The 65928-nt window shown below is 41.7% G+C and overlaps 4 protein-coding genes and 1 pseudogene across 5 annotated transcripts; 3 read left to right on the top strand and 2 right to left on the bottom strand.

The window, feature by feature from the left end:
- Positions 1 to 790: 790 nt before the first annotated feature.
- LOC143886596 (uncharacterized) lies at positions 791 to 11663 on the bottom strand. Its single transcript, XM_077390647.1, has 2 exons — positions 8076 to 11663; positions 791 to 1999 (listed from the first exon to the last, which is right to left on the bottom strand). Exon 2 carries the CDS (start codon positions 1989 to 1991, stop codon positions 897 to 899), a length of 1095 nt encoding a protein of 364 aa, XP_077246762.1. The 5' UTR covers positions 1992 to 1999; positions 8076 to 11663; the 3' UTR covers positions 791 to 896.
- Positions 11664 to 28326: 16663 nt separating this feature from the next.
- On the top strand, positions 28327 to 29974 carry LOC143886595 (endochitinase-like). Its single transcript, XM_077390646.1, has 3 exons — positions 28327 to 28786; positions 29202 to 29358; positions 29451 to 29974. The coding sequence occupies exons 1-3, from the start codon at positions 28357 to 28359 to the stop codon at positions 29818 to 29820; spliced, it is 957 nt and encodes a 318-aa protein (XP_077246761.1). The 5' UTR covers positions 28327 to 28356; the 3' UTR covers positions 29821 to 29974.
- Positions 29975 to 33859: 3885 nt separating this feature from the next.
- LOC143886231 (endochitinase-like) lies at positions 33860 to 35736 on the top strand. Its single transcript, XM_077390178.1, has 3 exons — positions 33860 to 34217; positions 34628 to 34784; positions 34876 to 35736. Exons 1-3 carry the CDS (start codon positions 33998 to 34000, stop codon positions 35261 to 35263), a joined length of 765 nt encoding a protein of 254 aa, XP_077246293.1. The 5' UTR covers positions 33860 to 33997; the 3' UTR covers positions 35264 to 35736.
- An 18629-nt stretch (positions 35737 to 54365) lies between these two features.
- LOC143885990 (secreted RxLR effector protein 161-like) lies at positions 54366 to 54746 on the bottom strand. The gene has a single exon (XM_077390008.1). The coding sequence runs from the start codon at positions 54744 to 54746 to the stop codon at positions 54366 to 54368; it is 381 nt and encodes a 126-aa protein (XP_077246123.1).
- A 2892-nt stretch (positions 54747 to 57638) lies between these two features.
- LOC143885989 (endochitinase-like) lies at positions 57639 to 58255 on the top strand (annotated as a pseudogene). Its single transcript, XR_013253669.1, has 2 exons — positions 57639 to 57781; positions 57873 to 58255. The product of XR_013253669.1 is annotated as an endochitinase-like (transcript).
- Positions 58256 to 65928: the final 7673 nt, after the last annotated feature.

Below are 65928 nucleotides of genomic sequence, written 5' to 3'. Positions count from 1 at the left end.
TGTTGTTGCAAGAGTGGAAGAACTGACATCAGATGGCTTCTAGGGCACCCCGTCCCATCATATTTATCCATGTCTGGAACTTTGAATCTAGGAGGCAATGTGACTCCTGGATATAACATAAAATCCGCCATGTTTAACTTTTTCGGGCCTTGGAATTTTATGTTTTCCATTTCTTGGGCCAGCCTATCCATCATGTCCGATATTGCTTTGCCCTCATTGGCTCTATCCAGATTAGGATGATAATTCTCTTCTGCATACTGCTCATCATCAATATCGTCTTCGACATTTAAAACAGCAGGCCTAGCCATCGCAGGAGGAGGAGGAGGTATAACTGAAGGGTGCTGGGCCACATGCTCTCTAGAAGCAGACTCTCTATCATTTTTCAGACGCGCTATCTCCTCATTCATGTTATTCATCTGTTGGAGCATAGCCTTCATCATCTCACTCATCTCTGCCAAAGTAACTCCAGATTCAGCCATCTGTTCAGGAGTAAATTGGACGGGCAAAGGGATTTCCTGGAGATTGGAAAAAGGTAATGCAGGGGAGGTAAAAGAAATTGGTGAGGAAGAAAATCGACTCATCCTGGAATCGGCGGACTGACGAGACCAGGTTGATTTTGAAACGAGGATTTTCTTAGGAGCAATGACTGCTCAATCAAGAATCCTGATATGGAAATAAAAATACTAGATTAAAAATTTGATAATCAAGATAAACTATTCTGATCAAATAATGACAAGAGAAATAGAAAACACACTTTCATTAATAAAATTCAAATTGTGATTACAACGGATGCAAAATATTAATCTCTAATCACAACTGGATAAACAGACTGACAAAATGGGAAATGCAGAAATGGGAATAACAAAACATGATATGGATCTTCAGGGCTCCTCAATTCAAGCTCTTCTGCTTGCGGGCTCTTCTGATATTTCTCCATGTCGGAATTTGCAAGATAAACCGAACCTCCTTTCCATATTTTTGTTTCCCCAAGCAGCCACAATGGATCGGATAAGATCAGGAGTGAGATCTTCACAAAGAGGAGGGACTATGATTCCGGGAGGACATGGAATTCCCGTAATCTGATGGAGAAATCGTATGGGTGCATAAAAAGAAGATTTCTCGGTACCCATGAGGTAAACAAACGGATGTGGGCAAGTGCTGGTAAAAATTTGAAAGCACGAATGACTTACCCAACGAAACTGGCTCTCTTCTACATGTTGCAACCAATTGCGCAATTCATCGATGGACTGAGGTTGATTAGCTATCGGTTTCCATGTACGAGAATTCTTCAGGGTATATGGATTTTGGTTTTGTCGCTGAAGAATTTGAAGTTTTTCACCAAGCCAGACATACAACAACTTGACACATCCATAGAAATTGTCCTTGATCTCTTGGGAAGCAATAAGATCTAGTCCCAAGAAGGTCTCTGCTAACATGGTAGAGATAGGATTCCTCCCCTCATTGATCTGATCTACCACTTCTAATAGGATCAAAGATGCAACATGGGAATTTCTGCGAAGAACGTGACGTGCGAAGACCATAAAAATCAAAGCATTACGTCGGCAATCCTGAAAACGAGAGTTAGTAGGATCGACGTTTTTTGAAAAAAGTTTAACAAGGTCTTGAATTTTCACGCACGTATCCGTTAAACATGGCAGAGCATCCACAGTCTCATTTTTGAACAGTTTGCAAAACAGACCATGAGGGGACTCTATTTTTGCAGGTTTGATCCAGAGTCCTTCAGATGGGAGTTCTAGCAGAGTACACCAATCCTCAAATATGGGACAGAGTTCAAAACGGCCAAATCGGAAGACATGAAGAACAGGATCCCAAAGTCCAGCAGCTGCTTGGAGAAACTTCCAATTTATATCCCGACTGTTCAAATAGGTGAACGAATTGATGAAATGATCAGCCATATTTCTCTGTGACTGTTCACGCGGAAGAGCTTTAATAGTATCGGCTATCCAGTTGTCCAACAAAAGGTTTGCCATAATCAGACCTGACACAAAGATATGACGGAATAATGAGGGAATGAAGATAACTTCGAATAAACAAAGAATAAAAAATAAACTCAACGATCATAACATAAGAAGGATATAATTAACGACATCGAATGTTCCACTACTGATCAAAGATGATCAGAAACTCAGAAACGAGGCCACGGTCACAAAATGACAAAAGTAGATCATAGACCGGATCTAAATCTGGAAGATGGATGTCAAAATTGAATAATCAATAATAGATTATGGCCATAAAGACAGCAGACAAACTGTCGACCATATCTAAAGACAAGACAAGCAAACAATTTGAATAATATATGACACAACAAAAGAATAGATAAATGAGGTTTGAATCTGAGGGATACAAACAAGTGAAATTTATCAACATCGGGTCAAAGAATAAACCGTAGCTATGAGGGTGACAAGTAGAAGCCACTAGCTAGGTTTAGATCTGAGAGATGCATAGACACGACTGATTGATTCAAGCCAGAAATCTCTACTAGAAAGTAGGTCCTGATCTTATAATCAAGAGATATATGAACATAATCTTAATGAATAGAACAACAGAAAGGCCACGACCATGAGAGGGCAAGTAAAAGCCACTGGTCGGGTCTAGATCTGAAAAATAGACTGATACAACTGATTAGATTAGACAAGGAAACCTCACTAAATAGTAGGCCCTCAATCTGATAATCAATATATAGATATATACATATATATCCTAACCAGGGGCACCAGCCCTAAAAATGATCCCATAGAGTCAAGACACTTGACTTAAGACAGACATGTGAGTGTACTAGGACTGCGTAGTAGCCACATAAGGTGAGCTACAATAATCTATGGATAGGACATGGTTCTTAAATCTAGGCTTCAACATGTGTCAGCAACACATGTTCGTCCTTATATGAATGTTATATATATATATAAGCACATGCAGATCCTAATTGGGTTTCACTAAGTCAGCAAATATATCCATATACATAATATATGTAAAAATGAAAGTAGAGCTCCAGACTCAATATATCGGGTACTATGCTTATGATCCATACTTAAAATGTATAACACAAGTACGCCTAGTGTTATACATAGTATGCTTCATTGCTCATCGGCTGCTGTAAACACAAGTACGCCTAGTGTCTACGACTGCAGCACTGGCGCATAGCTTGGTAATAGATACAACAATCCCATCCAGGTAATGACATCCCAGATGGCATGTACTGTATCTATCCCATGGAGCCAATAATAATAAAATCAATAAAAGAAAATAAAAAACAAAATGATGTATGCTGTACAGTGTGTGAATCCCTTGTTTTAAACACCTATTTTGTGCCCCTGGATTCTAAGCGATTAAATTCCCATTTATAATGATTTTAGCCCAAAATTCTTCAAAATTAGTAACAAATGGCATTTTAACAGAGTTAGGCAATATCTCGAAAGAGATTCCCCAGCAGAGTCGCCAGCCTGTGGACCCCGATCCGAGAGAGGGGCGGTGAGGGGACGTGCCCCCACGCGAACAGTCTCTATGGATCATCCACGTGAATGGAGAGCTCTACCAAGGAACTCTCGAAAGAAATGCCCCTCACAGCATGAGTGGCGATACAAAGGTGAGATACCTCTCGATTCGAAGACTAGCCCAGATTCGAGGCGTACCTTAAACAAAGAAGAGTCGCCATCCAAGGAAGTGGGCCAAGGATCCCATACTATGCTCTGTTGCAACAGATAACCAGAGATATAAAAGAAGGTTCGTGCCTGGTTACGAATTCGGAAGGTCTAAAGAGCACCTCATCCGCCCAAGTGCAAACACCTGGTCTCTTATGCCATTTACTTAATAATTTTGAAGAGTTTTGGGCGAAAGTCATATGAAATGGGAATTAATATCTCCGAGAAGACGTATATCTAATCATGCATGTCTCAGAGATGAATAATAAGCACACACAAAAGAAATGAAAGAAGTGTCGCCTAATAATAGCTAGGTTATGAGTGTCATACCTAATTGGTGTCTGAGTTCTGGTGTGCAAACACATGCATACTACAGCTAAAGGTATAGGATCTGTACATGAAAGTAAGAAAACACAGCAAAACACACAACACAATTCAATTCTAAACATAACTGGATAAAATGAATCCTAAAACTCTAATGCATTTACTCGGACCAAGATGGCCGTCCATCCCAGCTGCTCTACGTATCCCGGCCTCGGGAAGAATCGGAGTCAACGTAGTTCGATGCCCTATTCTAAACTACTATGCCTAACCATCTAGAACCGCTATCCTAGACTCGATTCACTAGACTCGACTGATTTTTAAAGCTTTTTTGCACAATTTACTTAAGTTCAAGTGAATCGTAACTTTTAGGACTCTCTATATGTCCTAACTAATGCAAGTTGGTTAGCCTTAAGCTAATGCAGGTGGGCCCTACATCCTATGTGTAACTAGGCTGTGCAACCTAAGGAAAACCATGGGCTGACTATGTGCTTCTTAGTCTAGCCATCGGTTCGACTAAATGTCTAACCGATCAACTTGAGGCCTCCTAACTTTAGGGACACTCACACGACTGGACACACCATATCAACAAATCAGGACAGACTCCTAACTCTAAAACACCTCAAACAACTAAGATAGACTCCTAACTCTAGGGGAAGATCTTTTTGAAAAGGTTTTGAAGGATTTTTGTATTTTTGGAAGATTTGAAATGTTTTATTTTTAAAGGTTTGGCTGGACTTGGGATGTGGATCCCAAGCTGCACTACGTACCCTGTGGAGAGGGATCAAGCCAACGTAGTTCGGATATAGAATTCCTAACTACTCTTAATGACTCAAGATTTTTGAGATTTTTGGATTTTTCAGATATTTTGATGTTTTTGAAATTTCTGAATGTTTTTGAGTTTTTGACACCAAAGGACAAAATCCTATCATCATAAGGGGAGGATAGACTCCTGAATATCCTGCAAAGGTTGGATAGCATCCTATGCTTTGCATGAGGGAAAATGACAGAATCACGACTCTGCAAGGGTTGGACAGCATCCTATACCTTGCAAGAGTGGATAAAAACACATGATACGATGAGAGGTTGGATAGAATCCTAACCCCTATGATGATAGGACTGACTCTAGCTAAGGACAGATTCCTATGCTAAAGGACTGACTCTCAAACAAATGACTCTAAGAGAGGTGCTAATGAGACACGGCATGTCTCCTAGGGATAGACTCACTAATGAGACAAAGTCTGTCTCTAAAGGATAGAACATTCTCTGCATGAGACATAGCCTGTCTCCCTGAAAGAGGATGACTTCTTTGCATGAGACATAGCCTGTCTCCCTAAAGGGTTTGATTTTTCTGTTGAGACACAGCTTGTCTCTCTAAAAGATTTGATTTTTATGAGACACAGCTTGTCTCCTAAAAGAGGGCTCTAGATGACTCTTTCATCGCCCATGCAATGAGAAGGAGAATCTAATTATTTAAAGGTATTTAAAAGACTGGGCGAGTCTTCCAAACTAAAAGAGGGGAGTGCTATTTGGACTGGGCAAGTCCCCTAAGGATGGGCTTGGGCTAGCGCCTTCATCGCCCTGGTGATGAATGGAAAGATCTAATGACTTGAGGCTGTCTTTATAAAAAAACAAAAGAAAGAGGGATATTACATGGACCAAGTAGATCTCCCTAAAAAAAATGGGCTTGGGCTAGCACCTTCATTTCCCTCATTGCCCGCTCTACAATGAAAAGAAAACCAACATCTGAAGGTACCCAAAAGACTAGACAATTGCTTCAAATACTCATGCCATACAAAGTAGCGGGTTCTATTCAAAGAAAACACTTCATAACATGCAAACCTAACCAAATTATAATTACAAAGCCTGTAAAATGTGGGATAGTAATTATACATTGATGGACAATAGATATATGCATCTTAATTCAACCAAAACCATAATTATAAGGTATAGAGACTGTGGGACAGCAACTATGTAATTATGGATAGCGAATATATGCTTTTTAATTCATACAATATCACAATTTCAAAGTAATGAAACTATGGGACAGTAGCTATGCAATTATGGATAGCAGATATGTACTTTTTAATTCATTCAATATCACAATTTCAAAGTAATGAAACTATGGGCAGCAGCTATGCAAAGTGAGACAGTAGCATAGTGATTTTTAATTTGTCCAAAATCACAATTTCAAAGTAATGAAACTATGGGCAGCAGCTTTAGGCTAAACATGAGGAGTCATATTGGGTAAGAATACTTACATGAGTGATAGTAGTAGAATGCAAGGACTGAAGAAGGTCTGCTAGTGGGGTGGCATAATTTTCAAAAGAATGCACATGAGCATACCAGTGAGGACAGTCCATACAGCTTCTAAACTTAACAATTTCACACGAGCTTGAAACCAAAACAGATATAAACTTGATTTCTAATCCAATCAATGGTAGAATCTCCATAAATCTTATGCAACCCAAAACATGTATGTGATACACAACAGAACAAATAAACATGCAATGTCCTATATCTCCCATAGCAAATGGGTTTTTCCTTTCAAAACACTTTCATTTATTAAGACACTTTAGAATATTTTGAAACAATACTTCCTTAAGATCTTTTCAACAGAAATGCAGAAATCATTTTCAAGGTTAAGATTCAACTCTCGAACTATTTCGCTAAAAAAATAAAAATAAAAATATCACCTCCTAAAATGATGAAACTACGAATAATTCTAAAATTTGAGAACCATTGCCATAGTGTCTCTTAAATTTTATTTTAATCTGTGAGCTAGGAAATATGGATAACTTATTACATACTCCTTTCTGCTACTAATACCCATCTCTTAACATGTTAACCTTACTCATAAAAATCATCAAAGCTTTATTTATGTCCATGCCTAGCAAAACAAATGAAAAGGACATGATACTAACACAAATATGTTATGCTAACTGCACCAATCCACCTCATCTCTTATATTTAAAAGGCCGCCAAAAGATTCAAACATCCATCCCAAAAGGGCAAACTAAATGAAAAAGGAAAAAAAAAACAGGCTAAAGTAGAGTAATTAACAAGAGATGGTTATGATCTACAAAATGAAATACAAAATAGGACTCCAAACAATATTACTTACAAAACAGATTTTCTAATCAGATTGGATATGCGAGATGGGATTGCTTGGAGCTGCTGTTGGGGGTATAAAATGGTGGAAAGAAAAAAATAGAAATGGGAGAACCTGAGGGGGAGAATGCCTGAGCTTTTCTTCTTCTTTTTTCTGTTCCTAAGTTCCTTTACTCTAAAACTCCTTTTATTTATACTCTGTTTTTTTTTACAAATTTTCTAACCCGTTTACTCAACTCCAGAGCTTTCCTCTCTCCTTCTCTCTCCATCTGTATTTTTGAAGTTACCAACGATGGTGGTGAAATTGAAACAAATTGGGGAAAATGATGAAGATGAGGGTCAAAATCTGTTGGGAATGGGGAGCTAGTTTTTCAAAGGAGGTGAAAAGAGGGTGTAGGCTGCATAATTTCAAATTCTCAAACCAAGAAAGCCTGAACTTCTCTAGATATTAAACTAAATTTTGATCCATAAAATCCCATTTATATGAAAACCATCTCGACAACACGACTATATCAAAGCAAAGATCTACACAGCACTTGTTTGTATTTTCTTTCATAAAAACCCCAACAAAGAGAACAAACGAATAAAGCTGGAAATAAACATTAAAAACTTTCATTAAAACAACACTAAAGAATGTGATTAGGCTATATATATTAGAGCATCAACATGTTTATTTGTATGGAATCAAAACTGAAAATGAAAAATTTTTTTTTCAAGGTATTATAAAAATTCTTTTAGCAACTCAAAACTTGCAATATAATTAAATGTATTTACAATATCAGAGCAACAAAATTGAGATCAATTTGTAGTAAAAAAAAATGTTAAAATGAGAGCCAAACCCACAGAGCTAGAACTTGAGCAGACTAAAATCAAAATTTGAAATAAAAAATAAAATAAAACATCACCTTATTAGAATAAAAACTAAAACATAGACAAACAATCCAAACAAATATAGTTAAGATAGGAGAAAGTTAAAGAAAATACCTGAAAAGGTAAACACTAGCGCTTCTCTCTTCTTCTTTCACTTGAGCTTATTGAATAGGCCTTTTACCTTCTTCTTCAAAGAGATAACAGAGTTTGACAAAATATCTCAAAATTTTCTAGATCGTGACTTTTCTTGCCTCCAATCTCTCCAGTTTAGTAACAATTTTCAAAGTTTATGATTCAAATCCAGGAGAAATGCATTTGATCTAAGATTTAGCATTAGAAAAATAAAAGAATCTGGTTCAGGAACCATAGATCTACAGTTTAGGAGATGTAAAAGAAGTAAATCTTGAATTTTTGTGGTTAAAGACAGATCAAACGAAACAAGGCTGAGATCGGAGCTTTTTATGTGTTTCAAATATGAGAAGTGAAAGATCTAGGCTATAGTCGATCTTGTCTTCCTAAGATCTCTCTATTCTCTGAAAATTGGAGATCTTCAATGGTAGGAGAAATCTGGATCGGAGGTTTTAGATGATGATAAAGATCAAATCACTGGTTTGCAGTTGTAATAGATCGAAGAAAAACTGAGAGATTACGATGAGATTTTAAGAGAAAAATCTACAGATCTGAGGGTTTCCAAGCCAAAAGCTACAGATCTAAAAATTTTGAAGATCTGATGTAAGGTTTATGAAGAGGAGGAACACGAATCTAAAATTTTAAGGACAGATTTAGGTTTATGAAGTAGAAAACAACAACAAAAAAGTGATGAGGAACTAAGATTTCTCAAGCTTAAAGCTAGGGTTTGCAATAGGGAAAAATGAAACAGATAAAATGCAGATGGAGATTAGAAGAAAAATCGGACAGAAATTGATCGGAATCTTACCAGGAGTTTGACCGGAGAAGAAGAAACTCGTCGGAGCTCAGATCCGCCGGCAAATGAAGATCTGCCGGAGGAGGGAGTTTGATCGGAAATTCCGCTGGGAGAAGAGAGAGCCTGTGCAGCTGGCCGGTGGTGAAGTGAAGACCGGATTTCAGAGAATTCCGCCGGAGAAAATGGATCGTGACCAGAGCTTCGCTGGAAAACAAACGGAGAAGAAGAGGGAAATGGATCTAGGGTTTCAGCTTTTCTCTTTTTCTCTCTGAGATTTTTCCGAAATTTTCAGACGAAAATGAACTTCCCTCTTTGCCCTTGCCTGATGGATTCCTTTTATATTAAAGTGATAAATTTGACCTTTTTTGCTTATTTGGACAGCCACTTTTCGGATAATCCACTCCTCTTTTGCTATACTATACCCTACTACACTATGAACTATACTCATCTTGATGGGCAAAACTCCACGGATTTCAACGAAATTTTGCGGAGACCTACAGGGAATCCTAACCTACCTTGGGGTGAAATTTGAAGTGTTAAAACATTGGATTGGTTAGGTTTTGCTCAAATATGAGAGGTTTAGGGTACGGTCAAAATGGGGTGTCTACAGCTATACCCGTCTTCTAATGCCACCGCACCATTAGTATCTCAACACCTGGACACCTTGTATGTAAAACGGACATAGTTCGTATGCTGGGCGATAGTCACAGCATACAAGTAACTATGCACCCGGCCAGGTGGACCTCGCGACATTACTCTCTCTATATATTGCATGGTCCTTTTGTTTGCATTTATGGACGAACATATGTGTTGCTTACACATGTGGAGCCTAGAGTTAGGGACCTTATCCTATTTTTTTAGACTATGGTAGCTCACTTTATGTGGCTACAGGCGCGGTCCTAGTACACTCACATGTCTGTCTTGAGTCAAGTGTCTTGACTCTGCAAGATTATGTTTAGGGCTGGTGCCCCTGGTTAGGATGTATATATATGTATATATATTTATTACTAGATTAGGGCTTACTTCATGGTTAGGTTTTCTTTCCTAATCTAATCATTTTTCCCATCCATCCGTCTTTTGGATTGTGATCAGATCATTGGTTCCACATCGTTATCTTTATAGCCATGGTCTATCTTCCCTGAGCTTGATCCTTTGATTGATCCTGATCTGACCGTGTTCCACATGTCAATTATGAGTCTATCTTGCCATTATCATTACCAGAGTGTGTACTCTTGCTGAGAACCCTGTTTCATCCTTGTCGGCGTACTCTCTATACTTGGTTATTTAGCCCCTTCGTATAGCCGTTGTGCTGTCGGATTTTCTCTAAAAAACTTGAGTGTAATCATTAGCGTCATAGGCTTGTTGACAAACCATGTGTCTATCTTGCCCCATACAGTTGTTATGCTGTCTGATTTTATCCCACAAAAGGATGTGCTGGTGCTACCTTTTGTCTCAACTTGCGCATCATATTGCCATGCGATTTCTTCTCATTGAACCTAGTGTTTGTGATGTCCATGATAGGAATCTTGCCCGGTTGGTTAATCATAGCTCTCGAAAGATTCACCTTTTCAAAACCCATTTGGCCTCGCCCAGTTTCAAGGCTTAACCGCAATTCTGCTTCACCCATTTCACCTCTCACATTGCCCAGATGGCTGAGTATACTGAAAGTCTCGTCTTGGCAGAAATGAGAGAGATGATGTTGAAACCCAGGACCTGATAGACGGGGATCCCCTCACTCTTCTCGAACCCAAATGCTTCCGAGAGCTCTGCCCCTAACCATGTTGCACCTCTTTCACCCACCATGGGAATCACTCTACCCATTCAGCCCTTCACAGGTCCCACCACCTTTACCTGTACCACCTCTGGGCTGGAAAATGAATGGGAAGGAAAAGGAAAGATGTCATAGCTTAAATCCCTTGAAAACATCATACCGGGGAAAGCCTTGCCATTGTCAGGTGCTAAAGATCAATTTGAGCTGGGTCAACAGAAACCAAAGAGGCCGTTCCTTCTAAGATTCTAACTCTTGGGTTGCTCTCTCCAATCATTATCATCATTAATGATGGCACGATGTCATGAACTTTCAGCGCTAGTCCATTGCCTCCAAAAAGTGTCATTTCTTTATAATTCGTCCTTGTCGTGTGTGTAACCACTCTCTTGTCCAAGTTGGTAGGTCAAATAATCATGTTAGTGTCAAGTCCAAGTATTTTGTGTTTGCTCGCATTTCTTATGGTGAGTCAGCATTCAACCCATTGTTATGACCGATGTAAAGCCCAATGTTGCTTGTCAAGTATCATCAATGTACATAAACTTCTCAATGAAATGAACATGTGTTTTCAATGTCAATTTTCCTCTGTGTTTCCTCTTGGATCTAATGTTGAACAAACTAAGACACCCATCTCGGAAGAGGATGCAGACGAAATTCCCCTCGAGATCTGAAAGATGGTCAAACGAGAGGAAGAGCGTCGAGCAAAGCCACTTGAAGATGAAATCGAAACTGTGGATAGTGATATTGAAATCCAAGACTCGGGAAATACGGATTGGCAAAGCTTTTTCTCCCAAAGAGCGCGAAGAATCGATAAGCCTACTAAGAGGGTTCAAAGTAGTCATGCTTGGTCCTACAAGGATAAACTGGGAACCTGACCTGGCACTGTTCAATGTAAGTCCCCCTCAACTTTAGACATCAGGTCGGAGAAGCGAAAAATTTCAAAGGAAGAACATTAGACATCAAGTGAAGATAATGAAAAGATTGAGAGAAAACTCTCTGACAACAAAGTCACAATCATAGAACATGAGCCCTAAAAGAACACTTGGGTTGTACATTGCGATGGAATTTCAAGTTAAAGCATTCAAGGTGTAGGGGCATTCCCCACATCCAAGCAAAAAAAAAATCAGAAGAAAAAGAACATCCAAAAAGAAGAAGAAGATAGAATCCAGAACAAAAAGGAGAATGGAACGTGCCCCTACATCAACTCCTTAGAAATATTTGAATCCCAAGAAGTGGAGTCAGTCCCAAATCATCTTTAGCATTCAAAGAGGACCCGAGTCTTAGAATACCAAGCATCAATTCAAGATCCCAGAGACAAGCGAGAATTCTTTCAGACAAGCTTGCGCAATACAGTTGCCAGGAAATGCCGCCAGACTCCTTAAAAAAAAAAGAAGGAAAGATTCAAAGCTATTGAACCTCAATCATTTGAGAAAATCTCATGCGAGAACACCAGAAAGCCATCCTTGACTGTTTGAACTTTCAAAACGAAAAATTTCAAGTTTGAAAAATCCTTTTGCAAACACCTTTGAGCCTCAACAAAATCAAATATCCTTTTGCAAACAGCTTTGAGCCTCAACAAAATCAAACATTCTTTTCAAGCGCCCCCAAACCAGGGGCATTTTAACTCTGAACTACGCAGACCTGATCCCCAGTTCTTCAGGGTACGTAGGCAACCTGGTCTTCCAGGTTCGGTCAACTAAATCAATCTTTTCCAAACCCCAAGCGACCTGCGCGGACTTTATCCTCCTTTTTTTGGGGTACGAAGGCCAGATCCAGTCGAAATCCTAAGAACCAAAGAAATATCCAATCCTCTTGAACCCAAACTCACTTAGAAAGTCTTTCTAGTGAACAAGCAAAGGTTCGAGGTGAACAAAAGAGAGAAAAAGAAAGCGATGGAGTCTGAAGACCCGCTCGGCTGAAAACCCGAAAGGGCGGCCTAGGCAAAAGTTAGGGTCATTCACCCGCTAAGTTCACAACCAAAAAGTCGGCTTAGGCAAAAGTCAGGGTACTCAAGCCCGCTGGACCGAAAATCCCAAAGGGCGATCCAGGCAAAAGATAGGGCAAGCGGTCCGCCGGATTGAAAACCTGGAAAGGCAATCTGGTCAATGGCAGTGACTTCTCACAAGCAGTGAATCAATGAGGTGAAGAAAGAACCTTCAACCGGAGCAAAATCTCATAGTCCAAGGAGTGCCAGCAAGCTTATTTTGACGCTCCTCTAAACTTGGGCATTGAAACCGAGCAATCCGAAAGGAGATAATAATCATGACAGAAATACCGAAAGAGGAGATTAATGCCTCTTGACACGGTATTCGAAATACTCTGAAAGTGGCTAGGCCATACCCTTAAGAAATAACACATAAGATCCAAGAGTGATTTTTTTTTGAGTCGAGTCGCTAGAGCAATAGGAGTTTTCTTTGGTTGAGTCCTTTGAAGTATGTTCTTCCTTTTACTCGTTTTCCCTTTTCTTCGAAGTCAAAGTCATTGGCGTTGGACGAATGGTAACATGCAAAAAAAATTTTTTTTTTTAAAAATCGGAGTAAATCCTGGTTAGGTATTAGAAGGGGCAAGAGACATCCTATTCAACCTACCAAAGACCTTAAGCCTCCAGAAGTGAGCTATGCAAAGATGAGATTCTCAGACTCAGCCATCATGGTGATTGTCCTACTCTCTCCTTACCAAAAAAAAAAAAAAAACCTGCAACTTCAAGCCTTCACAGAAAGAAGCATCTTTTCTTCAACCGCCATTGTTTTACCTCCCTAAGACTCTTGTCATGGAAGCACAATACACTAGGGGCATCTTTTATGACTTGCGTCATAAAAGATGTCAAGCACACAAAAGCAATCAGTGCTAATGTCTCCAGCAAGTTAAGATAAGAGAAGTTACGAGCACATCCCGAGGCAAACCTCCAATCTCCCAAGCTGAGCCTACTCTACAACAGAGTCAACTCATCAGCAAAATCAGTCCCCAGCGGAGTCTAGAATCTACTTCCCTCAAAGTATGCTGTCAACTGCTCAAAGTATTTTACTCCCAGCAGAATCCAATTCTTTCAAAAAGGGTCAATATCCAAAATCCCAACAAATCATGTGAGTGAAGTCCTCAGCAAGGAACTCACACTCCCATTTTCTCGGCAAGAGACAAAGTAATCTCCAAAGAAATCAATCGAAATCAATCAATCCAAATCAATCAATTCAAATCAATCAATCAATCAAAAGCGTGAGAGTATCAATCTTTTCATAAGAGTTTTACTCCTCGATCAAATTTTCATTGCTTGTTACTGCGTGATGGTTCCGCATAACAACGCTTTCCCTTTTGATTAGTGCGTGAGGGTTCCGCCTAATTAAAATTTCATCTTTTGTTGCTATGTGAGGGTTCCACATAACAAATTTCCATCGCTTGTTACTGCGTGAGAGTTCCGCATAACAACGCTTTCCCTTTAGATTAGTGCGTGAGGGTTCCGCCTAATTAAAATTCCACCTTTTGTTACTGTGTGAGGGTTCCACATAACAAATTTCCATCGCTTGTTACTGCGTGAGGGTTCCGCATAACAACGCTTTCCCTTTTGATTAGTGCGTGAGGGTTCCGCCTAATTAAAATTTCACCTTTTGTTACTGTGTGAGGGTTCCACATAACAAATTTCTATCGCTTGTTACTGCGTGAGGGTTCCGCATAACAACGCTTTCCCTTTTGATTAGTGCGTGAAGGTTCCGCCTAATTAAAATTTCATCTTTTGTTACTGTGTGAGGGTTCCACATAACAAATTTCCATTGCTTGTTACTGCGTGAGGGTTCCGCATAACAACGCTTTCCCTTTTGATTAGTGCGTGAGGATTCCGCCTAATTAAAATTTCACCTTTTGTTACTGTGTGAGGGTTCCACATAACAAATTTTCATCGCTTGTTACTGCGTGAGGGTTCCGCATAACAACGCTTTCCCTTTTGATTAGTGCGTGAGGGTTCCGCCTAATTAAAATTCTCCCTTTTTGTTACTGTGTGAAGGTTCCACATAACAAATATCCTTTGCTTGTTAATGCGTGAATGTTCCGCATAACAAAGCTTCCCTGTGGTTAGCGTGTGAAGGTTCCACCTAACCAAATCTCCTGTTAGTGCGCGAAGGTCCCGCCTAACTAAAAATTCTATTTTCGAGGCGTGAAGGCTCCGCCTGATTATCCCAGCCTCATTTTCAGTGCGTGTGGGTTCCGCCTGATTGTTCAAAGTCCAAATTGCCATTTAATAAAAATCCAATCCCTTTTATATCTTTTCATTTGAAATTTCGGGCCGATCAAAATGTGTTGTCTCTTCAGCTTTGGCATTCGTGCGACAAGTGCCCTCTGCCAAAGAGGGGCATCTGTAAACACCCCATTTTGACCAGACCCTGGAGCCCTCAAAATCGAATAAGATTTTGAAATCAAATAGGTTCTTGAAATCGATTGAATTCCCGAAGTTGAATAAAGTACCAGATCCGAATTTTGAAGTTCTAAAAAAATCGAGCCCTGGTCCCCGTGCCCATTTTTGTTTTTTACCCGGACCACCCCCTATAGGGTTAAAAAGAGTTGTCATAATACACTTGAGGGGAGCTGTACCAGGGAGAATGGGGGGTGCAAATCTATCACCTCCCTTTACAAACCCCCCATCGAATTAGGGTTAGGGAGGAGCCCATTTTCTGAAAAAAGGGAGGAGCCCCATTTGGGAGCCACAAAAAAAAAACAGAGGGAGAGAGAGAGGAAGGTCGATCATCTTCCCCAACCTCCCCATCGCCTCCACCCGGAATCCGGCTGGCCAATCTTCACCCTCACCTCTGATTGCTACCTTCATCATCACCACAGCCACCCCACTTCGCCCAAACCCTCTTCTACCATCATCTCTGCGCATCCGGCCGGTTCCGACCACCCTCATCTTCTCCAACCACCACCTCAAACCCGTTACCAAAAGCCCAACTCCAATCAAAACCCCCTCCTCAAAACCCACCTTCAAACTCCTCCATTACCGCCATTCTCCCATCCCGCCACCATACCCATCTCTGGCACAAACCCATCTCCAACCATCTCTGTCACGGCCACCAACTACCATCCCACCACCACCATCGCCTCTATTCACCATCCTTCTCATCCCTTTTGCAGATTTTTTTTAAAACCCTCTTCCACAGCCACCTTCTTCTACCTCCAAACCCCTGTTCTCTTAACCCCATTGAAACCCAGCTCCGGCCGGCCACCTACCAATCCATCGGCCACCATCCCCATTTCTATCCCTTCCTTCACAGCCACAACCCATAACCCACATCTGCAACATCCGTTCAAATCCACCCCAAACTCTTCTTCAAAACCCATATGGACTCCCCACCACCGTCCACCATCTCCGACCAACCCCTCTTCTCCGGCCACTCCTCCTCCAGCCGACCCCTCCATTGCCGCCACCATCTCTTCTTCTCCCTCCACCACCACTATCCCCATTTTCAATAAAAATGAAAAAGAAAAGGAAAACAGAGAGAGAGAGAGAAGCAGAGAGAGAGAGAGAGTGAGAGGGAGGTTTGGGGTCGTCTTCTCCGACCTCGTTCTTGCCGACCATTTGCTCCGGCCACCGCCCCTACCACCATTTCCTTTTACCCATCAAACCCATTTGGGTTTTCTTCTTCATCTACCAAAACCCAAAACCCATTCCCATTTCTAACACTATTGATTCCGGCAATCTTGCCAGAATCCGGCTGTGTTGCGCCACAATTTCAGGCCATCACCTCTATCTCACTAATTCTCCTCTTCAATTTCAATTTCTTAATCCCAATTGGTCCCATTTTGGCCTCGTTAATACCCACGTCAAATACCCCATCAAAACCCGTTTCAATTCCCATTATTTCAGCTTTCATCTCCTCCCTCTTAATTCAAGCTTCACCATCAGTTTCTCTTCCGCCATTTTCGGTACCGGCACCGATACTCCAATGAGCGTTTGGCGACACCGATACTCCAATGGGCGTTTGGTGACTGCGATTTCATCCAGCACAGGTATGTGGAATTACTATGTGTTAAAGGATTTCATGGTTAGGGATACCCTTTATTATTTTCCATCATTCTCTTGAGAAATTATCAGTATAATTATGTTTGGTTAATGTACAATCTCAGCTGGTCTTCAATATTTAGTTGCATGTTTTGGGCTTGCAAATCTGCAATCTCTTTGTTTCCCTGGGATACTCTTTGTGTTTCGAAATTCCATTGATCATGGGATCGTTTCGTCGGGGTAGGCGATGACGGACGGCAACCTCTTGAGCCAAAACCCCCTTTCAATCAAAAGGGATAAAAAATACATAAAAATCCAAAAACAACAAAAGCATAAAAAAAACAACAAAAGCATTTTTCGAAAAGCTGTTTCGAACTACGTTGGCTTGATCCCTTTCTACAGGGTACGTAGGCAGCTTGGGATCGTCATCCCAAGTTCAGTCAAACCTTTCAATAAAATCATTTAAACCCTTCAAAAAATCATTTCAGCATCCAAAAATATCTTTCAAGCTTTTCCCAAAAATACAAAAACCAAAATGGGCAAGGATGGTGATTGCCAGGTCACTCGGAGCCTTCTTTTCATTTTATTTCTGATTTCGATCGTGGTTTTCCGGTTTTATCGGTTTTCCGACGTTTTATCAGGTTTTGGGATGGGTGATGACGTAGAGTGGCCCCTTTACAGGGATTGTCCTCGCTGAGCCCAACGATAGGCTATGACGATCGCGAGACTTGTCCGATCTTTAGCGGATCAGGATCACTGAGCTCGATTCCTTTAGAATCGCTCCCTGAGTCTATCGTATGTCCCATTTTCTTTTCCCTGGCATTTTGGGTTTGCGCATACCGTCTATTTTCTGATTCTTTTCTTTCCTCGCATCTTTTAGCTTATCGTGTGTTTGCCTTTGACTCCCTGTGTGTTTACTTTTAGCTTGCTTATTCCTTGTGTGTTTAGTTTCACACGCTTATTTGCATGCTTAGCTGCAACATTTATCTGCTTACTTATCATGATCATATGCTTAGCTGTAGATATTTACTGCTTTCATGCTTATCATATCTGCTATATTACTTGCTTAGCTGTAGCTGTGCATGAAGATGTTACTGCTTTTCTAGATGTGACGGGTTAGTATTAGATGCGGTGAGTTAGGATTTGGATGTCTATTTTCTTTTGCCCATCCCCGGGTCATGCATGTTTAGATAGACGTTTTCTCGGGGATACTTGTTCCATTTCACATGATTTTAGCCCAAAACTCTTCAAAATTAATTAAAAATGGTATAAGAGACCAGGTGCTTGCACTTGGGCGAATTGGGGGCGCTTAATACCTTCCCCATTCGTCATCAGGCACGGACTTTTGTATCTCTGGTTATCCGTTGCAACAGAGTATTTCATGGGATCCAGGGCCTACTTCCTTGGATGGCGACTCTTCTTTGTTATAGGTACATCTTGGTTCCGGGCTGGTCCTTGAATCGAGAGGTATCTCATTTATATCGCCACCCATGTTGTGAGTGGCATCATTTCGAGAGTTCCTTGGTAGAGCTCTCCTTCACATTGTGGAGATCTTAGGGGACCGGCGAGGGATCTCGTGTCCCTCGCCCGCCGTCCTCGGGATCGGGGTCCACAGAGATACGCGCGTATTTTCTCACGCCTTCGCCTCAAAGTGTGTGTCCGTCATTAATGAAAGACACGTGGCATTATCTGGTTCGCGAATGCGAACCGCCCCAAGTCCAGAGGCTATAAGAAGAGGTTTTCACCCTTCATTTTTTCACTTCTAACTTTTTACTTTCGCCTTTCTGCTTTTTTGCTCTTCCTGTTCGGCTCGGGTAGCTCGTGGTTGTGACCGTCCGCGGATTTAGGAGCTCTCTCTGTTCAAACCTGTATTCTTCTTGAGCGCGTCTTTTATTTGTTTCTTTCCGCGTTCTTTATGTCCGGTAGTGCCTCAAGTTCCAAGTCTGGTTCTAGGTCTGATTCGGGGGAGTCTGGGTCCTCTAGCAGTTCGGCATCTAGCTCGTCGGAGAGGACTCGAACTGTTTCGACAAGGGTTCCCGGCCCCTATATGGCGAGTCCTGACGTTAGCGTAGAGGTCATAGATAGTGGGGACGAGGTGATTTTGGATCTGAATAACACTCCGCCCCCAACGGATAGTTACTTTCGAGCAGAGCCGAGCGTTGGTAGCGACACCGCTGAGGCGTCCACAACATTCCTCCCGGGCCGGGACGTCGAGGTCGTAGCTAGGGCCCGGATGGACGCCAATCCCCAGTACAACATCCAGGCTCTTTACGCGGAGAACATCCTTGATGAATCCAGGCTGGGGGACATTAGGGATAGGTACTGTATTCCCCAAAGGTTGGGCTGAGGGCCGCGATAGAGGGAGATAGGGCTTGCAACGTCAGCTCCGACATTTGTATATACGACGAGTCGTTGAGGGCTGGGCTCAGGTTCCCTCTGCACCCATTCATCGTCGCGGTCCTTCAATATTACGGGCTAGCTCCAGCTCAGGTCGCGCCGAACTCGTGGAGGACGCTGATCGGGTTTATATACCTTGTCCAGGGCCGGCTTCAAAAAAGTTTGTTTGTGCCGCTGTTCCGCATGTGTGCGCACCTGAAGAGGCACAAGGACGGGGGTTGGATTTACAGTAGCCAGCGAACTGAGGTGAAAATGATCACTGGTATTTCGTCCTCCATACATCTATGGAAGAACAGGTTCTTCTACGTCGAGGACAGGGAGCCCACCGATCCCTGGCTGGTTCCTCTAAAATGGGACACCCCAGACACACTTGCGCTGAGCCGCAAGCCGCTCCTTGAGGGCGAGGATATGGGAACGTTCGCCCTAGTCTGTGAGGAGCTGCACCGGGAGGGCCTCATTCATTGTGCGGAATTCTCTGGGGAAGAGGTTCTGGTCGGGCTTGGCCTTAGTACTGCGAGCCCGGCACGTATGTGGCTAGTCTTGCTTTTAAACTCTTTTTCCTCCTTTTTGCTCCTGACCGGTTTTGTTCGTTCATGTTGACTTTCAGAGATGCAGAAACAATCCAAGTTGGAGAAAGTGAGGCAAGGAGCATTTGGAAGGGCCCAGCAGGGCCAGAAAAGGAAAGCCGCCGAGATCTCGAGTCCTGCCCCAACCCAGGACACGCCGCCCCCCAAGGGCAAGACTTCAGTGAAGCTGGTCGGCGCCTACAGCCGAGGAGCGGGGTCTTCAAAGTCGGGGGGAGCATCCACTGGAGTCCGCCCGCCCCCGGCGAAGTCTGGGGATAATGTTTTTCGGCCCAACTAGGCCGTTCAGAAGAGCGACACCGGCCTGGGTGAGAACCGGGTAGCCGTGGAGATCGTCACCAAGGGTCTCCTAAATAGAGACAAGCTCCAGGTTCTAAATGAACCTCCAGCTGCGGCCGACGAGGCCATATTCTCTTCGCTTTATCAGGTAAGATGGCCCGTGTGTTTGTTTTTTTTTCTCTTTTTTTTTAACACTTGCCTGCAGATCGGACTCTATTATAATGACTTTCGGGAGAAGAGCCGGAAGTTTTCTGAGGCAATCTCTAAGTCCGAGGAGGAGAGCGGCCAACTGATGCAGGAGGCGGCCGAACTCCAAAGGTCTATCGGGGAGAGGGACGCGGAGATACAGCGACTCAAAGATGATATGGCCGCCCAGAAGCAGAAGGTCGCCGAAGCCCTCAACGCACAGAGGGAAAGAGCCCGGGAGAGGCAAATAGCGGCCGTCAAGGAGGCCGTGCAGAAGAAAGAGGACGAACTTATTAATTTGTCCAGCGAATCCTACAAGCTGGGATTCTTTGATTGTCTTGAGCAGGTCAAGGAATCCAACCCGGCTGTTATCTTGACGGGCCTTGTCCTCCCCGATCCGCTGGCGACTGGCGACGACGAGCAGGGCACTACCGCTACCGCAAAGGTCATAGGGGCACCTTCATCACGAGGTGGTGGTCACGAGGTGTCTTGAGCTCCCCCTCTTGGGCATGGCTTCCTGATTCTTTTTGTAATGGCCCCTGGAGGCCCTACTTTTTGTAATAGCCCTTTGAGGCCTCATTTTTTGTAATTGCCCTTCGAGGCCCTACTTTTTCATGAATAGATATTACATCTTGCTATCCATTGTTAGCTTATGTCTGCCTCTGGCTAATACTGAGTGGTTCTATCACTGTGGACCAAAAATACTCCGGGCAGACATCTGAGCTTTAATTGACCCGGGTCTTTGTGAACTGAGGTGAGCTAGACAGCTATTACCCAACTGTTAGGGAGCTGGATTTTCGGGTAGGTTTGGTCTTCCTGTCCGGGCCCGTTCCTGACCGAGAGTGCGCTCCCGGCCTTCGTGGAGGCGGGCTGGGGCGAACCAAGCAGTGAGTACCCAAGTTTTAGTGAATTAGGTTTCCAAGTAGATTTGGTTTTTCTGTCCGGGCCCGTTCCTGACCATGAGTGCGCTCCCAGCCTTCGTGAAGACGGGCTAGGACGAACCAAGCAGTGAGTACCCAAGTTTTAGTGAACTGGGTTTCCAAGTAGATTTGGTTTTTCTGTCCGGGCCCGTTCCTGACCAAGAGTGTGCTCCCGGCCTTCGTGGAGACGGGCTAGGACAAACCAAGCACTGAGTACCCAAGTTTTAGTGAACTGGGTTTCCAAGTAGCTTTGGTTTTTGCTGTCCGGGGTCGTTCCTGACCAGGAGTGTGCTCCCGGTCTTTGCGGAGACGAGCCGAGGCGAACCAAGCAGCGAGTACCCTAGTTTTAGTGAACTGGGTTTCCAAGGAGTGCGAGGAGATTTGCAAAAGAGTCTCTATCATTCACATTCAATATATATATTTACAGTCACTTTCGCACCGGGTGGTCTACTACTGATAGTATTTTCGGAGGTTCTTCGAGTTCCAGGCATGGGGTAGTGGTGCTCCCCAAACGTCTCCAGTTTATAACTTCCCGGGCGAATCACCCCTTTTACTCGATACGGCCCCTCCCAGGTCGGGGAGAGTTTTCCGATCTTCTTCGGTTGGGAGATAGCAGCTTTCCTTAGGACTAGATCCCCTGCTCGGAATTCTCTGGGGCATATCTTCAAATCATGATAGTTGGACACTTTCTGCTTGTAGGCGGCGACCCTGATTCGGGACTCTTCTCGGGCTTCTTCCAGTAAGTCGAGGTTTGCGCGGAGCCCATCTCCATTGAGCTGTTCGTTAAAGTTGGTGACTCTGGGAGACGAGGCCCTTACATCGACGGGTATTACGGCCTCCGTCCCAAAGGAAAGGTTGAACGGTGATTCCCCTGTCGGTGTGCGCGGAGTGGTACGATACGCCCATAGGATGTGATAAAGGTCGTCTGCCCACCGGCCCGCCTTTTCGTCCAGCCTTTTCTTTATCACCTGCAGTAGGATTCTGTTCGTTACTTCAGTCTGCCCATTCGTCTGAGGGTGCGCTACTGAAGTAAATCTCTGTTCGATCTTCAAGTCGGAGCAGAATTTTTGAAAGTTCCGGCAGTCGAATTGTCTACCGTTGTCTTGTATCAAGACGCGGGGGATCTCGAATCTGCAAACCACCGACTTCCAAAAGAAGTTCTGCACGTTTTGCTCTGTGATCTGGACTAGAGGTTCGGCCTCCACCCACTTGGTGAAATAGTCAATGGCCACTACTACGAACGCTCATCTTCAGGAGGCTGGTGGAAAGGGGCCCAAGATGTCCTTCCCCCATACTGCGAAGAGGAGTGGGCTGATGATCGGGGCCATGGACACAGCAGGTTGGTGGATGCTGGGAGAGAACTTTTGGCATCTCTCGCACCTTCTGACCAGATCGAGAGTGTCCTGTCTTAAGGTGGGCTAGTACAGGCCTCTCAGCAGCACTTTGATTGCTAGGGCCTTGCCCCCTAGTTGTTCCCCACAAATCCCTTCGTGCGTCTCTTGTAGAGCGTACGCGGCGTTGCTGGGCCGGAGGCACTTTAGGTATGGGAGGGTGTACGACCTTTTGTACAGGCTCTCACCATCGAGGGAAAACCTGGCTGCTCTCTGTGTCACTTTGGGGGGCCTCCTTCTTGGCTTCGGGAAGTTTTTCACTACGCAGGTAGTCAATGATTTCTTCCATCCAGCAGGACTCGTGCTCCACCTGCATTACTTCGGCGGCCTCATTTTTTATACTGGATTTCTGTAGAAACTCCATACATATACTCCCGAGGGTGGTGTATCCGGATGCAGCCAGTTTAGACAGCACATCCGCTTTTGCATTTTCTATTCTAGAGATTCTGATGACCTCAAAATTTTTGAACTTGCTGGCTAACTGGTGGACCTTGGAGAGGTATTTGATCATACGTTCGTCGCGGGCTTCATAGACCCCTTGAATCTGGTTTGCAACCAGCTAGGAGTCACAGTACGCCTTCAGTCTTTGGGCGCTGGTCTGGACTGCCAGGTTCATTCCGGCGAGGAGGGCCTCATACTCTGCCTCATTGTTGGACGTGCGGAATCTGAACCTTAGGGCGCAGTCTAAAGTGAAGTTGTTAGGCCCGGTGAGAATCAAACTGGCTCCACAGCCACCCTTGTTCGAAGATCCGTCCACGTACACTTCCTAGAGTGGTTCGATGGTCGATTGATCCTGTTCTGCCGGTACGGGGACGGTTTCTGCTCTTATTGGTTCAATCTCGGCTTCCGTTCGCTCCCCAGTTGTAGTTACCTTCTCGACAACCGGGGTTTGGACAGTTTCGGATTCGATGCTCTGCTGGGGGATGGTGCATTCAGCAAAGAAGTCTGCCAGCACTTGAGCCTTTATCGCTGGCCTAGGCATGTACTGGATATTGAATTCGCTCAGCTCCACGGCCCATTTCACAAGTCGTCCTGAGATGTCCGGTCTATGGAGAACCTGCCTGAGCGGCAGATCTGTCAGGACTTTTATTTTGTGGGCTTGAAAATACGGCCTCAATTTTCTGGCTGCCATGATCAGGGCGTAGGCCAATTTCTTGACCCGCTGGTACCTGATCTCGGCATCGTGCAGGACCTTGCTAACATAGTAGACCGGTTTTTGTTGGATGTGCTCTTCTCGAACTAGGACAGCTGCCAAAGCCACGTGGCCCACGGACAGGTACAGGAGCAGCTCCTCTCCCGGTTTCGGCTTTGTCAACCGCGGTGGAGAGGACAGGTACTGCTTCAACTCCTCGAACGCGATCTGGCACTCCTCTGTCCAAGGTACTGTCTTGATTCCTTTAACGGCGTTGAAGAAAGGCAGGCACCTCTCTGCAGATTTTGAGATGAAGCGCCTCAGTGCGACCACCATTCCCGTTAGCCGTTGTACTTCTCTGATGGTTTTTGGTGGAGTGAGCTCCACCGAGGCCTTGATCTTCTTTGGATTGGCCTCTATCCCTCTTTGGCTTACCATAAACCCCAAGAACTTTCCTGAGCTGACGCCGAAAGTGCATTTGGTGGGGTTGAGCTTCTTGTTATGCTCCCTCAGGACTTGTAATGTTTCTCTCAGGTCGGAGACATGATCTTGCGCACTACGGCTTTTGACCAGCATATCATCCACATAGACTTCCATGTTACGGCCGATCTGCTTCTGGAAGAGCTTGTTCACGAGCCTCTGATACGTGGCCCCGGCATTTTTTAGTCCGAAGGGCATGACACGATAATAGTACGTCCCCTGATCCGTTATAAAGGAGGACTTTGGTATATCTGACTCATACATTCTGATCTGGTTGTATCCGGAGAAGGCGTCCATGAAGCTCAGTAATTCGTGACCTGCGGTGGCATTAATGAGCTGATCGATTTTCGGGAGCGGATAGCTGTCCTTGGGACAGGCTTTGTTCAGATCGGTGAAATCAACGTAAGTCCTCCACTTCCCATTTGTCTTTTTTACCAGGACCACGTTTGCTAGCCAGTCCGGGTATTGGATTTCTCGAATGAAGTTAGCCCTTAAGAGCTTCTCCACTTCTTCCTTTATCGCCTGCAGCCTTTCGAGGGCGAAATGTCTTCTTTTCTGTTTCACCGGCCTGCAGGTCGGGTCAACACCAAGTCTGTGCGTGCTGACCTCTGGGTCTATGCCGGGCATGTCAACAGGAGCCCATGCAAAGACGTCTGCATTGTCTTGAAGAAACTGGGTGAGGCTACACCGGGTGCTATTGCCTAGAGAGGAGCCGATCTGAACGACTTTCTCATTATCGCCTTTGCACAGAGGGATGGAGATGAGGTCTTCGACGGGCTGAGTCCCTTGGGCTTCGTCCCTCAGATCGAGTAGCTCGATCGGCAGCGATTCCACTGCATTTTTGCCCTTTAGTGCCATGGCATAGCACTCCCTGGACTGTGGTTGGTCTCCTCTGACTTCTCGCACGCCGTTTGACGTTATGAACTTCATTTTCTGGTGATACGCTGAAGCGACGGCGCGGATCAAATTCTGGCCGGGTCGTCCCAAGATAGCGTTATAGACCGAAGTGGCCCTCACTACCAGGAAGTTGACCATCGTGAAGGGTTGACAGGGCGGCTCTCCGACGAGGACTGGGAGTTCAATCTGTCCTTCCACTTTCATGACCTACCCTGAGAAACCGAACAGATCCGAGTTCGCCGGCCTTAAGCGGTCGTCTCCGATCATCATTCTCTCGAAAGCATCATAGTACAAGATATCGGCCGAACTCCCCTTGTCGACAAGGATTTTCTTCAGCTCCCAGTTTGCGACGAGCATGGTTATGACCAATGCGTCGTCGTGAGGCAGTATCAAGTTGTCGAGATCCACTTCTGAAAAGGAGATCTCATTCCCCGTCTTCATCTTTTTGCTGCATGTGTGCACGGCGTTGACTCGGCGTGCGTAGGCTTTTCGAGCAGTAGATGATGTGCCCCCAGCGACCGGTTCGCCCATAATCGTGTTGATGACCCCCTTTGGTTGGGACCGGCGTGCCTCTTGTCGTGGACTGGATGGCAGGGGAGATTGATCCCGGGCAGAAGGCGGCTGTGACCGTCGAGGGCTCTAGCCCTGGGGACTCTTCTCTCTACGCTCTCTTATGTGGTCGTCACTTCTGATATACTTTTTCAAATATCCCCGACCGATCAGCAGCTCGATTTCTTCCTTGAGCTGCTAGCACTCGTCTGTGTCGTGCCCGTGGTCCCTGTGGAACCGACAGTACTTTGACTTGTCTCTCTTATTTCCCTTGGAGATCATTCTGGTCGGCCACCTTACGAACTCTTCTTCTCTGATTGTGGCCAGTATGTGTCTCTGGGAGGTGTTGAGAGGGGTAAAGTTCTCTTCCCTCCTCGGGGGGGACCTCTCTCTTCTGGGGGCCTTATCGTCCATACGCTGCTAGGTAGGGTTCTTGTCTTCAGAGGTTCTCCTCCGATTTGAGTCTAAGGCCGCCAGCGTCTCTTCCACTGCTATATACTCCTCTGCTCCGGCCATCAGATCCGCCAGTGAGTGTGGATTTTGGCGAGCCACTGACCGGCGGAAATCGTTGGATCTAGAGCCTGCGAGGAGCGCGTTCATGGCGGCTGAGGGATCCAAATTCGGCACTTGGAGTGCCTCCCTGTTGAAACGGCTGACGAACACCTTCAGAGGTTCGTTATCCTCCTACCGCAAGGCCATCAAGGATGTTGTTGTTTTCCTTGGCCTCTGACTGCTCATGAAATGGCGGACCAGATTGTCCCCAAAGTCATCAAAATTACTGATGGAGTTCGGTTTGATCCTTGAGTACCAGTCCCGGGCCGCACCAGTCAGTGTGGTCGGGAATGCTCTACAGAGGAAGCCATCGGACGCACCGTGGAAGAGCATCATTGTTCTGAACGTTTCCAAATGGTCCACAGGGTCAGTGGTCCCGTCATATTGCGGGACGGTTGGCATTCCTGGGCGCCGGGGCGTTCATAACATCGTCGGTGAACGGCGTTCTGCTTGAGAACGCCCTCGCAGCAGGCCGGCCCTGATCCTTTGCCAGCTCTTCTATACGGTGGTCTATTTCTTCTATCCACCGTAGCATCGGATCAGCTCTTCTGTCTGCTCGGTCCAACGATTTGTTTTTCTCCATCGATGGGCTCACGGCGGAGCCGGACTGACTTTCCAGACTCCTTCGTCATTGGATTTCAGATGATTATTTTATGAATATTCTGGTACAGTGCGTCTAATCTGCCTGAAATCTGGGTCTAAGTTCTGTTACGATTATAATTTGATTTAGGTTTTGACGTGTTCTGTGAAATTATAGATTTTTGAGTCTTCTTTCAAAAGGCTTTGGGTCTATAATTTTTGGATTATATATGAATATTATATTAATATTTTCTCTTGAGTGTCTAGTATGTCAAAAAACGTGTTTGAAAATTGGATAGCACCTTCGTGACGGGATTAAACCTAAAAATTATATTCTAAAAGTTTAATAAAATACCCTTAACCCCTATTTCTTAGGATAGCAACACATGCTATAATTTTACTTGGTCACATACGTGTACTGAAGGAACTTCCTCCTAGCGACGTTTTGTTCTTTATTGGGCTCTAATCTTATCTCTATAGACTGCCCGCGGAAGGTAGAAATAGAGAGACATTGTCATTCTATAGAGATCTGTAATGTACCTTTAGTATCATCCACCCGGACAAGTAGACATATCATTGTGGCCCCATTAATCGCATTTGTGAAGGGAAAATTCAAGCCGCCCTAAATTTGGAGCCATCTCCGTATCAATATCGAAACTGACGACCACACCGAATGAAGGGTCACGATCACGTAGACATCAGGTGAGTGGACCCACTTTTAACTTATCTTGACTCTCACGATAAGCACTTTGCATACACCATTACTGCATTAGCATGGTATACCGTATATTGCTGTTGGATCAAATACCAAGGACGTGATGATGAGTACGTGTTTGTCCGCCATTCATCGTATAATTTTTCTATTTTTTATAATTTTAAGGGTTTTTTTTGGAAAAAGAGTAAACCAATATGCAGAATTTGGAAAAAGAGTAACATAGAAACCAATACGCAGCATTTCGCCATATTTTCCGAATCGGGTATCTCTCGACGGAAATCATATAAAAGTAGAGGTTTCAAAGTTCAGAAAGACAAAAATGCCCTTTACTACCAGAACCCAAAAACCCTATTCTATTTCCATCATACACTCTAAGGACACAAAGAAGCAGGAAGGGTACTGGACGGCCTACACCATAGTATGATCCAAACCGTCCATTTGACGGCCAACAACGTAAATAGGTTGTGCCGAAAAAATCATTTCCATAGGATGATCCTAGTCTTCCAATCTATAGAACATAATTTTTGGGACACAACCTATTTACATTGTGGCCCATCAAATGGACGGTTTGGACGGTTGTGCCAAAAAAATTATTTCCGTACGCGGATCCTAGCATTCCGATATATATATATATATATATAGGTTTCCATAACATGCATTTCTTCTATAGATCGGAAGGCTGGGATCATCTTATGAAAATGATTTTTGGGTCACTATACGGGCATTTTTCTTGCCACCTTTGTCATTTGGTGTACTGATTCCCCTACATTGAAAACCTTTTGCCTTAAATTGAATTGGGGATGACTATTATTGACAAGTCATAAGGAAAAAAAAATCCTCTCTCTCTCTCTCTCTCTCTCTCTTCAGGATCTGAGGAAGATCGTTCATCCCCTCTACGTGGCCCAATAAAAGCATGCAACCTTTCCCTGGGAAAAGGTGGCTTGCTTTTATTGGGCCACGTAGAGGCGGTGAATGATCTTTAGAAAATGCTTTTCTCCCCCTCCCACCCTCTATAAATAGCGCTTATGTTTCTTAGGCAACACATCTATCTACCGGCAAAAATGAGGACCTGGATCTTGATTTTGCTCTCCTTAGCCTCTTTGTTTGGTTCCTATGCACAGCCGACATGTGGAACACAAGCTGGTGGAGCTCTGTGCCCGGAAAGGCGCTGTTGCAGCCAATATGGTTACTGTGGCCTTTCCTGCGAGTACTGCGGGAATCACTGCCAGAGCTATTGTCATCCTGACTGTCCGCCACTAAACTTCACTACGAGCGGTGATGGGGGTGTGGCCTCCATCATCAATCCATCCCTCTTCGACCAAATGCTGAAGCATCGAAATGACCCCACTTGCCAAGGCAAAGGCTTCTACACTTACAATGCTTTCATTGATGCTGCAAATGCCTTTGATGGCTTTGGCACCGTTGGGGACGTTGACACACGTAAAAGGGAGATTGCAGCTTTCTTGGCTCACACATCCCATGAAACTAATGGTGGGTTTCTAATACCATCCTAGATAGAATGAGAAATAGCCAGTGGAGGGGCTAGGGCTTCCTTACTTCAAAACGTTTCATTCACTCCATTCCTCGCTAGTAATGAAAAAGGATAACTAATAACTAGTTAGAATAAAGATAACTAAGATAAGGATAAAGAGAACTATAAAGTAATCTAACAAAACAACTAATTAGCATGTGAATGGATAGAGCCGTGTGGCGAGAGGATGCCGGAAAGTAGAGTCGTTGATTGTTTAATTCATAATCTTCTAGCTCGACCTCAAAAAATGTTTTCCCTATATATATATATATATATATATATATATATATATATATATATATATATATATATATACGTAGGGAAAGTGGGCAACTAGTATCTGTGATTAATGGATTCATTAATTGATGTATTCAGGTAAGTGGGCAACTGCACCAGGCGACCAATATTCATGGGGATATTGCTTCCTTCAAAAACAAGGCAAGAATCCAGTAGATTACTGCGTTGCAAGTGCAGAATTTCCATGTGCTTATGATAAAAAATACCACGGCCGAGGTCCCATTCAAATCTCGTAGTAAGTTCTTCTTTTCCCATGCATGTTTTTTCTGTTGTTTCTAGATTTAGCTTTCTAGAGGACTATCTTTACTTGGATTTTGATGCTTGCAGCAACTACAACTATGGCCCAGCTGGAAAAGCCATTGGGGCGAACCTTCTCACCAACCCTGATCTAGTTTCCACAGATGCTACCGTTTCATTTAAGACAGCCATATGGTATTGGATGACCTCTAAAACACAAAAACCTTCCTGCCATGATGCCATCACAGGCCGATGGACACCATCAAATAAAGATAAAACTGCGGGTCGCCTTCTTGGATTCGGTGTTTCCACCAACATCATCAATGGAGGACTTGAATGTGGCAAAGGGAACAATGTTGCGGTCGCTAACCGCATCGGATTCTACAAGAGATACTGCGACATACTTGGTGTGAGCTATGGCACCAACCTTGACTGCTACAACCAAAAGCCTTTTGCTTAGTTAATTAGGCTTTTTCTATGTATTTGAATAAGTGACTACTAGTGTCATCTATGTAAAAGTATATGTATATGTCAAAGACCATTTGGCATTAGTATTAAAATCCTCTGTAAATATAAGTTGATTAAATAAAACTATATGGAGGATGCATTAGAAATCTAAAGTGTGACGATTCTATGAAACGTGGCGATCTTCCTTATATGACTAGATAATAAACCAGGCGTACTATTTCTCAAAGTAACATTATTATTGTGGTTTTCTCTTAAAATTATCATCGATTACCCCTTGATATAAGGTGCATAGTGACACCAAACAAATGGAGAAGAGAGGAGGAAACACAAGTGAAAAACTGAAATGAAACAGCCCGCCACCCAAAGGAATCCACCAAAGAGATAAGAGCAACTAAAACAAGAATAAATCCTTCTTCTTCAAAAGCCAAAGGCTAAACTTGATTCAAATATTTGCAAAAGTCTATTCTCTACAGCCCAAATAAACAATTAAGTAGGCATGGAACAACCCTCCAGCCATTGGTGCACTTCCAAACGCTTGAACAATATTTCCTAGCTTGATAACACAAGTTTCAAGAAAGAAGGGAGAGGAAAACTAAACTTACTTTGACTAATACTTAAGGCTAACTTACTAAACTTAATAGGGGTCGAATAAATAGAAAGATCTACGTTTGCAGTGCTGACGTGTGTCCCACGCCCCCCAATCTTAGCTTTGACTAGTGTCATTTTAATAGAAAGTAAAGAGTTCTACTTGAAATGGCTTGGCTAGTTGGCTAGCGACGTTGGTATTTCATCAAATGATCCCAGGCCCTTGATGAGGTATGATAAATGGCAAGCTGTGGTTTTTGGGTTTTGCCATGGAAAAAGTAAGATTTCTTTATTTTAAAATTTCTTGATTGGCTGTTATTATCTTGCTGGGAATTGTTACTCTATAAGTTGAGGAGAGGAGTGCCAATATCAAAACAAGAGAGTGTAGATAATAATAATTGATAGACCAGGCAAACGGGTGGACCGGGCCGTGTTTCACCCAACCCTACGGTCTGGGTGGTACGGGCCGGGTTACAAATGACCCGGAATCTTACGGGTCACTATTTTGTGAAACCAGACCCCACCCGTATGGGCCAGGTGGACCTACAGGTCACCTAGTTGTTTTTATTCCCACACTATTGGATGATCCAAGCCCTCCATGTGATGGGCCATAATGTAAATAGGTTGTGCCCAAAAAATCATTTCCATAGGATGATCCTAGCCCTCTGATCTATGGAGGAATTGAATATCATTATTTATGGAAATCTCTATAGATTGGAGGGCTAGAATCATCCTATGGAAATGTTTTTTGGGTCACAACCTATTTACATTGTGTTCCATCACATGGACGGTTTAGATCATCCTATGATGTGGTCCGTACAATACTTTCTGAATAATAGGGGCCTATAAGGGCGTACACCGTATAAAATCTCGATCATTTAGGTTTTTACGGCTACCCGCAGGCACCTGTGGGTTTACCCAACCCAGCCAGTTTTGATGGGACACGTACGGGCTGGGTCAAATTTCAACGGGTCACTGACCCAGACCTGTAAATTGCAGGCAGGCTGGGTAGACCCGCGGGTCCGGGTCACTTTTTCTCAGGTCTAGTAATTGATGTGATTGATCTATTCAAAACACTCTGGCCCACCACGATTTAATGATCCTATCCACGCATAAAATAGATGATTCAATTCCGTGGACAATGGGCAATCACAAAATGAAATAATCCATGGATAGTCTTAAACTAGTTTGAGGAAAGCATCTTCCTACAAAACGATATTATCTTTGCATTTATTGTAGGAGTGAATATTCTCTTAAAATACTCTTTTAAGAGGGAACGTTGATAATGGTGCTTCTTCTGATCCCTAACCCCCTGCCTTGATTGGTTGTCTGACCTTCTCCCAACATACAAGATGAAATTTTCGCTTCTCCTCCTAGCCTCCCCAAAGGAATCTTCTTTATAGTTTCTCTATTAGGTTGATCATACTCATCGGGCATTTGAATACCGATAGTTGATATATTGGCAAATTTACAAATATTACCTTGATCAAAGTTATTCTACCTCCGAAAGACACCAAATTTCGCTTACAAGCATCCATCCTCCTTTCCACCCCCTCTAAAACCTACTTCTATTGCTTCATTGACGGCCTGCCCCTCCCAACAGGAGTCCCAAGTATGTTGGAGGGAGTTGATCCGCCATACAACCCAATACGCTTGCCATATTAATTTTAAAGTGTATTTTTTGGTTAGCTTTATTTTGTTTTATTTTGAAAGTTGTAGTGAGGACAAATTTGTAATTTTGTGTCCATGGGCATGTTGGTCAGTTTGCCTAGCTTGCACATGTGTGAGCCACACATGTTTGCTATAACTTTTCCCAGTACTTCCTATTTCAAATTCAAACCTTACTTGAAACTCTAAACTCACTATCCTAACATTAAAGTCTCCACTTTCCCATACCCACTATCTCCTACCAAAGCTATTACTTCTCTTTACTTTCCTTGGCCAAGCCTATTCTTATTAACTCATTTTGGTAGAGATTCTCCACTACCTAAACCTCCATTGAAGCTTCATTGAAGCTCTCTTGTGTGCAAGCTTTCCTTTGAAGCTTTCTTCTTTTTATTGTTGTTTATCTTGTAGTGTTGTTCTTTCTACCATATATTAAGCACATCTCTTCTTTTTATTGTTCTTCTTTTACTTTGGTTGTTCATCTTGGGCTAGTGTAAACTTTTGTTTCACTATTTGAGAAGAGGATTTTCCGTGTTGTGAAATCTGTCTTTCTCTATATGCCAACCCCGCCGACTCCTCCTTGGAAATTTGAGTTACCAATATATGGGACTTTCGAAAATTTGACCTATGCCTAGTGATTGTTTCTTATTATACTAGGATTGCCTTGCTGGCAAGTGTATAGGAGAGAATTGTTCACCTAACAAATAAATAAGTTGTCTCATTTTGATAATTAATGACTATTAGAGAAGCACTGGCGTAGCTACTCAAGTGTTAAGGTTTTTGGGTAGGCTAGACTAGATGGGTGCCATTTGTGTATTCGTTCAATCGGTTATGGAAATCAACGTGAAGGACATTCCATTTGTCAGAGTTCCCCCCTGCATGGACTCCACCCTTCATTTCTTCTTTATTTCCTTTGGTTTTTCATAACATACCGCCGACCATTATTCGTTGACATCATGCCCCAATCGTGTCTGCATGCATGATATGGTGTTGTGGATATCTATTGTTCGTGGATGGTTGGGTGTCAAAGAGTCTCATGCATGGGTGTTAGGGTGTCAAAAATCCCTCCATCTCTCTTCCTCTATAGTCTATATATAGGCTTAATGTTTCTTAACCAACACATCTACTAGCAAAAATGAGGACTTGGATCTTGGTTTTGCTCTTTTTAGCCTCTTTGATAGGAACCTTTGCAGAACAGTGTGGAAGATAGGGGTGGCCAGAACCGAATCAAACCCGAAGAACCGAACCGGAACTGAACTGTTTAAAAATATTGTGGGTCCGGTTCGGTTCCACTGATGAAGAACCGAACTTATTCGGTTCGGTTCCGGGTCTAATGTTCTTGGTTCGGTTCTGGAACCGAAGAACCGAACTTTAAATATATATATATATATATATATATATATATATATATATATATATATATATATATATATATATATATATATATATAATATTTTTATATTTCTATTCTACATATACTTATTAATATAAATTACTTATAATATTAATAAGTAATAGTTAATAATATTCTTATAATAAGAAAGTAACTTATATTATAACTTTAATTAAAAGTTTTTATAAATTATAATTAATAATTAGTAATTAGCCATTAGAACCGGAGAACCGGACCGGACCGAACCGATTATGTTCGGTCCGGTTCGGTTCGGTCCTACTATGTACTACGGTTCGGTTCGGTTCTTACGGTTCATGGAACCGGGAACCGAGAACCGGAAAAAAAAGTAACCAAGGACCGAGAACCGAACCGGTTGGCCACCCCTAGTGGAAGACAAGCTAGGGGGCTTCGGTGTGGGGGAGGGCTATGTTGCAGCCAATATGGTTGGTGTGGGAACACACCCCCATACTGTGGGGCCGGGTGCCAGAGCCAATGCCGTGGCCGTGTGGCTCCTTCCCTCTCCACTATGAGTGGTGGAGGTGTGGGCTCCATCATCACTCCAGCCCTCTTTGACCAAATGTTGAAGAATAGAAATGATGCAAAATGCCAAGGCAAAGGCTTCTACACTTGCAATGCTTTCATAGATGCTTCAAATGCCTTTGATGGGTTTGGCACTGTTGGAGACACCGATACACGTAAAAGGGAGATTGCAGCTTTCTTGGCTCACACATCCCATGAAACTGCTGGTGGGTTTTACTAGTTAAGATGCTCATTCTTCTTTGATTGTTGTGTTCATGGTCTTCTAACGAAGAAGCTAATTGAAGAACAAATAGTGTCATCACATTTGAGTGAATTTTGCAAAAACAGTCTTGTAGTTTGACAATTTACAAATAGATTCGTCACATTTGAGTGGGTCATGCAAATCAAGTCATGTCATCAATTTGTTACCAATTTACCCATGTTAGATTTTTTGTACTTATAAAAGACCAAAATTTACGTATTCATGAAAAGACGAAAACTACCTTGTAAAAAGACCAATTACCCATATGGTCAATGATATGTTTTGAATCAAGGGTGTGGGAATATGCATTTCTATGTATACTAGCATTTTTAATTCAACAACAAACTTTAATTATTAATTGATGTATGTATTCAGGTAAGTGGGAAACTGCGCCAAACGATCAATATTCTTGGGGATATTGTTCCCTCCAAGAACAAGGCAATAATCAAGTAGATTACTGCATTGCAAGTACAGACTTTCCATGCACTTCTGGTAAAAAATACCATGGCCGAGGTCCCATTCAAATTTCTTAGTAAGTTCATCTTTTACAAAACATTTCTGGTGTTGTTTCTAGATATTATCTGTCCAGAGGACTAACTTGACTTGGATTCTAATGCTTGCAGCAACTACAACTATGGCCCAGCTGGAAAAACCATTGGGGCTAACCTTCTCACCAACCCAGATCTAGTTTCCACTGATGCAACCATTTCAGTTAAGACAGCCATATGGTATTGGATGACCCCTAAATCACAAAAACCTTCTTGCCATGATGCCATCACAGGCCAATGGACACCGTCCAATGAAGATAAGACTGCAGGTCGCCTTCCTGGATTCGGTGTTGCCACCAACATCATCAATGGGGGAATCGAATGTGGCAAAGGCAACAATGATGCGGTGGCAAACCTTCGAGATCACAATGATGAAACTACATTGGGGCTAACCTTCGAGATCACAATGATGAAACTACATGGGTTTTCTCACATGCCTCATTGGGATTTCAGATTCCAATGAGGTAGAGATTAGACCAGTTCATCAAGGCATAAGGATGATTGAGCCTAGTGTTCTCCAGCAGGTTATAGTAGAAGAAGACTCCTTGAACATGATAAAATAGGTGAAGGGGACCTGTCATCTGTGGAGGTTAGCTTAGTGGATTGATGTGATTTTGGATCATGCGGATGGATCTTCTATCTCCTTTCATTACGTAAGAAAATCGGGAAATGGTGCGGCTGACTAGCTAGAGAGCTTTAATGGCGGGGATATATAGAAATCTTTGGCTGACTAGCTAGAGAGCTTTAAGGGCGGGGATATATAGAAATCTTTGATTTCCTTCCCAATGACGAATCTTGGTCATGTATTCTTCGTAAATTTTCCTTCCCTGGTTTCTGTTATTTTTTCCTTCTTTGGCTTTGTTTTTTATCTTAGCCCCTAGGCTTCATTTTTTGAAATATAACTTTGCCATGGAAAAAAAAAGAATTGAAAAAAGATCTACTTCTTGTCAAAGTAATACACTTCCTTTATTGTCGGTGCTTTCAAAAATCGATATAAGGGGACCATATATAGGATACACATGGGATAGAATTTGAGATATTAATATAAACAAGATTTGCTATGAAATTTTGCGAAAAGCCATTTTGTGGTTGAATTTTGCATAAGAGAACAACAACCACCTCATATGAATTCAATGAAATAGACAAAATATGCTGAAAAGTGAGTTCGGGACAAAATGGTTTTCGGCAAAATTTCCTAGAAAATCTTGTTTAATAGCCATATGATATGGACCACCCATATGGCTAACCCTAACTTGAATCGGCCATGGTTCAAAATCAAGCTGATAAGACAATCTTACTCAAATAATTAAGTGGAAATTTGGACATCTTCACCATTTCGATCTGCCCATTAAAAGGTGGTCACTCATCTAATAATAAAGACTACTAATTGATCATTTCAATATACGTGCTAAAATGGTTTAATTTGAGGATGCCCTTATAGGACGGTACGGCTAGGATTGCCAAGTCCTTGCGCACTCTGCATGTGGGTCGGATTACCTAGGTGGTCTGGCTCAATAGCACTGTGCTTGACCACTAAAATCTGGCTCAATAGAATTGTGCTAGATGACTAAAAACTTCTCCAAAATTTAATGACCCTTTATTGTTTGATTAAACGTAAAAAAAAATGAACCAATCTTGTTTAAGTTTAATTTAGTGGGAGTCCTTCAATTTAGGTTGATATCCTACGTAAGAGACATAACCAAACACAAAGTCCACATAAAGGTTTTCCCACTGTGCATCGGGAAATGGAAGAGGCATGAATGACCTGATAAAGAGGGAGTTTGTCTTATAAACAGATCATTGGGATTTTCATTATATCAAGCAGCGTGAACAAAATGCTTGCTAGATGGAACTCCATCTTACCACTGTTCACTTTTATATTAAAGCACAAATCTGAACAATAGAATAGAGTTGCAGATGGCTTGAGTCAGAAGCTAAATTTGAATACGAGCTGAATTTGTGGGATTCGAGTGTCTGAAAAAAAACACCCGAGGCAACATAGAAAAAATTTCTATGTTTGCCTGTTTGGCAACATAGAAATTTGGAGAGTCTATCTTCTCGAGGTATGAACAGAGGAAATCGTGCCCAACCTCCTTGGTTGGTGCAGAAAAATCATAGAGCAAGAAGGATTGAGAAAGTTGGGGTAAAGAGAAAAAATGGGAAGATGGGGGATTGGAAGTGCTGCAGGTGTAGGTTTTTCAACTTCCGAAGAAGAGCTGAGTGTTGGGGCAAGCTTTGTGGTGACTTCGCAATGTAATAATTGGTCTAAGAGACTACCTGTTGTGGTGCCTTTTAAAGTTCAAGCATTCAAAGCAAACTAAAGATGTAGCAAGCAATAGCAGCAAGGGTCTTTTCCTATAAACTTAAAATCTACAAGCAGCAAGGTTGTGTGAAGGCGTTCAATTGAGCACTTAATAAGTGGGTATCATATGTCAATCACTTATAAGAAACTGGACAAGATGCAGAGTGGCATGAGAGAATTCAAAACAGTTGCTTAGAGCAATTCTAGAATAAATTAATTGATAAGATAGAAGTCTAAAAATACAAAAGGGTTTAGTCCTTCCCTTCTTTGTAGAATTCCAGAGTTGCAAAAGAACCGGTGGACTTGTAGGGAAAGGCGAAGGTGGAGGCGCTTGGCGTCCTTTGACAGAGATATGCAGGGTGAGTCGTTTGGGAATGTTTGAAGGCCTTTTAGACGGTGTTATGCTGCTTCCCAGTGTAAAAGTGATGGAAATGAAGTAAAAAGGATGTAGAAATGAAAGTTGGAGAAGAGAGAAAAATATTGAAAGCTTGAAGAAAAGAGAGAAGGCTTGAGATCTTGAGAGCTCTGTGTGAGGCTTGTGCCTTGTATTTTTTCGTGTTTTGAAGGGTTATGAAGTAGGGTATTTATAGGTAAAATGAGGGGGAAAATGCCATTTTGGGGACCAATTAAGGTTTATTTTGAAATCTAATTTGGTTGTTTTTTTAGAATTGATGGGCGTAAAATGGTCTTTGATTGAAATATAGCCGTTGGTGATGGAAAATTAGGGATTTGACAATGATTTGGGCATTTTGGGGAAGGTTTTAAAAGGGGAAAATCAGATTTTTTGTGGGGATATGGTATCTAGATTTTGGTTTTATTTTCTTTGAAAAGATTTGGCAATTTATGGAAGATTTGGGTGGTGGAATGGGAGGGAACATGGTTGGTTTTCTATTTTGGGCGAAAATACACGTTTGAGAAGTAAAACTCTTTTTTTAAGGCCAATGGCATGGCTTCGTAAATTCGAAAGTTATTTTGGTTTATTCTATACTTAAAAGGATGGTGGCTTGGGTTGTAAATAGCTGTAAAAGTGAGGGTATTTTGTTTTGTTTTAAAAGGGTGGTTTTTTTTTAAAACCACGTGCTTACATAAGGAAGAAGGTTGAGGTAGATGATGGTTTTAAGGAAAAGGTTACCTCATCACCTAATCAGTGGGGAGATTGTGTCACTTGCATCCATAAAAGGGGTTGAAAACGGTTTATGGGGAAAAATTAGGTGTGGGTGGTCAGGTAATGTTAATGCATTGGAGGAACGGTTGAGAAGAAGAATAGAGATTGGTGGGGAGTTGAAGGTATACAAGATAGCTGAGCTTGAGGTCTTGATTATTACGCAATCCAGACCGGAGATTGAGAAGGCGAAAATGGTGTGGTTTGCGGCTAACAACTAACCATTCGTGGAATTAAACTGGCAGAAGAAGTTCGATACTCTGAATGAGGAGGGGTGGTGGAGAATAAATGGGATCCCACCACAAGCCTGGTGTTTGGAAAATTTTAAGAGAATTGGAAGTAAATTTGGCAGAGTGTTAGAAGTGGATGATTCATGCAGATTGTCAAGGGGATACTTCGAGGCGAGAATACGATTGGCGACTAGCCGGAGTTGTCCGGTGGTGGTGGCGGTTCCGACCAATGTTGAGGGAGCCATAATTTGGGCCAAATGTGCTAGAGTTGAACATACGGTGAGTGACAAGTTAAAATCGCCGGATTTGGATGGGTATGAGGACTCTAGCTATGATTCCGGCAGCTTTATGCCATCCCGGAGCAATGATAATGGATCAGAGGAGGAGCTATCGGCGAGGGCAGCGCACGGTAACGTTTCTCAGGAAGGTGTTCTGTTACTGGCTTATTATAGCGAAAGGACACAGGATAGCGACGATTTTGAACACTCTGAACTAGAAACACGTGTCGGCTTACGTGAGGCTGTAGTTGGGCGGGATTACAGAAGGATGGAAAATAGCTGTATTGCACACGATAAGAATTACTTGTCGCGTAAAAAGACAGGCTGCTGTGGGTCGCTTTTACCGGGGATAGCAGGTCGCCAATTTGAGGAAAATCGGAACATTGGGGAATGGGTGAAAAGATTGGGTGGGTACGAAATTATTCCTGGGATTCTTTCAGGTGGGCCCCTGAGTGGGTTGAAACATCACCTTAATCTTTTGGTGGATAGTTTTGTGGGCTTTTTGGAAGGAAGTGGAGTGGATAAAACTGGGCCCAACACCCCTAGTTTTGATAAGAATGGAATTAAGAAGCCCGTACAATCTTATATGGCCCTAATCAATTTATTCCAACCATTGGAAAGTCAGGGTATCCAATTCAGTGTGGAGAGTCTGGAGAGGGAAGTAGATCAAAGCCCAGATTTGGCTGTTGCTGGTCTTTCCTCTTTGATGGCGGAGAGCAGAGAAGACGAGGTCAGCTTCAAACACCCTAATGCAGTGAGGATGAAAAGGCGCTTTATAGACATCATTTAGTAGCAGTTGAGCCCTACAATTAATGCAGATGGAGTATTCAAGAGGATTGTTGAAGATTTGGACAGCATCTCACTTCCGAATCGATTGTCTACTGGATCTGTGGATACCTTGGATTCTTGCCTGGATAGATGGTGCCACAGCCCTAGCTTTCAGGTATTTGGGAGCAATGAAAATATCGAGCAAATCAATTGTCCACGACAGAGGTTAAGGGTCGGTATCCTTTGCGGTGCACCAATGGAAGGTACTAGCAATTTAAATTCGATTTTGGATAATGGGTTTCTGTCTCCTTTTGCTGAATTGCAGGGATTAGATGTAGGAATCAGCAGTGTATACGGGGCTTCTGACTAAATCTTGAATTTTCGAGTTTATATTCGTCACAATCTCCTCCAATTTCTCTACATGTGGCTTTTGATAAGACATCCAAGAATGGTTCAGGGCCTAATTCTCAAGTTAAAGTTTCTTCTGACATCAGGCTGGGGGGTGATGAAGAGGCAGAAGGAGGGGATGTTTTAGATGGGGTAGAGGCCATGGTGGAGCATAGTAAGGTGTTAGGAGTTGAATACTCAGGTCCGATGGGTGGTTTTCATGAGATGATTAGGGAGGCCGAGGTTCGAGAGGCAGAGGAAGTTTTGGCTAGGTCGGAGTGTCCGACTGAAAAGAGGACGATTAGGGAACTAGCAAAATTAAAGACCGAGGTGAATTATGGGGGGAAAGTGGGTGAGGGAAAAATGGGTTACTCTCCCTCTGATATGAAGAAAAGTGGTCGGAAAGAGAGGAAATTTGTCAAAGTTGGTTCCCTATGAAGATTTTATCATGGAATATTAATGGACTGGGCTCTTTGGAGAAAAAAGACTCAAGTTAAAGAAATGGTTAGAAAATGGAAGCCGACCCTCTTATGTATTCAGGAAACTAAGTTGGAGGTAGTGGATAGATATCTATTGAGAAATATAGGTGTAAGGGGTGATTGGAGGTTCTCCTTTGTGGAATCAAAAGGGGCCTCGGGGGGTATATTAGTTGCTTGGGATGAGTCGGTGTGGTCTTTTAAGGAGGAGTGGAAAGGATGCTTCTCCTTATCCATCGTCCTTTTGAGGACGGAGGATGCTTTAAGTGTAACTTTTACTGGGGTATACGACCCTTCTTTAGGGGCGGAGAAAGAGTTGTTATGGGAGGAACTAAATTGGGTTAGGGGGAGATGGGACCATCCTTGGTGCATTGTGGGTGATTTCAATGAGATTAGGTTTGTTGGTGAAAGATCGGAGTGTTGGAGATCGGTTCAAAACATGAGGTCATTTGATGAGTTCATTGCAAAAAATGAATTAATTGATCTTCCATTGGCTGGATCTCGATTCACGTGGTGTCGGGGTGAGTCTTAGAGTAGGATTGATCGATTTCTCTTTTGTCGTGGATGGTTGAAGTTGGTCCCTGAGGCTTTTCAAAGATCCATTGTTCATTCGGTCTCGGATCACCGCCCTATCATTTTGGACCCAAGAATGGAATCTTGGGGTCCCCTTCCTTTCAGATTCGAGATTGCATGGTTATTAGTCCCTAGCATGGTAGAAAAGCTAGGTAGCTGGTGGGCATCCTATGAATCTGAGGGTCCATCTGATGTTAGAATCAGTAGGAAGCTAAGATTTGTGAAGGAGAAATTAAGGGAGTGGGTGAAGGAGCAAAGAAGTATTGATCAAACCCGGAAAGTGTGGTTGGAAAGTAGAATCGGGGAAATTAAGGACCTCGAGGACAATGGGCTAGGGTCTTTTGATTTGAGGGAGGAGCTTGTTTGGATAAAAGAAGAGCACAAATGGATGTTGTTACATGAGGAAATTTCATGGAGACAAAAATCCAGAGATAGGTGGATAAAGGAGGGGGATAAAAATACGGCCTACTTTCATGCCGTGGCCAGTGGAAGGAGGAGGAGATATAGGATCGAATCTTTAGTGGATATGGGAGTGGCAGTATTGGGTAAAGATGAGATTTCCAAAGTTGTTTTACAGTTTTACAATTCCTTATATACGTCGGATGGGGGTCCCAGACCAACTCCGAAGCATCTTGACTTTAGCAGTTTGGATCTATCTCTGTGTGCAGAGTTGGAAAAACCTTTTGAAGATGAGGAGATTGAGAGAGGGGTTTTTGCTCTGAGCAAAGATAGAGCTCCGAGGCCGGACAGTTTTTGTCTTGCCTTTTTCCAATCATGTTGGGAATATGTGAGAAAGGACATATTATATTTTTTCATGGAGTTTTTAAATGGTATGGAGCTGGACAAGGGCACGGGGGCTACCTTCATCACTCTTATACCTGAAGTAGCGGGGGCAACAAAAATTGTGGATTTTCGTCCTATTAGTCTGGTGGGTACTTTATATAAAATTTTGGCTAAGGTTCTAGCGGAGCGCTTGAAGAAAGTACTACCGGTGGTTATCTCTGATTACCAAAGTGCTATTGTAGCGAAGAGACAAATATTGGATTGCTCCCTTATTGCCAATGAGGCCATTGATTATTATCGTAGGCTCAAGTTGAGAGGACTTCTTTGCAAACTAGATATGGAAAAGTCTTACGATAGAGTGGGACTGTTTAGATTTCCTGTTTGCTAAAATGGGTTTTGGGAGTAGATGGCGCAAATGGATTATGTCCTGTGTGTCCTCGGTGTGGTTTTCAATGTTGTTAAATGGGTCTCCTAAAGGCTTTTTTAAGTCTTCCCGTGGGCTTCGGCAGGGGGACCCTTTATCTCCCTTCTTGTTTGTCTTCGTGAAAGAAACTCTAAGTAGATTTTAGCTAAAGGATGCAATGTAGGGTTGTTCAAAGGCTTCAATATTGGGAGAGATTGTGTGGAGGTCTCTCACCTCTAGTTCGCGGACGATCTGCTCTTCTTCTGCGTTCCGGAGAGATCCCAAGTGTTAAATTTGAAGTCCGCTTTGAGATGTTATGAAATGATAACGGGACAAAGATCTAATTTTCATAAGTCTAGAATATTTGCGCTGAATGTCCCCTTGAATGAGGCTTTGGAGTTGGCGAGGTTATTGGGTTGCGACATGGACAATCTCCCGGCCTCGTATTTGGGTCTGCCCTTGGGGGTTGGAAGACCAAAGAAGGTATTTTGGGAGCCGATTTCAGAAAGGATTGGGCGTAGGTTGGATACTTGGAAGAGAAATTTAGTATCTAGAGGTGGAAGATTGGTTTTAATCAAGGCAGTCTTAGCAAATATTCCTGTATATTTTATGTCTCTTTTCAAGTGTCCTGTCAGTGTCTCGTTGAGGATTGAAATGATCCAACGTAGATTTTTGTGGGGAGGTAATGAGGACAAAAATGGAATCTCTCTGGTGAGTTGGAAGGATGTTTGTCTGCCCATCATGGTGGGTGGTTTGGGTATTAGAAGATTTCAGGAGTTTAACCACGCTTTGCTAGGAAAGTGGTTATGAAGATTTGGGGAAGAAAGATCTCATTTGTGGGTGAGGGTTATTTGTAGTAAGTATGATTGTCAACCCGGAGGGTGGGAGTCTTTTGATAATTTTAAGAAAAATGGTCTAACGGTGTGGAGAGATATTTTAAAAATGTCCTCCAAGTTCAACCTGAAGATTAGATTTAGGGTTTACCGAGGGGATACAGTTAAGTTTTGGAGTGATTTATGGTGTGGTGATAGCCTGCTCAGGTTGTTGTTCCCAGAAATTTTTCGGGTTGCGGTGAAGAAAGAAGCTATGGTCAGTGAGTGTATGGCTAGTAGGGATGGTGTTTGGGAATGGTGCCCAGCTTGTAGAAGAAGGTTCTTTGCTTGGGAGTTAGATTATGTGGCTAGACTTAGAAGGCTTTTGGATAATGGCTACATTAAAAGAAATGGGTTGTATAAGAGTATATGGACTGCGGATTCTTCGGGGTTTTTTTTCTGTCAGATCTTTCTATACGAGCCTGATGCCCTGCCCGACTCCCTCTTTTTCGGCAAAGGTGTGGAAATTTCATTGTCCGTTGTGTGTAAGTTTCTTTGGTTGGGCCGCATGTCGCGACAGGATACAAACCATTAACTTTCTGAGAAACTGTGGTATGTGGCTTGTTGATCATTGCCCCCTATGTCTTGCTGATGGAGAATCTACGGATCATCTATTTATGCATTGTTCGTTCACCCGGTCTATATGGGGTCGCATATTTCAGAGATTTGGGATTAGCTGGATTTTTCCTAGATCTATTGAGTTGTTGTTGCAACAATGGAGCTTCATGCCTTGGAAGAAGAAAGGGAAAATTTTGTGGGAAGTATGCTTGCTTGCCACTTGGTGGGTGGTTTGGAAGGAGAGAAATGCACGGGTGTTTGAGGGTATGTCCAAGGCTCCTCATTATCTTTATATGCAGATAATTGCATTGGTTATAAATTAGACGAGATGCCATCCATCTTTCCAGTTTGTCTCAGCTTTGATCTTTGGGAAGGATGGGGTGTGGTGTGTTTGAGTAGTGAGTGGGCTAATAAAGTTGTGCAGAGATGGGAACCGCCGACTCAAGGAGTGTTAAAAATAAACTTTGATGGTGTTTGCTTTGGGAATCCCGGTCCAGCCAGGGTGGGAGGTTTATGTCGTGATGATGCCGGCCAGATTCTTTGGACTTTTTGGGGCCCTTTAGGTGTGACTGACGCTACGGAGGCGGAAGTCCAAGCGGCTTTCAATGGCATAAAAAAGGTGAGTAGAGACCATCTGAAGAGTGTAATTGTTGAAGGGGACTCGTTTAATGATATCCGGTGCCTGAGGGGTGGGGTGGCTCCACCTTGGAGGTTTTTGGATCTTTTTGACGAAATGGAAGATATATTGGCGGAATCAGATATTGAGTTGATTCATGTTAGAAGGTCTGCTAACGAGAAGACGGATGCGTTAGCTAAAAGAGGGGTGGTATGCAACTCGATGAATTGGTCTGGTCAATTTCCTATTTGATGTCCTATTCATTGTGTAATTTGTTTTTTATTTTTGTGTTCTGTAACTTCGGGATTTCCCTTTCGGGTGTCCCTTCTGATTCTTTTATAATATTTGCCATTCCAAAACAAAACAAAAAAACCCGAGGAAGCTAGGGACTTAACAAAGCGATATGAATGCCATTTCCATGATGGGTCCCTGTTCCTTGAAAATCTTTTGTGTTCTGCGGAGTTTGTTGATGGGGCAGATTATATGGGGGTTGCAAGGAGGCAAATTAGGAGATCACTTGGGATGTGATATTGTTGGCCAGTGGAAGAAGGATATGGTTAATTATGACCAGAAATGTGTTGAAATATTCAAATGTCAATCCTAGAATCCCAGCCTTTACCCTCCACTACCAGAAATATAGATATTGGCAACAAACAAAATCCGTCACCAATAGGCACAAATCCGTCCCTGAAAGTAATTAGAGACGGAAACAGTCTCAATTATAGGCGTCGCTTAAAGTTTTTGTGAGAGAAATTCAAGTTGGTGACGGATATATTTGTTAGAGTATTTTCAAAGAGTAATTTTGAAAAGGTTTTAAAAGAAATATGAATCTTGTTTGTGTAAAATGGGTCGCTTTTGGAAAAGAGAGTGAAAAGTGCTTTGGGAGAATAGTCCCACATTGGAAACTCAAGAAATTGGAGAGGGGTATAAAAAGCTTTACCTACCTCTCTCTCTCTCTCTCTTGCTTTGTTGCACAATGGGTTTTGGAATGGTCTGCACCGTTGCACCGTCCGCGCACGCGTGATGTGTGCTGTAGGGCGCTAGTTGCGCTTTTTGGCACACTTGTGCTGTTAGGAGGGAGGACGTTGGATTTACACAAACCCACAAACCAACAGTCACTCCAATGGTAAGATTTCTTTCCAATCTTAAAAGGTGACTTGTAGGGTGTGCTTTTTCAAACAAAAGACACCAGAAGCTTTATATAAAGACCAAAAACCACTCATTTACAGTAGATTAAGAAAACCCACTAGGGGAATTCGAATTTGTGAATTTCCATAAGCAATTTCATTCAATTAAAGCCTTTCTAAATTCGTTTTCTTCTAGTGTTCACTAGGCTTGAGTCGAATTTGTGGTTCCCCCTGCACACAATTGGTGGGGGCGAATATCGTCTTAAGGAAAGCGACAATGCTCCTTGAAGCATCTCAATTTACATCTTCCTTCATCTCCACCGTCAACAATTTTCTCCATCCTTCACCAATTGCCACCGATTAATCACAGAAATAAAATGGGAACTAATAACAGATTGGAGAACAAGAAGTCTGAGAAGATTAACTACAACACTTGTATTGTTGATCTTCTTTAAGACATGACTATTTTTCCGACATAATATTGATAACGTGTTTGAATACAACTTACCAGATGAACCGAGCTATCCAATCTGTAACTCAAGACCGAGTTCTCTGCAAATAGTGGGGACTAAAGTAGCACATCAAGGCTGAAATCCTACTACCAACTAGGATTATTTACACATTAGGACTTTAGCTCAGGATACCAAGGGATTCTAGCTTCCTAGCCTAGTTATTTTTATTTTCTGTAGGAAGTTTCTTGAGTTGGTCGCATATTAGTCTCCTAGTTGGCAACAAAACTTGGCTCCAGACCGGTCTGGAGTAACTTCCTCCAGCCCCTCTTATTGGAGGGATTTTCACCTTCCAAGAGGGCACACTGGGGTTACCAAACCCCCGTCTCTGATACCACTTCTTGTTGTAAACGTGTCATCACCACCGACTCTTCATAGTCATTTTTTATTTTAGGATTTTGTTTTCTAGAAGGTTGGATAACTTCTTAGGAGAGTTTGATTTGGGTAGGTAGCTAGAGAGAGGTTGTGTTTATCTAGAATTCTACTAGATAAACTAGAAGAGTTTTATTTTATCTACTGTAAGCCATTGTTCTTCTTCTAGTTTGATTTGGGTAGGTAGCTAGAGAGAGGTTGTGTTTAGCTAGAGAGAAGTTTCGTAGTTTTGATTGCCGATTCAAACAATCTACTGTTATGGATATAAAAAGGATGTTTATCCTATGAATAAAGCTAGCTTCCACATTTTCTGATTGTGCCGTTTTCACTATTTGAAAAGTGTTTCACGTATTTAGCAAAAGCTCTCTCTCTCTCTCTTCAATAGTGTATTGTCTTTCTTCTTCTAAACTAGTTGCAGACCCGTGGCGGTAAAAAATGATTTTGAAATGGTTCTTAAAAACATGCAATTAGGAAATGCAGGTTGTGCTTATAAAAAGAGAAAAACAAAAGCAAAACAAATATAAAATCTACTTGCCACTCGGATTCAACAACAAATCAATAACTAAAGAATCAAATACAACGGACCTAACTGCCATATATAATATCCAATTTTTAAGTGGAATGCAATAGAGAGATGATAGCTGAGATCTCGCTCTCAATTTTCTATTTGTGAGAGGACAAAGGAACATGACCTATTTAAGTTTCAAATTTTAAGTAGCTAGTGTGTAATCATCGAGCGGAAGGTCCTGAAATCCAAAATACATAAACCATAAGGGGAATTAGAACCCATATGAAAATTTTCAAACATTTATATAGCTCTTCAGAGGCTAGTTACAATTCCATCAATAATATGAAAGCCAATGTAACCAAAGGCATATTAAAGAATATTCCTTAATATGCAACAGCTACAAAGACTTTCTATTCTTGAATTGAAAAATGGATAATGAAATTAATCAATAGATAATACAATATAAATTTTGCCCTATTAGAGTTTCTTATTTGGCAAATAGCAAAACTCTTTTTAAATGTCCAAAGCTGAGCAAGGAACTTATGAATGGGTTTATAACTACAAATTAGGGAGAGAGCTAGTGACCTGGATTAAATTGAACACCCCACTTATCATTCGGGGCATTTTTTTTGTCTTACCTTCTCTCGGTGCAAAAATCATATTCAAAGAAGACCAAACGATAACAGAGAACCCACAGTCATCCTCCACCTTAGCAGGAATCAATCCCTGGAATTCTATGACGTTTTATGCTTGGAACAAAAAAAAAAATCTCAATAGAAAAACTTAAAAATTTGTTTAGAAATGATATTAGAAATGGAGAGGTCTTTAAAACAGCTTTTGGATGAGAACCACTACCTTTATTTCCTACATGGAAAAGAATCCTCCATGCGAGGCCCTATTTTTCAATCTTACCTTCGTATATATGTATGAGCCATGGGGTTACATCTAACCCAGTTTTGAATGATTTCCAAGTCTCCAATTTATGGACTCACAATCAGATCTCAACATCCAAAACGCTCCCTCCTCCATAAATCAGATATATGTTCCTTCTCACCTGTAAAATCACCATACACATAGTCAAGCTAACCATACAAAGATCCAAATGCTAAATCAAAATACCCTGAAAATACCCTAAATCAAAAATATATAATATAGAGACAGGCAATAGGAAATGAAATCTCCTCAACTCCTTTCCTGAAATTTCCCTGAAACTGAATACCCTGCCAGCACAAAAAGGATCGTTACAAAATGTACACGTAATTATCAACTAACCAGATCATTATAAGCAGATCATTAAAATATAGTTGGAATCCAATACAAATAAACTTGAACACTGCTATAGTTGGAATCCGCTATCCGCTTTCAACATGTTAGAAGATCGGCAAATGATAAGGCGGATGCGCTAGCTAAGCGTGGTGTCTCTGGTGGTTCTATTATGTGGTTCGACCACCTTCCTCCCTGAGAAGGGGTTTTCTCTGTATTTTGTTTTTTCTTCGTTCCTGTTTCTTTCTTGCTTCCTATTGTAGATATGGGTGGTCCATCTCGGCCTCCTAAATTTACTATATATAATTATTGTCATTTCAAAAAAAAACTTGAACACTGCTCTCCCAGAAGCGACTAAATTTGCTAGCTATATAATTATCATAGCAGATTAGAAATGGAAAAAAAAAACCCACATAGCATAGCACCCAAAACAGCAACAACTACTTAGTTTTTTGGATTCCAAGAGAACACCTAAATGGTGGAAAAGGAAAAAAAATCAACCACCTAGAAATTTCAACCTTATCATCAGAGTTTCTTTAGAGACCCAAAGATATTCGAACACCAAGCGTGGTTTTACCACAAATACGGGTTTGTACGTGCTTGTCATGGAGAGGGAAAGAGAGAGGGAGGAAGGATTATGCCTGTGGAAAGGAAATCTTCTACGAACAGCCAAGGAGATGTGGTTTTTAGGATCTCAATTCGGTGGATGTCGATAAATCAGGTGAAAAACTTGTAATATGAAGCATTTTTTAAGGAGCTGGGAGAAAATCCTGGAATGACAGACTCATACGTTTTTTGAATTTACTGATAATACGAACAGATATATGAGGTGGATATCAAATGCCATAATTTTGGAAAACAAAACGAAATTGAAACGAATTAAATGCCATGAATTTTGGAAACAAAACGAATTAGAAACAAATTATTAAAAGATATGTGTATGGAAAGGAAAATGCCATAAATGAAATAGCTTGCAAATAGGAAGGCGAAGAGATGTTGGATTTGATCAATTTAATTCCATACTTATCCAATAACACTTTCTAATTCCAATGATTCTAAAGTGGGAACCTTCCCATATTAAAGGATAGATTAGGAAGATCTTAAATGCTGCCTTAAAAGTAGCCGTTTTTTAAATAATCGTGGGGGTTATGGGGAGTGGATATCGGGGAAAACTGCATTTGTTTGTAAATCGTATTTACTTATTTTTTTTTTTTGACGGGAAAATGGTGATAAAAATAGGATGCCAGCTCAAAAATTAGCTGCCACATAGGCTTAAAATAAGGAATACAAACGTTATTGGAAATTTAGAAATTTAGAATTTTTAAAATTTCGGGATAGAGGAGGGGTTGCCATGTGGCTGCACCCCAACTTAAGTTTTTAGAGGATATACAAAACGTTATATTAGAGGAGATTTAATAGGTTTTAAGAGGAGATTTAATAGCTTTCTATAATCGAGAGATTTACCAAAATGTGATCAAGATGGCTTTTAAAAATTGCGGGATGGAGGAGGGGCTGACACGTGGCACCACCACAGCTTGTAGGATTCCGTTATATATATATATATATATATATATATATATATATATATATATATATATATATATAGGATAGGATAATAAGGTTTACAAGTTTGTTGGGAATTTAACCAGGTAGAACTCACCGTTAAAAGCTAGCTGTTAGAGGGAGGGTGCCCATTCCCTTATAACCCATCCCCATCCACTTCACTTTAGCGATGTGGGACTATTTCCTCGGAGGCACACCGGGGATATTAGGGTTGCCGAGATCTTCCCGGGAGTTACCAAGCCCCAGCTTTGACACCATTTGTTAGAAATTTAATAGGGTAGAACTCACCCCTAATACCTAGCTGTTAGAGGGAGGGTGCCCATTCCCTTATAACCCATCCCCATCCACTTCACTTTAGCGATGTGGGACTATTTGCTTTTGCATGGAACTCTAACAGTTGTGACCCAGTTATAACTAACCCTTAAAAGTTAGCCGTTAAGGGGAGGGAGCCCTTCCCTTATAAGCCAATCCACATCCCCTTGCTTTTCCGATGTGGGAATCTTCACTTTTGCATGGAACCCCAACAAATGATATAGCAAGATGTTTTTCCCTGGTGAATTCTAGGGTTATTACAGGTAGTGGGCTTCGGCCACAATCCTTACTTTCAATCCGCTGCATTACTAAGGCTGTGATTTAATTTTTGAACTTTAGAGTCTAGATGAATATCGCCCATTTATTTTAATACCCTAACCATCTATTAAATGGCCTAATTCGGAGGTTTGGGATTGTTTGATCTGGCCAGTAGCCTAAATTGAAAGTCACATTCTTTGGGACTTCCAACCCATCTTTTTTAGTGGGAAATGATATGTCCCGTGTCCTATTTTATACTTGCACTCTTCATCTTTATGTTACCCGGTTCTCATGAGCTGATATAATTCACTCTTTATCTTTATGTTACCCGGTTCTCATTGGCTGATATAATTCACCACAATCTAATAAGAGAAGTGAAAATACAGATGATATATGCACTCCCTTGTTTTGCTCAAATTTTCTACCTTTCGTTTTGATGTTGTTAGCGTATTTGGTAAAAACAAGTTAGTTTCAGAGCATGTCTGGCTACCATGAACTTTTTTTTTCTGGAAAATATTAGCTTACCAAATGGTGAGGGAGGGTGGGAGAGGGAGAGACATAAAAAACAAGGTAACAAAAAAAAAAAGAGGGAGGGGGGGAGGAGTGATAAATCGACCCCCATATATCTTAAATCGACCCCTTTTAACGTAAAACCTTAGGGGTGTGAGTTACCCACTTGTATAGTGCTTAACAGTAGATGAAAACTTTATTCACACGCCCTAACATTTTATTTTACGTTAAAAGGGGTTGATTTAAGATATATGGGGATCCATTTATCAGTGCCCAAAAAATATTATGGTTTGCCAAACATGGCCTTGATATGAGCTTTTTTTCAGAAAATTTATCAAACAGCCAAGCAGACTAAGTCTATAACAAAGCAACGGCCAGTTATAGAGAAAATCCTAGAAAAAAACTTACGCCATTTATTGGGCCCTGATCTCATCTCTATAGACGGCTTGCAGAAAGATAAGGGACCAGAGACATTGTCGTCATAAGGTAAAGATAAAGTGATGAAAAACTTGCCGATCTGCCCCGAGGTCATTATCTTTCCGGGTTAAAAAAAATGTGATGAACAACTTGCACCATTTATTGGGCCCTAATCTTATCTGTAGACAACTTTCAATTTCTCGAATCCTATTAATTAATCACAAAGATTTTCTAGATATGGTGGGTGACGTGGACTGCAAGGCAAGGAGTTTTGGAAACTTCCAAATCTTCCAAAAGTATCCAACATCTCTTTCTAAAATTGGGAAAAAAAAAGGAAGCAACATATTTTTAATTCAAAGCAATTTCTATTTGAGTCCGGTTAAATTAAGGAACTTAGTTATTTGTTGCTTTTTAGGACTTTAGGTGGTAGTAGTTGATTTAGAAAGTAGAGTTTTACTTCGAGAAGAAGTTAGTGTTTTATAAAAACCTGTGTGCAAGGGTTGTTGCACAGTTCATGTTTGTTTTATAAAATAAAGAAATTTTCTTCTTTCTTGGTAGAGAAAGTTGTTTATCACGTTATTCGTGGTTTCGAAGAATAGCTCTTCGTGGATTCAACGAGCACCCTTCGTGGATTCAAGGTTTATTCAGATCGGTGTTGATATTGATCGACCTCGACTCTTTCTTCGCGCTTCGGCTACGCCAAGTGGTATCAGAGCTCTGCTACGTTCCATACATGGCTTCCCACGGAGAACGAAAAAATTAAGAAACTGTGACGGTGGAGATGTTTAACACTCTCTAGGCTACCGTTAATCAAATAGCGGAGCAATTGGTGCGGTTTAATCCTACTGAGCGCGAGCAACCCCAAATCGACGACGGTGATCGGCGACGGCACGCTCAAGCTCTACGTCGAGTTCCACGCTCCAGCCCTAGAGTTACATATTTTTGTAACGATTATTACTCTAGTGAGGAGGAATTCGAAGACATCATCCATCCAAGGTATATTCGTGACTGCGCTCCGAAATCCGCGGTTCGTAATCGCGATTATTGTATTAAGGTGGATTTGCCCAATTTTAATGGCCAACTCCATCTCGAAGATTTTCTTGATTGGCTAGCAGCGGTCGATAGATTTTTTGACTACATGGAAGTTCCTGAGGAGAAAAAGATGAAACTTGTGGCCATCAAACTCAAGGGAGGTGCTTCGGCATGGTGGGATCAACTACAACTCTCACATACAAGGATGGGGAAGCGACCAATCTGAACATGGGCACGGATGTGTCAAGTCCTTTGTGAGAGGTTTCTACCCCTTGATTATGATTATGATCAAACGGCTTTTTGTATGAGTCGAACCATGGTAGAGACACCGCAGACCGTGAAAGAGAAGGTGACTTTGGATCTTTCTGTTGGAACAAAAAAGCCGCCACAGGCATTTCCAACACAGGGAAGAGGACGTGAAGATGTTCCTTCTACTTTGGCAACAACACAAATTCCACGGTATGATCCGCACGAGTCACCGTTTGAGCAATAGGTCATGTGCTACAAGTGCAACCAATCTGGTCACAAATCCGATCAGGGTCCCCTAGCCATTGGTGACGAGCTTGAAGACGATGATCAGAAGCAGTGTGATATAGATGAGCATAAAGAGGAGGAAAATAAGAAAGAAGACCTCATTCCTGCCATTTGTGCTTCCGAGCAATACTTAACGATGCATCAAGTTATGTGTTCATCAAAAGTAGAGGAGGACCTCAAACCCTTTCAAGTGGAACGGCAATTATGTTTGGTACTAAAAGAATTTCTTATCAACTCAAAGAAGGAAAAGAAGAAAAAACGAATCTACAAAGGTGTCAAAAAGAAGAAAAAGAAGCTCGACGAGTCCAAATCTAAGTACAATGACGAAAGGGCCAAACATCAATTTAGTAAGGTCTTTGAAGCTGGAGATTCTATAACGACATCACCAATGAACTCGAGGTCGAGTTCTCTTCAAGTGAAGGGGAATGATGTGGGCTGCAAGGCAAGGAGTTTTGGAAACTTCCAAATCTCCCAAAAGTATCCAACGTCTCTTTCTAAAATTGGGAAAAGAAAGGAAGCAGCATATTTTTAATTCAAAGCAATTTTTATTTGAGTCCGGTTAAATTAAGGAACTTAGTTATTTGTTGCTTTTTAGGACTTTAGGTGGTAGTAGTTGATTTAGAAAGTAGAGTTTTACTTGGAGAAGAAGTTAGTGTTTTATAAAAACCTATGAGCAAGGGTTGTTGCACAGTTCATGTTTGTTTTATGAAATAAAGAAATTTTCTTCTTTCTTTGTAGAGAAAGTTGTTTATCACGTTCTTCGTGGATTCGACGAGCACCCTTCGTGGATTCGAAGGTTTATTCAGATCGGTGTTGATATTGATCGATCTCTACTCGTTCTTCGCGCTTCCGGCTACGCTAGTGGGTATAGAGAAAGAGAGATTTCGCAACACCGGAAAACCCTCTCCTCAAATAGTGAAACCGAAGTTTACACTGGCCCAAAATCAACAACCAAAGTAGAAGAAGAACAAAGCACAAACAAGATGTAATCCAATATATATGATGGAAGAACACAATACAAGACAAGAACAAAAAAGAGAGAAGAAAGCTTCAAACATTAGCTTGCACACAAGAGCTTGGTCAAGGAAAGTAAAGAGAAAATAGCTTAGGTAAGTGGTAGTGGGTATAGGAAAGTGGTGTCTTAAATGCTTAGGGAAGTGGTGGGTTTGGAGTTCCAAGTAAGGGTTTGAATTTGAAATAGGTAGGTAGTGGGAAAAGATGGAGCAAACATGTGTGGTTCACACATGTGCAAGCTAGGCAAAATGACTAGCATGCCCATGGACACAAAATTACAAATTTGTCCTCACTACATCTCTCAAAATAAAACAAAATAAAGCTAAAACAAAAAATACACTTTAAAATTAACACTCCCCCTTAAAGTGATTTTTTGGAAACTACTCTAAGCTTACCCCAAAGTAGCTCAAATGGTCCTTTGGAAAGTGACTTGGTAAAGATGTCGGTAATGTTCTCTTTGCTCCTCACTTCCGCTACACCAATTGTACCATCTAACACCTTTTCACGAATGAAATGATGCTCGATCTCAATGTGCTTTGTTCTTGCATGACAAACCAGATTTGTGGCAAGTTTGAGTGCACTTTGGTTGTCACCAAGAATAGTTGTCGCCTTGTGAATAGGTAAATGAACATCTTCAATCAACCGTCGCAACCAAACACATTCTTGAAAAACAAGAGCGGCGGCCTTATATTCCGCTTCCGTTGTTGAAAGAGACACTGAGTCTTGTTTCTTACTACACTAAGAAACACCCGCCGATCGAAACAAAAACACATAATCGGAAGTAGATCTCCGATCATCCAAGTCCCCTCCATAGTCGGCATCGGTAAATCCATTCAACACAAAATCAACCCCTCTCCTGTAAAGCAACCCAAAGTCAAGGGTAGAATTCACATACTTCAAAATCCTCTTTGCCGCCTCCAAGTGCGGTTTCCGTGGCGCTTGCATATAGCGACTAGCAAGCCCAATGGAAAAAGAAATGTCCGGTCTTATGATAGTCAAGTAAATGAGACTATCCACAAGAGGACGATATGGCTGCGGATCTGGAAGAAGCTTGCCTTCTTCCCGCCTTATCTTTATGTTGGGATCAAGAGGAGTAACAGATCTTTTACTTTGACTCATCCCAAATCTTCCAACTAATTTCTCCGCATAGCCTTTTTGAGAACTAGCACACCATCCTTCAAGGTTTCTACTTCTAAGCCAAGAAAGTGACTTAGTTCTCCCAAGTCCTTCATCTCAAAACGAATAGATAGTTCATCCCTTAACTTTGCAACTTCAACATCATTGTTGCCAGTAACTATCATGTAGGAAGATAGCTCTTTTCGGACCATCCTGAATGGAAGGTCACGATCATGCAGAATGTGAGTGGGCCCCATTTTAAGCTTCGGGCGGTATATCCTTCTTTTTTTTTTATGAAGATGCCAATTTTATTAAACAATAATGGATTAGATGTGCACGGCGGGCTAAGAATTACAGTTACCCACCCCATATGAAATGATTCGTTAGAAGCTCTTAATTTGGCTAAGTGATATCAGAGCTTTCGTTGTTTGTAAGTATAATTGCCAGTGTGGATTGAAATGGAGAGTTCTATATGAAACATGATTAAGTCTACAGGATCAAATTGGATGATTTGAAAATTGAAACTGGAGGATATCTTAACCCCGGGGTGGCACCCTCTCTCTCAATCGTGGCGTCTAAGTATCTCCTCCCAACCGTCTAGCTACCTCTCTCTCACCGCTTAAGAAACTAATTAATCATTGAAAAATATTCATGGTTGCAAAACATGGCCTTAATATGAGCTCTTTTCGGAAAAGTTATAAAACAGCCAAGCCCACTAAGTGAATAGCAAATTAAGAAACGACTAATAATGAAAATCCTAACTAAACTTATGCCATTTATTGGGCCCTAACTAATAATGAAAATCCTCACTAAACTTATCCCATTTATTGGGCCCCAATCTTATCTCTATAGACTGCCCGCGGAAGCTAGAGATATGGGACGAGAGAGAAATTGTCATTCGGTAGAGATCTCTGATGTACCACAATTATCCTTTCGTTATTTTTTTTTTAATAACGGCATTTGTGAAGGGAAAATTCGAACAATAATGGCATTTGTGAAGGGAAAATTCAAAGCCACGCTAAATTTGGAGCCCTCTCGGTGTCAAGATATGGTTTGATGCTTACACTGTTTTTGATATATGGGGGGTACGAAACTGGGGACCACACTGAATGAAGGGTCACGATCACGTAGACATTAGGTGAGTGGACCCACTTTTAACTTCTCTTGACTCTCACGGTATATTCTTATATTCTCACAAAAAGTGAGCCGCTGTTGGATCAAATATCAAGGATGTGATGATGAGTACGAGTTTGGACGCCATTTCATCATATAATTTCTCTTTTGTTTGTATAATTTTAAGGGTTTTTTGCAAAAAGAGTAAACCAATATGCAGTATTTGCCAAAAGAGTAACATAGAAACCAATATGCAGCATTTCACCATTTCATCATATAATTTCTCTATAACAAAGAAACCAATATGCAGCATTTCACCATATTATCCGAATCGGGTATTGGTTTCTTTTTGCAAAACCAAATGCAGCATTTCGCCATTTCATCATATAATTTCTCTATAACAAAGAAACCAATATGCACCATTTCGCCATATTTTCCAAATTGGGTATCTCCTGACGGAAATCATATCGAAGAAGACGTTTCAAAGTTCAAAAAGAGAAAAATGCCCTTTACTACCAAAACCCGAAAACCCTATTCGATTTCCCTCATACACAAGGAGGCAAATAAGCAGAAAGGGTACTGGACGGCCTACACCATAGTATGATCCAAACCGTCAATTTGAGGGCCCACAACATAAATAGGTTGTGCCCAAAAAATCATTTCCATAGGATGATCCTAGTCTTCCAATCTATAGAGCAGAATTTTTGGGACACAACGTATTTACATTGTGGCCCATCAAATTGATGTAGGGCAACTTGCTTTCCAATTTTACCATTCGGTATTAGGAAGTTGCCACTTGAATCATTACCTAAAAGACATCAGTTTCATTTTACCAAGTTACCAACCATGGCAACAAGTGCCAATCCGTGGGATTTAGATTTAGGAAACTAGCCTTTCTTAGTTTAATAATTTTGCAGGTTCCTTTCTTAAGTCTAGATAAATAGCAATAAATTACTTTTTAATTAGTACCCAATAGGAATGAGATCTAAAACAACTTTTATTTTCTATTTAATTTTTCAATGCAAAATTATGTAAGATCTTTACACCTAGATTAGAGTTGTTACTTTCCTTGTTTGTTTTTAGTTTCCAAAGTTAGAATAAGGATCTCATTAGCCTATTTAAACTCAATGTAATGGAGAAGATCTTGGTTTTTGATAATTAAAATATTGAATGAAAAGTGTTCGTTTCTTGTGGAGAAAAGGTGTTTTTTACACTTCTTTTTTGGAGTTTCCCTCCAACGTGGGTTAGCTTTTGAGCACCACAATTATCCTTTCATTATTATTTTTTCGGATCGTCATCGCCGTTACACAACCTATTTACATTGTGGCCCATCAAATGGATGGTTTGGATCATCCAACCATATGCCGTATAGTACTTTTTGAAAAATACTGAACTACGCAAGCTTACACCATATAAAAACTCTAAAAATCAGGCGATGTGGGAATATCATAATCCCACACCTAAAATTCTTGGGGCACAACCTATTTACGTTGTGGCCCATCAAATGGACGGTTTGGATCATCCTATGGCCCTAAATAGGTTGTGCCCAAAAAATTATTTCCATAGGACGATCCTAGCCTTCCGACCTATTGAGGTTTCCAAAACATGCATGTCCTCCATAGATCGGAAGGCTGGGATCATCTTATGGAAATGATTTTTTGGTCACAACCTATTTACATTGTGGCCCATCAAATGGATAGTTTGGATCATCCTATGGTGTGCATTACTTTTAGAAAAATACCGAACTATGCAAGCTTACACTATATAAAAGCTCTAAAAATCATGGGTACTGGGAATATCATAACCCTGACCCTAAAGTTCTTTAAACAACGCAAGAATCCAGTAGATTACTATGTTGCAAGTGCAGAATTTCCATGCGCTTGTGGTAAAAAACACCACGGCCGAGGTCGCATTCAAATCTCATAGTAAGTTCTTCTTTTTCCATGCATTTTTTCCTGTTGTTTCTAGATTTAGTTTTCTAGAGGACTATCTTGACTTGGATTTTCATGCTTGCAGCAACTACAACTATGGCCCAGCTGGAAAAACCATTGGGGCAAACCTTCTCGCCAACCCTGATCTAGTTTCCACTGATGCTACCGTTTCATTTAAGACAGCAATATGGTATTGGATGACTTCTAAATCGCAAAAACCTTCCTGTCATGATGCCATCACAGGCCAATAGACACCATCCAATGAAGATAACACTGTGGGTCGCCTTCCTGGATTCGGTGTTTCCACCAACATCATCAATGGGGGTCTTGAATGTGGCAAAGGGACCAATGTTGTGGTCGCTAACTGCATCGGATTCTACAAGAGATACTGGGACATACTTGGTGTGAGCTATGGCACCAACCTTGACTGCTACAACCAAAAGCCTTTTGCTTAGTTAATTAGGCTTTTTCTATGTAGTTGAATAAGTGACTACTAGTGTCATCTATGTAAAAGTATATGTATATGTCGAAGACCACATGCCATTAGTATTAAAATCCTCTGTAAATATAAGTTGATTAAATAAAACTATAAGGAGGATGAATTAGAAATCTAAAGTGTTACGATTCTATGAAACGTGGCGATCTTCCTTATATGACAAGATAATAAACCAGACCTACTATTTCTCAAAGTAACGTTATTATTGTGGTTTTTCATAAAATTATCATCGATTACCCCTTCATATAAGGTGCAAAGGACATACATATGTGTCACGCCCCGACTCTATATCCACGCCGGGCACACGACAGCGCTGCACACCTGCAAGGTGAACCCTCAAGCATGCAAGGCATTCGATACCACAAGCAATACAGTCATATGTCTAAAATAAATCTAGGCATATATCATAGTACTAAAGTCAATGTAAAACATCAATATTTATTAGAAAATTCATTAGGGCCCACCTTGTTCTAAGATCCAAACCACTCATTTGTTGGGCCCCGGTGCAAATATCCTTTCCCATAAAAGCATATGACTAGAATGATCCTAACTCTTCAATCAGTTATACGGCGTCCTCGGTATAGAGATCGACGAGTTAGGATCATCCTATGAAGATGATTTTATAGGAAAGGCATGTTTTCATTCGGCCCAGCAAATGGATGGTTTGGATTTTGAGTAAGGATTTTGAATATGGTGGACCCAAGTATTTTTTTTTTTTTAAAACGTCATATATGGCCTTCGCATTTAGGCATGTTTTTTTTTTTTTTTAACACAGTTGGGCCTAGCTGTTCAAAGATAATACTCAGCTGTGTTCCCCCAAAAATCATCTTCATAGCTAGGATGATGCTAACTCTTCAGTTTGTTATACGGTGATGAGCAGTTTGGATCTTTGAATAATGTCAGTCCAAGTATTTTTTTTTTTTCTTCTTAAAATGCATGTTATAATGTCTCCACATATAGGCGCACACACTTTTTAAAATACAGTGGGGCCTACCTATTCAAAAACCAAAAACTTTTGCTAGGCCCACCAAGGAGTTGTGTTGACAGAGATAGAGAAGGTTGTGAGAGTATATATGGTTTGTGTGTAGGGCTGGCAATGGGGCGGGGCGGGGCCGGATGTTGGGGTCCCCTACCCCTTCCCCTCTGCGGGGAATTTCCCCCCTCCCCTTCCCCTCCCCTCTGTGGGGATGGTGGGGAATCCCCCTCCCCTGCCCTCCCCGCTGGGAATATCTAATCCCCTTCCCCTCCCAGCATCCTTAGGGGACAAAATCCCCGCCCCGCCCCAACATCACCCCCTCTTTAGTCATTGATACACTAATGCTGGGTGTCCCTAATCAACTTGATGCAATTTCAATATATAAAAATGTTAAAAACTAACAATCGAAAGGCTAGCTGTTAATTAAATTAGCAAGAGATTGGTATAAGGAGTTTGTCTTCTCTTCTTTATATATTGATTGAAATGCTGGGCAGCAACGAACGTCCAGATTTCACTCGTTTGCAGTGTTTTTTTACTTGAAGATTTAATAAGAGAGGGCAGATCCATATTCGGTATTTGTGTGTGGACGATGGATGGATGGACCCATTGGACCGACAGTAGCTGTTGTTGGATGATGGGATTTCCGCACATTGCTAATTGGATTCGATCCAACTTCAATTTTAGATCAAGTGGTATCATAGCCTGCCACTTAGAGTACCCAACATCCAAACCCCATTTTGGATCATTAATTTTGGGAAATGTTATGAGCACTACTGTATTCTGATGATCGCACTCCTGACTTTATTAAAAGTAAGGTATGGCCCGCACCATAGGATGATCCAAACCGTCCATTAGATGGTGCACATCCTAAATAGGTTGCGCCCAAAAAATCATTTCCTTAGGTTGTTCCTAACCCTCCGATCTGTAGAGGTACTGAATGATCCTATTCCTCTATAGATCGGAGGCTTAGGATCAACCTATGGAAATGATTTTTGGGGGACAACCTATTTAGGGTGTGCCCCATCTAATGGATAGTTTGGATCATCGTATGGTGCGGGCCATACCATACTTTTAATAATAAAATGCAATTTATTTTGGCTACCGATGTTGGCACTACGATTTTTTGATAATTGCATACACTCACTCACTCAGCTTGTCTTTATTATTTCAACATCTGTCAAAAGGTTATTATAGTTCCCAAAATGCTCTCAGAAGCTAATTAAAAGGAAAAGACAAGCTAAGTCTATGTTTGGGGGAATCTTGTAGCCGATCCACAGAGTTTCTAGTAGTTTTCCTAAAAAAAAACACTTAAAAATATACAAAAAAATGGCATTGATTAACGGGGCGGGGCGGGGAGGGGACAACTCCATCCCCTTCCCCTTCCCCTTCCCCTTCCCCTCCCCGCATCGGGGAATTTTTAAAATCCCCTTCCCCTTACCCTTCCCCTCTCAAATCGGGGAATCCCCGCCCCAAACAGGGCGGGGCAGGGCGGATCCCCGCTTTTTCGCATGAAATCGCCAGCCCTATTTGTGTGTGTGTGTGAGAGAGAGAGTTGTGAGGGTGTGTACGTTTTTAAGAGAGAGAGGGAGAATGAATTTATTTTAAAAGGGTGTGAATTCATCATTGAACTTTAATTTAAAATAATAGAAATATGAGTCAGTAAACTCAGATAAAATTAGGGAGTCGGGTTCAGGTTATATTGGGTTGCCCGAGGCCTCAACCCTAACCCAACCCCGAAATAAAATTGGTTTATTAGCTGGCTGATCAGGACCACCCATATGGCTAGCCCTAACTAGAATGGGTCATGGTTCAAAATCAAACTGATAAGACAATCATACTCACGAACATCGGTGGAAAATTGGACAGTTTCACCATTTCTATTCCAGCCACTCATTTAGAGTCGGTCACTCATCTGATAAATGATAATAAAAACAATTATTTGATCAGTTCAATATCCGTACTAATATGGTTTGGAAATGTCATTATATAATGGTAGGACTAGGATATAAACGGGATGGAGTTGATGCAGCAGCATGTCGAGCAAAGAAGGAGAAGATCACCATCTTCAACCTTAGAAAAAGAATCCTTGAATCCACGAGGAAGATGATAGAAAATTAAACTTGTATTCAAATTTTCATTCATGGAAAACTAGTTTCATACACAGAATGTCCAATATTTATTGGCTTTTCTTATTTCTCCTTTCGTTAATTGACTCAAACTATTCTTCACACTTAAAACTCTAAATCCTAACTATGACTAAGACTCTAACTTCATCATCAACTAGGACTCAAACAGAAACCATCCTAAGTAAGAATTCAACATTTATATAAAAAATTGTCTACTTACAATATACACTTTGGTTGTATAGCTGGCTGATCAGGACTGCCAATATGATGGGCCCCAACTAGAATGAGACATTCTCCAAAATCGAGATGATTAGACAATCCGACCCATTCAAATAAGTAAAAATTTAGACGTTTTCACAGTTTCTATTTGAGGCGTTAATTTGAAAGATAATTAGCTGGTAAGTGTAATTTTAATGTTAAAATGATTTGAGTACCCCCTAATAGGATGATAAGGCTTAATCCAGAGGATCAAGCGCAAATCGTACCTTAAGCGTACGATACGAAAATTGCCCTAGAATCCATTAGGGAATGATAGAACACCGTTCTATAAGAATAGAAAATATGGAAAAAGATGATAGGGAAAAGGGCAAGAATGAGTTAATTCGAGGAAACTCAGGCCTCCAATGAGTTAATTCGAGGAAACTCGGCCTCCAATAAGCTAAATTTGATTATTCCTTGCTCAAAAGCCATACGGCATATGTAACTAATACATTCCAAAGTGGGATCGCTTTTGGCCACCTCCATCACCACCAGTCACCTCCATCTCTAACCCAATCCTCATCCTCATCTCCATTTCTCTTCATCTTCCACCATCAGCACTCCCACTTATCCTATTCAAAATAACACCTCGGAGGGGAGGATGAATCAAAAGAGGTCAAAATTAAAAAATCAGAGGCAAGGGGATTGGTTTTACATATCCTATGCTTATTACAATTTCAAATGGAAGACTAGGTGTCGATGGTGCTTTCAGAGGAAGAAGAGTTCATCACCCTCAGTTTAACGTCCGGTGACTGTGGCTCAGGGCGAAAATAGAAAACTTGATCAGCGGTGGAGGCGGGGGGATTGGTCCTGCTCATCTTGCAAGTATTCTAACTTTAAAAGACGGAGTAAATGTCGTTGTGGCCACCTGGGTCGTAAACCAAAGCCTTCATATCCATCCCCTACCACATCAGTGGCTGGAGGCCAGATAGTTTCGGAATCTGATCCATGGCCTGACTCTGGGGTAATCTTGTCCTCTATGGTGGAAGATGGATCTCTGTCGATCTCTATTTCTAGCAAGGAGGTAGAAACAAGAATGGATTCCTTAAAGGCATGTTTGGTGGGTAGAAGGAATGATTTGTCTGGATCCCTTCAGGATCTATGGGAGTGGGCCAAAAAGTCTTGGAATTCTCCCTCCCTTGCCTGCCCATGTTTACTCTCCAACGACGAGATCCTTTTTGTTTTTGATTCTGAAGAGGTTGCCTCTTTGATTCTGGATTTAGAAATTGGAAACTGGAGAGTACCCCTATCTTCCTTTTCCCATTGGTCCCCAGATTATATTCAGCGCTCTAAGACACTATGGGTCAACTTTTACGATATCCCATTACATGTGTGGTCCTCCTCGACGGTTGAAGGCTTGGAAAATCTTTTTGGGCAGGTTATGGAAGTGAAAAATGGAGGGCCTCCATAATCAATGTATGTGTCACTACAAGAAAAGTGACATGCACCGACGGTCATGACCGTCGGTGCATATGCCAATGAACGTCGATGTAACTTACACCGACGCTTTTAGTGATCGTCACTGATGCTACCGTGCCTAAATGTATTTACCGACGTTTCTTGCAAACCGTCGGTGTTGTTATTTATACCGGCGTTTATGAACGTCATTAAAGGTATTTACCGACGTTTCTTGCAAACGTTGGTGTTAAACTTATCACCGACGTTTCAAGTAAACCGTCGGTGGATTTAATATATATCGACGCTAAGGACCATTGGTGAATATAATATATATCGACGTTTTGTAAACCGTTGGTGTATCTCAATGCACCGATAGTAAGGAGCATTGGTTAATACATCCCTTCGCGACGTTTTCTAAGCGTTGGTAAAAACACCGACGTTAATGACCATCGGTGAATATGCTCTTCGAGCGACGTTCTGTGAGCGTAGGTGTAAACACCGACGCTATATAACCGTCGCTGAAAATGTTTAGCCTTATGTTGATTGTTTGACTCACCGACGGTCCTGACCGTCGGTAAATATAAAGACCATCAGTAAATATAAATAGTTTTTTTTTTTAAATTCTTTTATTCTGAATTGTCCCTCATGTATGAACCTGTAACATGTATATACGAGATTTTATATGGTGTGAGCCCTTATAGTCCCTTATTTTTTAAGAAGTACTGTACGGACCACACTAGAGCATGATCCAAACCGTCCATGGGCAATAAAGTAAATAGGTTGTGTAAAAGAAATCATTTCTATAGGATGATCCTAGCCCTCTTATCTATACAGGTTTCCAAATTTTGCAGTTCATCTATAGATATGAAGTCAAGGGTCATCCTATAGAAATGATTTTTTGGGCACAACCTATTTATGTTATGGCCCATCCACATGGATGGTTTGGTCATCCTCTAGTGTGGTCCGTATAGTACTTCTTGAAACATGTAACCTGTCACATATAAATACAACCTGAAACATGCATAAACCTGTAATATGTATTTAAGAATCACCATGACATACAACCTCATATCACAATGGCATATTGTATGTGTACAACCTCACACCACAATGGCATTCAAACAAACCATCTTTAGAAATTGTTCTTAAATATATTGACATGTGTAAACAAACTTAAGTTACAAGCAAAATTTGATCTTCTCTTCTTGCCACCTAGACTCGCAATTACTTCTTTTGTGATTGAAGTCTTTTCTCCTCTTGCCACCTAGACCCGCAAATCCTTCTTTTCTGATTGAAGTCTCTATCCTTGTGAACAATGAACGTAGGCCTGAATTTTGTAAAACAGTACACATAAGCCCATTTAGTATTAAAGAACATACTAAAGATCTAAAAAAATGAGAGATGATTTATTTTATATAGAGAAAGAAGAATAATTTCAGAAAACAAGAGTAATAAACCATTACACATAGAGATGATTCAATAGTTGAGGCACCATGATGTAGAACATATAGAGAATGACAGTAAAACCATATTCCAGTATATGGGGATCTCAACTGGTAATAGTGCTGACAATGCAGTATGTTGACAAATTATTTCGAAGAAAGTTCCAAGTAAGTCTTTCATGTAGTTTGCGATCATTTGCCTATAGCATTTAACGTTTCTCAAGCTTTCTGCAGTAGATGCTGATGGAGAGTTGAAGGAGATTAGCTTTCAAACACACCCATGTCCTTTAGGAATGCAGACGGTGCAACCCCAACTCCTTCACCTGCATATCAAAGTTTAAAAACTTACATCCAACAAAAAAAGAATGAATACGGGATGTGGATATACATGGATACAATAACTTCGAATAATGTGAGAAGATGTAACTTAGCACCTGTTGCAATTAATAAATTGTCATGCGGTTATTTATCCGCAAGCGCCGTAATAACTCCTTCATATCTACGCCTTGCAGCTCCTCCCACAGTGGCATCTGCAACAATTCCACATGCCAAGTATGTTTTTTTTTAAAGGTAACAAAGATTTATTTATATGAATAAAATACAATCAGGGGACAAGATGTCCCAAAAATGAAACGATTACACTCTCTCAGTGAAGGAAATAACACGAGTTACAGGGACGTCAACACCCCCCTTGGCTAAGATATCAGCCATTCCATTGGTTGATCTTTGCCTGTGCACCAGCCGGGCATTGATCTCCCTAATAATGTCACGGGACTCATCAAGTACGCTCTGCAGCTTCCATGGACCGGCTGAACGGCCAGATGCCCATGCTATAGCATTCGACGAATCTCCTTCAATACTTATAGGCCCGAGGTTATTTCGAAGAAACCATTTTAGCCCAAATAAGAGAGCCCTAGCCTCAACTTCATTAGCGTCACAAATGCCGATCGATCCAGAGAAAGACATAATCAGGTTTCCGTCAGCACCCCTAATAATGCCACCAATGCCGGCTCTTCCTTGGTTCCCAAGCGAACTGCCATCAAAATTAAGTTTAACCCAGCCCTCTGGCGGAGGTTTCCATTTCGACAAGATACAATTGACAGACCTCTTTTCCGAAATTACTGTGCTCCATTGTCGAAGGATTACGCCCAATAGATAACATCACCCATTACCGTTGCAAGTCTGGTGGCTAAGATCTTGATAAGATTTTATACATACTACTGACAAGGCTGATCAGTCTATAATCTTTCAATTCACCCGCTCCATCTTTTTTGGGAATTAACGTAATGAATGTGGAGTTACTCCCAATGCTAATTTTACCCCTCTGATGGAACTCGTTAATGTACCCAAACACCTCACATTTTTAATCACCTCCCAATAGTGGCAATAAAAGCCCATCGGGAAACCGTCCGGACCCGGAGCCCGGTCTTTTTTCATTGAATGTA

Source organism: Tasmannia lanceolata, unplaced genomic scaffold (assembly GCF_043159265.1).
Source record: "Tasmannia lanceolata isolate RefF3 unplaced genomic scaffold, GAP_Taslan_0.1 ptg000011l, whole genome shotgun sequence".
NCBI classification, from domain to species: domain Eukaryota; kingdom Viridiplantae; phylum Streptophyta; class Magnoliopsida; order Canellales; family Winteraceae; genus Tasmannia; species Tasmannia lanceolata.
This window is presented reverse-complemented; position numbering and strand designations above follow the sequence as displayed.

What these genes read in the sequence shown, in the direction of transcription:
- LOC143885990 (XM_077390008.1), bottom strand. Translation starts at nt 54,746, where the DNA reads ATGAGTCAAAGTAAAAGATCTGTTACTCCTCTTGATCCCAACATAAAG.
- LOC143886596 (XM_077390647.1), bottom strand. Translation starts at nt 1,991, where the DNA reads ATGGCAAACCTTTTGTTGGACAACTGGATAGCCGATACTATTAAAGCT.
- LOC143886595 (XM_077390646.1), top strand. Translation starts at nt 28,357, where the DNA reads ATGAGGACCTGGATCTTGATTTTGCTCTCCTTAGCCTCTTTGTTTGGT. An exon ending in CACATCCCATGAAACTAATG is followed by an intron (nt 28,787 to 29,201) that starts GTGGGTTTCTAA and finishes TGATGTATTCAG; the next exon opens with GTAAGTGGGCAACTGCACCA. An exon ending in GGTCCCATTCAAATCTCGTA is followed by an intron (nt 29,359 to 29,450) that starts GTAAGTTCTTCT and finishes TGATGCTTGCAG; the next exon opens with CAACTACAACTATGGCCCAG.
- LOC143886231 (XM_077390178.1), top strand. Translation starts at nt 33,998, where the DNA reads ATGAGTGGTGGAGGTGTGGGCTCCATCATCACTCCAGCCCTCTTTGAC. An exon ending in CACATCCCATGAAACTGCTG is followed by an intron (nt 34,218 to 34,627) that starts GTGGGTTTTACT and finishes GTATGTATTCAG; the next exon opens with GTAAGTGGGAAACTGCGCCA. An exon ending in GGTCCCATTCAAATTTCTTA is followed by an intron (nt 34,785 to 34,875) that starts GTAAGTTCATCT and finishes TAATGCTTGCAG; the next exon opens with CAACTACAACTATGGCCCAG.